Source organism: Lathyrus oleraceus, chromosome 5, assembly GCF_024323335.1.
Source record: "Lathyrus oleraceus cultivar Zhongwan6 chromosome 5, CAAS_Psat_ZW6_1.0, whole genome shotgun sequence".
Taxonomy (NCBI): Eukaryota; Viridiplantae; Streptophyta; class Magnoliopsida; order Fabales; family Fabaceae; genus Lathyrus; species Lathyrus oleraceus.
Window position 1 is genome coordinate 8,459,024 of NC_066583.1, and position 72,089 is coordinate 8,531,112.

At 35.0% G+C, this 72,089-nt stretch overlaps 5 protein-coding genes and 1 non-coding gene across 9 annotated transcripts; 2 read left to right on the forward strand and 4 right to left on the reverse strand.

The window, feature by feature from the left end:
- Positions 1 to 23,234: 23,234 nt before the first annotated feature.
- LOC127078424 (uncharacterized) lies at positions 23,235 to 23,903 on the reverse strand. The gene has a single exon (XM_051018883.1). It carries the CDS (start codon positions 23,901 to 23,903, stop codon positions 23,235 to 23,237), a length of 669 nt encoding a protein of 222 aa, XP_050874840.1.
- Positions 23,904 to 24,557: 654 nt separating this feature from the next.
- TRNAE-CUC (transfer RNA glutamic acid (anticodon CUC)) lies at positions 24,558 to 24,630 on the forward strand. Its single transcript has one exon. It is a non-coding gene; the product is annotated as a tRNA-Glu (tRNA).
- Positions 24,631 to 37,319: 12,689 nt separating this feature from the next.
- On the forward strand, positions 37,320 to 40,817 carry LOC127083374 (26S proteasome regulatory subunit 10B homolog A). The gene is made up of 10 exons (XM_051023687.1): positions 37,320 to 37,550; positions 37,680 to 37,799; positions 38,912 to 39,048; positions 39,146 to 39,307; positions 39,388 to 39,474; positions 39,551 to 39,637; positions 39,726 to 39,863; positions 39,983 to 40,174; positions 40,271 to 40,369; positions 40,454 to 40,817. The coding sequence occupies exons 1-10, from the start codon at positions 37,442 to 37,444 to the stop codon at positions 40,526 to 40,528; spliced, it is 1,206 nt and encodes a 401-aa protein (XP_050879644.1). The 5' UTR covers positions 37,320 to 37,441; the 3' UTR covers positions 40,529 to 40,817.
- A 7,093-nt stretch (positions 40,818 to 47,910) lies between these two features.
- Positions 47,911 to 51,318, reverse strand: LOC127083375 (bifunctional phosphatase IMPL2, chloroplastic). Its single transcript, XM_051023688.1, has 9 exons — positions 50,930 to 51,318; positions 50,774 to 50,852; positions 49,989 to 50,083; positions 49,852 to 49,901; positions 49,423 to 49,547; positions 49,172 to 49,238; positions 48,604 to 48,693; positions 48,342 to 48,453; positions 47,911 to 48,164 (listed from the first exon to the last, which is right to left on the reverse strand). Exons 1-9 carry the CDS (start codon positions 51,177 to 51,179, stop codon positions 48,097 to 48,099), a joined length of 936 nt encoding a protein of 311 aa, XP_050879645.1. The 5' UTR covers positions 51,180 to 51,318; the 3' UTR covers positions 47,911 to 48,096.
- A 5,232-nt stretch (positions 51,319 to 56,550) lies between these two features.
- LOC127083376 (late embryogenesis abundant protein) lies at positions 56,551 to 57,519 on the reverse strand. The gene is made up of 2 exons (XM_051023689.1): positions 57,052 to 57,519; positions 56,551 to 56,948 (listed from the first exon to the last, which is right to left on the reverse strand). The coding sequence occupies exons 1-2, from the start codon at positions 57,487 to 57,489 to the stop codon at positions 56,703 to 56,705; spliced, it is 684 nt and encodes a 227-aa protein (XP_050879646.1). The 5' UTR covers positions 57,490 to 57,519; the 3' UTR covers positions 56,551 to 56,702.
- Positions 57,520 to 61,821: 4,302 nt separating this feature from the next.
- LOC127083378 (uncharacterized) lies at positions 61,822 to 66,466 on the reverse strand. Of its 4 annotated transcripts, none has more exons than XM_051023692.1 (5): positions 66,285 to 66,466; positions 65,440 to 65,852; positions 63,561 to 63,607; positions 62,471 to 63,452; positions 61,822 to 62,352 (listed from the first exon to the last, which is right to left on the reverse strand). In XM_051023692.1, the coding sequence occupies exons 2-4, from the start codon at positions 65,756 to 65,758 to the stop codon at positions 62,493 to 62,495; spliced, it is 1,326 nt and encodes a 441-aa protein (XP_050879649.1). In that variant the 5' UTR covers positions 65,759 to 65,852; positions 66,285 to 66,466; the 3' UTR covers positions 61,822 to 62,352; positions 62,471 to 62,492. The 4 variants fall into 4 exon arrangements, with proteins under 4 accessions (XP_050879649.1, XP_050879647.1, XP_050879648.1 ...); XM_051023690.1 differs by having other exon boundaries at positions 65,440 to 65,864; XM_051023691.1 differs by having other exon boundaries at positions 61,822 to 62,349; positions 65,440 to 65,864; positions 66,285 to 66,465.
- Positions 66,467 to 72,089: the final 5,623 nt, after the last annotated feature.

The following is a 72,089-nucleotide window of genomic DNA, read 5'->3' on the forward strand; positions in this document are numbered from 1 at the left end:
CATTGACTTGGGAGAACAATTGCGCTAGGGGCCATAACTGTTTCATTGTGTATTTATGTTGATGCATGTGAATGTATGTGAATGTATGTTGATGCATGTGAGAGACGATTTATATGATAAACAAGCCAGTGAGATCAGTATAATTGCAATTCCCTCAAAATTAAATATTAAGTTTATGCTTTCCAAGTTTTAACACTCATCAAGACTAGTAATGGATAATGTAGGTTTCGCCTACGCGAGGTGCATGATCTATATATTAGTAAGGTGCGATGGGATAATTGTAATATCCAACTGTTAAAACAATGGGTCAAACTTAACTAAACAAATTATAATAATATTTTATGTGTTTGCTTTCCAAGTTTTAGCACTCATCAAGACTGGTATCGGATATGTAGGTTTCGCCTACGCGAGGTGCATGTTTTGTATTAGTTAAGGTGCGATGGGATAATTGTAATATCCAACTGCTAAAACGATGAGTCAGACTTGATTATAATTTTCTTATATATGTTTAGAAGCAAGAGTTGGGAATAATCCATATGATGGATTGGAATAAGGAGTTATTCACCCAATTGAAATTTTCGAGAGTTGTATGAGATACAATTGGAAGGAGTTCCTACCTAAATAACCTAGTTTTGTGTAATCCGCCTACGCGGACTTAGAACGAAGTGAAATATGGATCTCGACCCACTAGAAAATCTTCCAACGGGATTTTCCGAATCAAATGATGAGGGTCATTTGTTTTGAGTAAAATAGTGGGAGCATATTTAATTAAAGGCCTGATTAAATATGTCAATGATACTTATATTTTCATTAATCCTTATGTAGATTACCATGACAGCAAACACCTCTAACAACATCTTGAGATCAATCCTTGATAAGGAAAAATTGTCTGGGACAAATTTTCTGGATTGACACCGAAACCTGAGGATTTTCCTCAAACATAATAGAAAGCTGTATGTCTTGGAGACACCTGTTCCTGAAGAGGAACCTCCTAGTTCTGCACCTAAGGCAGAAAGAGATGCTTATAAGAAGCATGTCGATGATGCCAATGAAACTGCTTGTCTCATGCTGGATGTCATGAACTCAGAGTTGCAAAAGCAACATGAGAACATGACAGCGTTCGATATGATCGAACACATGAAGATGCTCTATCAAGAGCAAGCAAGGCATGAGAGGTTTGAAGTTTCAGAAACCCTTTCTCAAGGCAAGTTAGCTGAGGGAGCCCCTATAAGTCCCCATGTGCTCAAGATGATTGGGTATATGGAAAAGCTTGAAAGGTTGGGTTTTCCCCTCGGAAAGGAACTTGCGACTGATTTGGTCTTGCAATCGTTGCCAGATAGTTTCAGTCAATTTGTCCTAAATTTCAATATGATTGATATGGACAAATCTCTTCCTGAACTGCTCACCATGTTAAGAACTGCCGAGCAGAATCTGAAGACAAAAGGGAAGTCCATTCTGATGATCGGAAATGGAAAGAGACAGAACAAAAGGCCCACCAGGCAGGGTGATAAAGGGAAGGGCAAGGAAGTTGCCAAACCCAGACCCACTGTTACTGTTTTGAGGCCTAGTGGAGGCATAACAAAGGCAGGCACCTGCTTCCATTGCGGTAAGTGTAACACCCTTCTACCCGAACGACATATTTAATTATATTATCAGAGTACAACATGTAGAAGAGTTTACATTCCTTACAACATAACACTTATTAAATCTCAACACAACCTATATTATTCAATATTTAAAACTTCGCAGCGGACAACAACACAATATTATAATTCATCATATAACAATTCATAATAATGTTTCAACATTATCTCAACAAAACATCTCAACATTAGTCATCATAAACAACGTAAATAATAATATATTATCTATCGAATCCCATAATCCCGGTGTCACATGACCAGAGCATTTGACTCGACTCTGTAGAATAACTCTACACTTATTCCTGGAACCTCAATAATATCTACTCCGCTTTATCTGCACATTGCTCATCATAGATGAACATAAACACATGCAGAAGGGGTGAGAATTACATTATTAAATAATAGTATAACGACAGAAATATAACCATAAATATATTTCACATATGCCAACATAGCTCATCATAATCATTATAATCATCATACTCATGAACATCAACAAAACAACATATCAGATGCAATGCACACACCCATGCATGACTCAACACGACTCGGTATACCCATTTTGTGACCAACTACAGGATCACCACTCCCAGATTCATCACCATAGAATCCGAGTTCCCCGCAAGGAACCAAGCCTCTCAACAAGCCCAGAGTCAACAACATCATTGGAACTCAGTCCGTTCATCACTAGGCATCGGCCTTTCATGAATGCATGCACATCAAACACGCATCATAATCAACATAGCAACAACAGCATCATCTAGTCATGTTATCATCATCATTAATAACATGACACACAACTCAACAAAACAACAACAATATTACAACGATATCACATCGTTACATAACACATTTATAACTAAACACGTAAATTCAACATCTCATCATCATAAACACCTCATACACAATCATATAATCACTATTAATTGTTTATAATACAATTACAGCGACTTACTAAGAGTCTCGCAACTCGACGTACCCAAAACTCGCCAACATCAACTTCTGCACAGCACAGTTCGCGCCGCGCAGCAGGGTTCGCGCCGCGAACGGTGCGTTCCAGAACTCCTCTGGATTCTGCCCAGTTCGCGCCGGGAACTGGGCTTCGCGCCGCGAATCGCGCGCGAACAGAAGCCCTCTGCTACAGAACCTAGCGCAGCTTTGCTTCTCTACTTGCCATAACTCATACTCCACAGCTAACAACCCAATATCAATATTTAACAGTCATACCTACACAACATACTTCGATTATAAAGCATATAACTCAACGAAACTCACGAATCGGAGGATTTTCCATCAAAACCCCAACTTTCCCAATCTCCCTAAAATCCCCAAAATCCATCGATAATCCAACAGATATCATGAAATTGCTCGCATATTATCGTTTAATAAGGTTCAGACCCCTTACCTCTTTGGATTGAAGGAAGCTCTGAGCAATCTTTGGCCTTTTCCTCTTCCTTCTCTTTCTCTTCAGCGTTTCTCCCCTCTTCTGACTCTGAGGCAACAATACGTGAGAACACCCTAAGTTCTCATTTTGGCCTCTTTTTATCCAAATTCCACTTTTACCCTTCCACTCTTCATATTCCATTTATTTTATTTATTTAATTATTATTAAAATCAATAACATCTATAATAATAATAATAATAATCCAATAATTCAACTTTATTTAATTAAATTAATACAATAATATTAACTCAATTAAATAATTCTCTTATTTTAATCGGGGTGTTACAACTCTCCCCCACTAAAAGAGTTTTCGTCCTCGAAAACATACCTCAAGCAAATAGAGCAGGATACGACTCCTTCATCTGATCTTCACGCTCCCAAGTCAAGCTCTCACCAGCTGGACCTACCCAAACAACTTTCACTAGAGCAATCTTCTTACCTCTCAGGGTCTTCTCTTCTCGGTCATCTATCCGAATTGGCAACACCTCAACGGTCAAATTATCCCTCACCTGGATATCATCCAACTGAACAACATGCGAAGGATCCGCAATATATTTTCTCAACTGAGATACATGAAACACATCATGTAGATTAGAAAGCGACGGCGGTAAAGCTATCTGATACGCCACTTCCCCAACCCTCTTCAAAATCTGATACGGACCCACAAACCTCGGAGTAAGCTTTTTAGACTTTAAAGCTCTACCCACACCTGTCGTCGGAGTAACTCTTAAGAACACGTGATCTCCCTCTTGGAACTCAAGTGCCTTTCTCCTCTTATCATGATAACTCTTCTGACGACTCTGAGAGATCTTCATTTTCTCCTGAATCATCTTAACCCTTTCAGTCGTCTGCTGCACAATCTCAGGTCCGAGTACAACACTCTCACCTGATTCATACCAACACAATGGAGTTCTACACCTCCTACCATACAATGCTTCATATGGAGCCATACCGATACTAGCATGAAAACTATTGTTATAAGTAAACTCCACCAACGGCAAATAACTATCCCAAGAACCACTCTGCTCCAACACACAAGCTCTCAACAAATCCTCCAAGGATTGGATAGTTCTTTCAGTCTGACCATCAGTCTGAGGATGATAAGCTGAACTCAACCTCAACTTAGTCCCCAACGTTTTCTGCAAACTTTCCCAAAATCTAGAAGTAAATCTGGGATCTCTATCAGACACAATACTTGATGGAATACCATGCAGCCTCACTATCTCCTCAATATACAACTCTGCCAACTTCTCTAGAGAGTGATTAATCTTCATCGGCAAGAAATGCGCCGACTTAGTCAATCGATCCACAATCACCCAAATAGAATCATTACCTTTCACTGTCCTCGGCAATCCCGTCACAAAATCCATGGAAATGCTATCCCACTTCCATTCAGGAATCTTCAAAGGTTGCATCACACCTGCCGGTTTCTGATGTTCAATCTTTGACTTCTGACAAGTCAAACAGGCATACACAAACTTAGCAACATCTCTTTTCATACCAGCCCACCAAAACAATTTCTTCAAGTCTTGATACATTTTAGTTGCACCTGGATGGATGCTCAATCCGCTCCTATGGCCCTCTTCAAGAATACTCTTTTTCAATTCAGACACCTCAGGAACACAAACTCTACCTTTAAATCGCAGGATGCCATTCCCATCAATCTCAAAATTACCACCATTACCCTGATTAACCATAGTAATATGATCAACTAGAGCGACATCAACTTGCTGGCCATTCCGAATATCTTCCATAATTCCACTAGTCAACTTCAGCATACCCAACTTTACACTGTCAGCGGAAACTTCACAACCCAAACTCATATCACGGAACTGTTCAATTAACTCAAGCTCCCGAACCATCATCATAGACATATGTAGAGACTTCCTACTTAGCGCATCTGCAACTACATTAGCCTTACCGGGGTGATAACTCAATTCAAAGTCAAAATCTTTCAGTAATTCTAACCACCTTCTCTGCCTCATATTTAACTCTTTCTGATCAAACAGATACTTCAGACTCTTGTGATCACTGAACACTTCGAATCTGGAACCATACAGATAATGCCTCCACATTTTCAACACAAATACAACAGCTGCAAGTTCTAGATCATGCGTAGGATAATTCCTCTCATGAACTTTCAACTGTCTAGAAGCATAAGCTACGACTTTACCGTTCTGCATCAAAACACCACCAAGACCCATCAAAGAAGCATCACAATAAACAACGAAGGACTCACCAGGATTAGGCAAGATCAACACTGGAGCACTGGTCAACCGCTTCTTCAACTCAACAAAACTCGCTTCACAAGCTGCATCCCACACATACACTTGACCCTTCTTAGTCAACTGCGTCAACGGCAATGCCAACTTAGAGAAGCCCTCAATAAATCTGCGATAATAACCAGCTAACCCCAGAAAACTGCGTATCTCAGTAGCAGACTTCGGAGTCTCCCACTGTAATACAGCATCAACTTTAGCAGGATCAACAGAAATCCCACCACTCGAAATCACATGGCCAAGGAAACTCACTTCTTTCAACCAGAACTCACATTTAGATAACTTTGCGTATAATTTCTTTTCTCTTAACACCTGCAAAACAATTCTCAGATGTCCTGCATGCTCTTCTTCCGTCTTAGAATATATCAATATATCATCTATGAACACCACAACAAAATTATCAAGGTACGGATGAAATATACGATTCATATATTCCATAAACACACCTGGAGCATTAGACACACCGAACGGCATCACAGTGTATTCATAATGACCATACCTCGTACGGAAAGCAGTCTTCGCAATATCATCTGACTTTACTCGGATCTGATGATAACCCGACCGCAAATCAATCTTACTGAAGACATGAGCTCCAACCAACTGGTCCATCAGATCATCAATCCTCGGCAATGGATACCGATTCTTGATAGTCACCTTATTCAACTGCCGATAATCGACACACAACCTCATCGTACCTTCTTTCTTCTTCACTAACAATACTGGTGCACCCCAAGGAGAAACACTTGGACGCACAAACTTCTTCTCAAGCAATTCTTCAAGTTGCTTCTTCAATTCAACTAATTCAGTTGCCGACATTCTATAAGGAGGCATCGACACTGGACTCGTACCTGGTACTAAGTCAATGGCAAATTCGACTTCACGTTCTGGAGGTAATTCACTTACATCCTCCGGAAACACATCCTGAAATTCACAGACAACAGGCAAATCTACACTCACCACTTTCCTATCCGCTTGCAGAGACGCAAATAAAGCGAATATCTGAGCTTCATCTTTCACAAATTCCCCCACCTGCCTAGCAGATAGAAATCTTGCCTCATCATCCTCACCAACTTCAGAAAACCGCACCGTCTTCCTATAGCAGTTGATAAACACGCCATAGAATTCTAGCCAATTCATTCCCAGAATAATATCAATTTGGTGCAAGGGCAAGCACACCAAATCAACCACGAACTCTCTCTCAAAGATCGTCAAATGACAACCTCGACAGACAACAGAAGTTCTCACCGAACCATTAGCAGGAGTATCTATCACCATGCTTCCGCCTAGGGACGACATAATCACACCAATCCTGGTCGCACACTCATACGAAATAAACGAATGGGTAGCACCAGTGTCAACAATGGCAAGCAATTCAACATTATTAATCAAGCAAGTACCTTTAATCAGATTGTCTTCTTTAGGAGCTTCAGTCCCACTCAGAGCAAACACCCTACCAGTAGTATGAGCTGCAGTAGCCGCCTTCTTCGGTTTCGAGCACTGCGAACTGATATGACCTTTCTCGCCATAATTAAAACATGTCGGACCAGCATCCTTACATTCAGTAACTCTATGACCAGCCTGACCGCATCGGAAACATCTCAGCACTTTCTTGGTACAGCTATCAGCACGGTGGCCTGGCTCGCCACACTTGAAACATTTACCAGCTATGGGAGATCCTCCCCCACTTGGCTTCTTCGCATCTACCACTTTCTGCTTACCTTTACCATTCGGAGATGCATAAGGACTACCACGATCCTTATTCTTCTTCTCACTAAGACTCTTGTAGTGAGCAGTCCTAGCCTTGCTATCTTCGTCAAATATCCTGCACTTATTAACCAGTGTAGGAAATCTACGAATCTCCTGATACCCAATGCCTTGTTTGATCTCGGGACGCAACCCGTTCTCAAACTTGACACACTTGGATTCCTCAGCATCAGCATTATTATAATGAGGACAATACTGCACCAGCTCCTCAAACTTCGAAGCGTAATCAGCAACAGACATGTTACCCTGCTTCAGTTCTAGAAATTCCATCTCCTTCTTACATCGCACATCAGCAGGAAAATATTTCTCCAGAAAGGCCGTCTTGAACCTTTCCCAAGTCATCTCAGCACCTGGTACTGCAATTCTCTGGCGAGTGTTATCCCACCAGTTTTCAGCCTCTTCAGATAACATATGCGTACCAAACTGCACCTTCTGTGCTTCAGTACACGTCATCACCCGGAAAATCTTCTCAATTTCCTTCAGCCAACTCTGAGCACCATCTGGATCATAACGCCCTTTGAATGTAGGAGGGTTATTCTTCAGAAACCTTCCCAAATTCTTAAACTCGTCGACCGGCGGATTCTGCTGCGCCTGCATAACCTGCGCCATAGCAGCCAAAGCCTCAGCAATCGCACGGTCATTTTCTCCAGCCATACTCTGCACAACACCACTACAACCGTTAAATATCGACAGTGTCATTTACACTAATCGACCAACAGGGAAAACATCACCTTATGACTCGACTGGACTGACAATGCTCTGATACCACTAATGTAACACCCTTCTACCCGAACGACATATTTAATTATATTATCAGAGTACAACATGTAGAAGAGTTTACATTCCTTACAACATAACACTTATTAAATCTCAACACAACCTATATTATTCAATATTTAAAACTTCGCAGCGGACAACAACACAATATTATAATTCATCATATAACAATTCATAATAATGTTTCAACATTATCTCAACAAAACATCTCAACATTAGTCATCATAAACAACGTAAATAATAATATATTATCTATCGAATCCCATAATCCCGGTGTCACATGACCAGAGCATTTGACTCGACTCTGTAGAATAACTCTACACTTATTCCTGGAACCTCAATAATATCTACTCCGCTTTATCTGCACATTGCTCATCATAGATGAACATAAACACATGCAGAAGGGGTGAGAATTACATTATTAAATAATAGTATAACGACAGAAATATAACCATAAATATATTTCACATATGCCAACACAGCTCATCATAATCATTATAATCATCATACTCATGAACATCAACAAAACAACATATCAGATGCAATGCACACACCCATGCATGACTCAACACGACTCGGTATACCCATTTTGTGACCAACTACAGGATCACCACTCCCAGATTCATCACCATAGAATCCGAGTTCCCCGCAAGGAACCAAGCCTCTCAACAAGCCCGGAGTCAACAACATCATTGGAACTCAGTCCGTTCATCACTAGGCATCGGCCTTTCATGAATGCATGCACATCAAACACGCATCATAATCAACATAGCAACAACAACATCATCTAGTCATGTTATCATCATCATTAATAACATGACACACAACTCAACAAAACAACAACAATATTACAACGATATCACATCGTTACATAACACATTTATAACTAAACACGTAAATTCAACATCTCATCATCATAAACACCTCATACACAATCATATAATCACTATTAATTGTTTATAATACAATTACAGCGACTTACTAAGAGTCTCGCAACTCGACGTACCCAAAACTCGCCAACATCAACTTCTGCACAGCACAGTTCGCGCCGCGCAGCAGGGTTCGCGCCGCGAACGGTGCGTTCCAGAACTCCTCTGGATTCTGCCCAGTTCGCGCCGCGAACTGGGCTTCGCGCCGCGAATCGCGCGCGAACAGAAGCCCTCTGCTACAGAACCTAGCGCAGCTTTGCTTCTCTACTTGCCATAACTCATACTCCACAGCTAACAACCCAATATCAATATTTAACAGTCATACCTACACAACATACTTCGATTATAAAGCATATAACTCAACGAAACTCACGAATCGGAGGATTTTCCATCAAAACCCCAACTTTCCCAATCTCCCTAAAATCCCCAAAATCCATCGATAATCCAACAGATATCATGAAATTGCTCGCATATTATCGTTTAATAAGGTTCAGACCCCTTACCTCTTTGGATTGAAGGAAGCTCTGAGCAATCTTTGGCCTTTTCCTCTTCCTTCTCTTTCTCTTCAGCGTTTCTCCCCTCTTCTGACTCTGAGGCAACAATACGTGAGAACACCCTAAGTTCTCATTTTGGCCTCTTTTTATCCAAATTCCACTTTTACCCTTCCACTCTTCATATTCCATTTATTTTATTTATTTAATTATTATTAAAATCAATAACATCTATAATAATAATAATAATAATCCAATAATTCAACTTTATTTAATTAAATTAATACAATAATATTAACTCAATTAAATAATTCTCTTATTTTAATCGGGGTGTTACAGTAAGACCGGACACTGGAAGAGAAACTGCCTGAAGTACTTGGAAGATGACAAAATCTCCATTCACAGGAAAAGGTGAAAGAGCTAATGATCTTTTGGCCCTCATACATACTGATGTATGTGGACCACTGAACATTCCAGCCAGAGGAGGTTTTCAGTACTTCATTTATCGATGATTTCAGTAGATACGGTTGTGTGTATTTAATGAAACACAAATCAAAGTCCTTTGAAAAGTTCAAGGAATTCAAGAATGAAGTACAAAACCAACTAGGTAAGAATATTAAAACTCTTCGATCAGATCGAGGCGGTGAGTATTTAAGCCTAAAGTTTGATGACCATCTGAAAGAGTGTGGGATCCTATCCCAACTTACTCCTCCTGGAACACCACAATGGAATGGTGTATCTGAGAGAAGAAATCGAACTCTGTTAGACATGGTCCGATCCATGATGAGTCACGCCGATCTTCCAAACTCCATTTGGGGACATGCACTATTGACAGCAGCTTACACACTTAACCGTGTTCCATCCAAAAAGGTTAAGAAGACACCATATGAGATATGGAGTGGTAAGAAACCACATATGTCTTACATAAAGGTTTGGGGTTGCGAGGTTTATGTGAAATGACAAGTTTCAACTAAGCTTGAGCCCAAATCTGACAAATGCTTATTTGTGGGGTATCCTAAAGAAACAAGAGGATATTATTTCTACAATCATTCTGAGGGCAAAATGTTTGTCGCTCGAACCTGAGTTTTCCTAGAGAGGGATTTTATTTCCAAAGGAATCAGTGGGAGGAAAGTAGAACTTGAAGAAATTCAAGAATCACAAATTATCGATACACCTATGGAGGAATTAGAGCAGGAAACACAAGTGGTTGTGTAAGAGCAACCTGCTCAAGTAGAACAAGACCAGCGTAGGTCAGGCAGGATACGTCACCTACCTGAGATATATGGATATCTGATCAAGGTGATGTATTACTCATGGATCAAGATGAGCCTGTGACCTACTCATGGAATCTTCGCCTTGATGAAACAGTAAAACTGTATGGATTCATCAAGAACGAAGATGAGCCTTGTGTCTACAAGAAGGTTAGTGGGAGCATGATCGTATTCCTGGTATTATATGTAGATGACATATTACTCATTGGAATTGATATCCCTACCCTGCAACAAGTAAAGTCTTGGTTGGGGAAATGCTTTTCTATGAAGGACCTGGGTGAAGCAGCCTATCAGAATCTATAGAGATAGATCATGAAATGCTTGGCCTAAGTCAGAGTACATAGACAAAGTGCTGAGACGCTTTAATATGAATGATTCCAATCTGGTTATGTGTTTTGCTTAAATGGTGGCACTGTGAGCTTGAAAAGTTCAACGCAAGATGCAGTTGTTGATTCTACAACTGAGGCCGAGTATGTTGCTGCCTTAAGTGCAGCAAAGGAAGCTGTTTGGATCAATAAACTTGGCATAGTCCCTAGCATTGTGGATCCCATTGGTCTCTGTTATGATAACAATGGTGTTATCGCACAAGCTAAGGAGCCTAGATCTCACCAACGATCCAAACACATACTTAGACGTTGTATGAAAATATGTAAAGTACCTACACTTGACAATATAGTTGACCCACTGACAAAGCCTCTTGCGCAGCAGAAACATGATGGCCATACTAGATCAATGGGCATACGGGGTATGCCTAATTGGCTCTAGTGCTAGTGGGAGATTGTTGGTGTAAGCCCTAGAGGCCAATACATTTTGGTACTTGTATCGAATAATAAAAGGCATTCTCTTTATTATGGTTGATTAATAAAGTCCCTGGAATAGATAGTCTGTTTAATGTATTAAGTGTGACTTAATCATGAGAACACATTAAACATACGGACATTATTCCTAAAGTATCCGTAGTCGAGCTTTAGCGTGAAGTGGGATAACATTAAAGCATTAAGACTATTATGTTTGTAGACTGATGATCACATCTCATGGATCATGGATAAAGAGTTATCAAGTCTTAAACATAGGTATGAATATTAGGAGTAATATTTATATTGGATTGACCCGCTATGAGAATACTATATAGAAAGTTATGCAAGGTGTCATAAGTTATTCTCATGGTGATAATAGTGTATTCCACTCTTCGACCTGAAACCACTATGGATCCTAGATGTAGAGTCGAGTGCTTTATTGCTGATCCAACGTTGTCCGTAACTGGATAACCATAAAGACAGTTGATGGGTACTCCACAAAGCATGCTGAGGGACATGAGTGACCTAGATGGAATTTGCCCATCCTGTATAACAGGATAAATGTCTATGGGCTCAATATTGAACTGGACAAGGATGACACGGTCTATGCCTTGTGTTCAATATAGACATAAGGGCAAAAGGGTAATTATACACATAAGTATTATCACAGAAGGAATTGTCAGATCACATGACATTTTCGTGTCTTGGGTAGCAGTGATGTGTTGCTAGATACCGCTCACTGTTTATTATGTTAAATGCGTGATTTAATATAATTGCCAACGTCACGAAAACCTACAGGGTCACACACAAAGGACGGATTGATGAGAGATAGAGTAACTAAGGAATACCGTAAGGTACGGTGCCCTTAAGTGAGTTATAGAGCATCGTAAGGTACGATGTACTTGAGTAGAATACGAAATATGGTAAGGTACCATGAGCTTAAGTGATTTTGGGCATATTATAAGATATGGGCCAAAATACACTTAAGTGGGCTTTTAGCTTGAAGCCCACACAAGTGGTTCTATACATAGAACCCTTGTGCAGAAGCAAAAATTTGCGGTTGCATTCTTTTCGTTTTCACTCTCTCTCTCTCTCTCTCACTCAAAGCCTTCATTCGTACCAGCTAGCACTGTGATTGAAGGAACCCGTTCGTGTGGACTGAGTAGAGACGTTGTCATCGTTCAACGTTCGTGATCGCTCCGTGGATCTGCATCAAAGGTTTTGATTGTCACAAGAGATCTGCACCAAAGGTTTCAGTCGTCACAAGAGGTAAATATTCTATCACTGATCATGACCATTCGTAAGGATCTCTAAAGGAGAAAATTTTAATTTCCGCTGCGTTTTGGACCGCAATTCTCCTTCACATAGGCCACTGGATCTATCGGATGACTGTTTTTTGTTTATTTTAAATTCAATTGAAGCACATGTCTTCATGTGATTAGTTGGTTATGGATATTTGAAAAGGGGTCTTGTATAGGATCCCCCACGCATGACCATGTTATACCTTCTAATTGTGGCATTTTGATTTATGTTGACCGGCCAAATATGCGCATCTGATGACCATGTGTTTGATCAAAGGATAGATCTGAGCCACTGAATCCATCTAAAGGCCACACACTATTTTTTTTGTTTTCCTGTTTTCTTCTTTATTTTTATTCAGATTGGGAACTTTCAACTTGGGCCTGATTGTATTTTTGCTATGTCGCCCCTGCTCATTTTATTTGCGCTCCCCCTTCACTCTTTTTATTTTATTTGCTTTTGTACAACACTCATTGTAACGGAAAAATAGAAAATTGTTGGAGCTGAGATTCGAACTATGTCACTCCATGAATATATAATCATGGTTAATTAGTTTGACTGTAGCACAATGTTTTTTCGTAAATATAAAAAAATAAAGTGCGTTCAAAAATGAGGTATTACTACGGTTAAAAGTCAGACGTTGTAACTTAGTGTTATGAAAGATCTATTTTGTAGTAGTGTAAATTTCTAATATCTGACTAGGACAAATAATGATAGGATTCAAACAAAAAAGATGCTTAGGTCATGAAAAAAAAGAACTCAAAAGGAACAAAAAAGGGGGAAAAGACACCTGAAAACACTATCCAAAACCAAATCACTAATGTTAAAAGTAGTCCTAACTTAAAAAATCACACAAATTCAAAAAAAATCATTGATTTGAGGACCAACCAAACAAATAAGAATTTTATGAAAATAATTAACTTTAAAATGAATTACTTGAAAAGCAAGTTGAATTTGAAGTGGTGAGGATTCATGTCCAGAAATATTCTTACAACCCGACGATCAATTTGAATGAGAAAAAAATAAGATTAGGAATCATAATTAGATCAATTTTTCGAAGTAAAACAACTTTCCTCATCTTAATCAATAAAATAACATTCAACAAAGAGATTTACCTCAAAGAGATATAGACCGCAAACAAGAAGGAAAAACAAAATCCTTACGCATAATGAAGCATTTATATTAAAATTACATAAAATGAAATTGTTACATTTCTTTTAAGAGTGCAATTTTTTAATAGATTTTTCTCTGATTTTCCAAGATTTTTATTTATTTTGGTCTACTAGCCTACTGAACAAGACTTCACCACTTAAAAGATTAACTCTATATCCCTATAATAAGACATTCTTAAACAACTATCAATTAAATTGACTTCCCGGGATTTTTGTGAGATCTTTCTAGCACATCATATTTTGTCAAACAAAAAGTAATATTTTTTATTGATTGCTATCAACATTCAATTTTATTGGAAAAAACACAAGTCCAACATTGGTTAAATTAAAGATATAACCTAATATGAATTTATGTATAGTGATATTTGTCACCTTATAAACTAGTTTTGTAGAAATGAGTTAAATCAAAGTTTAATTTTAACTTGGTATTAAATGTCTATCCATCCAGGCAACCTACCATATATATATATATATATATATATATATATATATATATATATATATATATATATATATATATATATATATATATATATATATATATATATATATATATATATATATATATATATATATATATATATATATATATATATATATATATATATATCAAGTCCAATAGTACTACAAATAAAGGAGTGTATTGGGAAAATTCAAATCCCTAGGTCACCCGTCATTTATATCAAAAGATCAAATTCTTTATTGTGGAATATAAGAGGGTGTATTTGAAAAAACTCAAATTCATCGTTACTTAAAGATAGAGCATACTATAAATTTATATAGAGTGACACTTCTTATTTTATAAATTAATTTTTTGTGGAGGAATTATGTCAAACTCTAATTTTAACAAGTTTTTATTATTAAAACTAATACAAATATATTTATTGGAAAAAAAATAGCCTTTAAAATATATTTAAAATAATATATTTTCAACATGCTAAAGTGGCAAGTGAATCAATTAGAAATAAAATATTAATCAATTAAAAGTAAAAGTAAAATGAAAACACATATTAATAGTCTTTTATTGTGTTTTGAATAACAATAATATGGAGAATTCGTGTTAACAATACACACCATGGAGCTGTTACAAGTATTTTAATAATGCAATTTCTTAAATAGTTTTTTTCTCTTATTTTCCCAATTCTTTTTTCGAATAAAGAATAATATTATTATTGATTACCACCTCATTCATTACTTTTTAGGAAAAATATTTCAAAACAAAATATAAATATTTGTTGAAAAATGTGTCTTAAATATATATTTTAAATAATATGTATATATTATACACGCTAAGTGAATCAATTTTAAATAAAATATTACTTAACATATATTAATCGTCTTTTATTGTATTTTAAATAACAAGAATAATGGAGCAACATGATTTTTCAATTTTTTTCCCTTTTTTCAAATGAATAGTTTTTGAAAAATAAGAAAAGTTAACAAAAAATCAACAAGATTATTTAATTTATTTATTAATATACTGAGTGTGTTTATTTGAGTTTTTGGAAAATAATAAAAGTTAAAACTATTTTGTATATAAATTTTAATATTGAATGCTCTATATATCAATTAAATTATTTTTACTTAACGTATCATCTTTATTTTATTAGTGTTTAAACGGACACTCTCGTGTCCGTTTATCCGTTTTTTTAATGAACACGCGCGTCAAAAATATAAATGATTTTTTTTATTAATTTTAATTTTAATTTAAATAATTTGTGTAATAAATTTGGTGAATAAACTCATTTAAAAAAGAAAAAATGTTATATAAATTGTAAGAAGTTATTCTTATTTCAATTATTTTTTATTTGAAATATTGTGAAGTTAATCATGAGATAATTTTGATAGAAAAAATTAAGAAGTTATTAAGAAATAATTTTAAAAGAAAAATAGGTTATTCAAAACTCTTATATCTCTTTTATATATAATTATAGATTACATTATGAATATTACTCATCATGATGTTTCTTGAGTGTTGTAAGTAATTTACCAAGCATGCATAACATGTGGTGATTATAAACAAGGGTTGATTTGTTCGAAATAGTTTGATTATAAACCTATTACTTTGGGCTTCAATTAATGAAAAATATGAAATATAAAACAATAGAGAAATGATGGTAAGGTAAGGATAAAATGATGGAGAAGAAATCATGTTTTCTTATACTCTATATATGTGATAAAATATAAAGAGGTTTTTAATATGAATAAAGTTAGACTAAGCAATGCGGTTTTTATATATCATCAATACTTGTACTATTAAGTGAGCATTGATCTTTAGATTTTATAATATTATATTATTAACTTAAAATAAAAAAATTTATGGCTTAATTAATTTTATTTTAATATTATTTGTTTTTGAATATGTTATATTTTACTAAATATTCTAATATCATGTTTTGAATAATAACTATATCAATTAATTTTAAAAACCTATTAAATTATATTGAATATAGAATAATAATTAGTATAGAAACAATAGAGAAAATTTATATGAGTTAGTTGAGTTAAACATAGGGATAGATTAGTTGCTTGATATTTTTTGTATTTTTTTATTATAAGTAATTTAATCCATGCCTTTTTATTTATAAGAATATTCATTATATACAAGTATGACATGGTCTATATTTGGAAGTTAATAATATACAATTATGATGTATATCAATTATAAAGATATCCTAATAATTATACTAATTGTAGAGATATTCTAATACTTCCCCGCAGTTGAAGCGGGAGGTGGACGGACGTTGAGGTTGTCTCTGAAGTCTTGAAAAAGTATGAGAGGAAGTCCTTTGGTAAAAATATCTGCGATTTAATGTTTCGAGGGGATATGGAGAACCCTGACTTAACCCCGAACGACCTTTTCACGAACGAAATGAATGTCCATCTCAATGTGTTTCGTTGGTTGATGTTGAACTGGGTTACCTAACAGGTAGATGACACTAACATTGTCATAGTACACCATGGTGGCTTCATGAATAGGGCATTGTAACTCAAGCAGAAGGTTTCGTAACCAACAGGATTTAGATACCATATTGGCAACCCCACAGTATTCTGCTTCAGCACTAGAGCGTGAGAGTGTGGGTTGTCGTTTAGACGATCAAGAAAGTAGATTGTCTCCAAGATACACGCAGTAGCCGGAAGTAGAACGTCTAGTGTCAGGACATCCACCACAATCTGCATCTGTATAAGATAGTAATGAAGTAGTAGATGAGGGATAGAGATGTAAATCATAGTGTTTTGTGCCCTGAATGTAGCGTAATATCCTGCGGAGAGCATGCGTGTGGGTGTCCATCGGATTATGCATAAAGAGACAAATTTGTTGAACCGCATATGAGATATCAGGTCGTGTGAAGGTAAGATACTGGAGGGCACCTGCAAGACTACGATAGAGAGACAGATCCTCATACGGGACACTATATGTGGCACTCATCTCGGGTTTTGTATCAACTGGAGTTGAACAAGTTTTGCATGAAGACATGCCGACTCGTGAGAGGATGTCTTCGACATATTTCTTTTGCGTGAGGAATATACCATGCTTATGGCGAGTGATGACAATACCCAGGAAGTAGTTGAGATGTCCTAAGTCTTTCATAGCAAACTCGGAGTTGATGAGAGAGATTATGGATTGCCGCAAAGCATCAGATGAGGTGGTGAGGATGATATCATCTACATACAATAAAAGGTAGGCTAGATGAGAGTATTTCTTGTAGATGAATAGAGAGTGATCACACTTGCTTTGGTAAAACCCAATCGATGAAGTATAGTCGGCAAACCTCTTATACCAAGCTATAGGGGCTTGTTTGAGCCCATATAGTGATTTGCGGAGACGACACACATGATTAGGATGTTTAGAATCTCTGGATCCTAATGGTTGATACATGTAAACGGTTTCATTGAGTTCACCATGGAGGAATGCATTCTTGACATCTAATGGATGAATGTGCCAAGATTTAGAAAGAGCAAGACTGAGAACAGTGCGAATGGTAGCCGATTTGACAATTGGGCTAAAAGTTTCTCCACAATCAATGCCAACCTATTGACCTGCACCATTACCTAAAAGTCGGGTTTTATGCCTCTCAAAGGAACCGTCTGAATTTTCTTTATGTCTAAAAATCCACATAGATCTAATAACATTAACATCAGGTGGTCGTGGTACTAAATCCCACGTCTCATTTTTAATTAAAGCATTATATTCATCATACATGACCATTTTCCAATTAGGATCCTTAAGTGCAGACACTGGATTCCTAAGGAGGGGGGATTTTGTGACATGAGTGAGTAAACTGTAGTATTTTTTGTTAGGTTTAAAAATGCCATGTTGATTCCTAGTGATGGGTTTTGTGTTGGCTTGGGCGGTAGGTTGATAGATAAAGGGAAGATTATTTTGCAAGGTATGATTTGATTGAGGGGAGGGGAGTGGTGAGTTTAGAGTAGGGTTTGAATTTGATTGGGGCCGGTTTGAGGGAGTAGTGGGCCGTATTGTTTGAGGGAGTGTATTTGGCAAAGGTGTGGTGTCGGCCATGTTGGGGGAGGTGTTTGGTTTTGAAGAAGGGACCGATGAATTGTTTTGGTCTTGGGTCATGATATGGTTGATGAGATAAGGAGATAAGTCATTGTCGAGAAACGTGTAGGTAGTAGATTGAGGGGTGTGCAGCTTTGCATAGGGAAAGGTGGACTCATCAAACAAAACATGACGACAAATGATTATTTTTTGTTGTTGTCATATCGAGACACTTATAACCACGATGGTTGGAGGGATACCCAAGAAAGACACATGGTGTGGAGCGAGGTTGAAGTTTGTGGATGGTATTTGAGGGGAATAGAGGAAAGGATAGACAACCAAAAACACGTAGATGAGAGTATGATGCGTTTTTGTTATATAACATGTAGAGAGGTGACTGAAAATTAATTAATTTACTTGGCAAAATGTTAAAAATATAGGTGGTCATTTCTAGATCATAATGCCAAAATGAAGGAGGTAGAGATGCATGAATTAATAAAGTTCGAATGAATAATGTTATTAATGGACCTTATTTTTCGCTCAGCTTTACCATTTTGAGAGGAGGTGTAAGGACAAGAGTAACGAAAAGATATGTCATTAAGTTCACACATTTTTCGAAAATTGTTAGACATGTATTCGCCACCACTATCACATTAAATTGTTTTGATTTCCCATTGAAGTTGTGTTTTAATGTAAGCTCTTAGCTTTTGGAAAATAGGATAAATTTGAGATTTTTGTGAAATAGGGAATGTCCACAAAAAAATTGAATAGTTATCCAGGAATAAAACATAATATTTGTGACCTGTTAAGCTTAAAACGGGAGATGTCCATACATCACTATGTAGAATATCAAATGGCAACAAGCTATTATTAAGGGAATTAGTGAAAAGCAATTTGATGTGTTTAGCAAGAGGACATGAATTACAAAAATGTGAATGTAATTTACTGGAGTTATTACATTCGACCAATTTATTTTTGCGAAGAAAAGATAAAACATGTTCACCCAGATGTCCTAGACGATTATGACAAATGGATGGTGACAAAGCTGCAAAGGTGGATGGATGTTTGACTTTATTTTTGGTCATGTGGTTGGTAATGGGGTAAAGGTCACCTTGGCTTTCACATGTCATGATAGGCATCCCCGTCTGAAAGTCCTTCGCAGAAAAACCAAACGGGTCAAATTCAATTGAAACATTGTTATTTGTAGTAAATTTACGAACCGACACTAAATTTTTAATTGGATTTGGAGCGTGAAGTGTAACACCCTGAATTTAATTAATTAATTAATTTGAATTATTTAGATTTTTATATGATTAATTGGTGTTTTAAATTAATTGTGTATGATTGTTGGGTAGGTATCCTTGAAATAGAAGTATGGAGGGAATAAGAGTTTGGTATAGTTGTTGATAATTAATTAGAATTTTAATTAGTGATTGAAATAAATAGTATTTTATTCGAATTAATTAAATAAATAATAAAATAACTAGAATATGAGCATCTTAATTAAATAATGAAATTTAGTTATTTTACTTATTTAATGGGGATAATGAGAATTTTTAATAATTAGCCTATAACTATTTTATTTAATTGGTTGGAATAAAATAGAAGAGTAGAAATAGTAGGGAGAAAAAGAATAATATTATTAGTATTATTTTATTAAAAGAAAATTAGAGCCAACAGGGGTATGGTGGTAAATGAGATGATAAGTGAGGGCAATGATGGAAATTCCTAATTGAGGGGGGATTATGTTAATGATAAAAAGGTTAGTAAGAGAGTTTGGAGGGTTTTACGTAAAATAGAATTTTACGGTGAGAAGAGGCAAGGGTTATGGCTAAAGGAAAACTCCATTGTTAGAGCTTGAAGTGTGCATCTTGTTGGAAAATCTAAGGTAAGGGTGAGAACTTGTTCCAATAGTAATGGGTATGGTAGAAGGGTAGAATGGAGGAACCTTTAACCTCATTAGGGTTGAGTGTTTTGACTCATAATTTTGAATTTTGATGCTATGATGGTTGTTATATGATGATTTTGAATTTGGATGCTATGATGGTTGTTATATGATGATTATATGATGAATTTCGTATCCCGTATGTGCGTGTATTTTTCTATTTTTATGATTGAACATATATCCACCATTGTTGTAATTCTGAAGGTTTTAGGCATAATTTTAAAATTGTGATTAAATGATTTAATTGTGTTAAAACTGTAAATTAACTTTAGATAATTAGAGTATTGTATGAGTTGTAATTTTCTGAGCATTTGACTTTTTACGGAATCAAAATCGGAGGTTCGGAAGACCTCCAATGATGAAAAACATAGAAAATTTTGCATTCTATCCGTCACGGCCGCGCTCAGCGCGAGAGCATTTCTTTGTGTTTTTACGTCGAAATCGTTTTGGCCATAACTTTTGATCCGTACGTCTAAATCGAGTGCCGTTTAAAGCATTGAATATCTGCAATAGAGAGCTATAACTTTGTTTCAGGGATAAAATAATTTTGGTGATTATTTCATGGACGTTTTTGGGGTTGAAGAAGATGAAAATTATGTTGGAAATTTTAGAAAATAACAACTTTTTAGTAACGCCTTCGTGCACGGTTTTGATCATAACTTTCAACTCGTGAATCATTTTGGGTTGGGGTTTAAAGCATTAGAAATCTGACTCTAAGAGATATAATATGATGGTGATAAGTGAATTGATTTAGTATTATTACCATGCCTACTATGTTGGTGAAGTTTTTGTTTATACGTTAGGTTAAGGAATTGTTGACACATCCCAACGATTTTGGTCATAACTTTCATTTGTAAGTCCGATTTTGATGGCGTTTGAAGCGTTAGAAAGCTAACGCTCATACCTATAACATGGTAGTGATTGTTGAGATGTTTTAATAATATTCACATGCTTACTATGTTAATAAATGTATTGGTTTATACGTTTGGTTAATGAATTGTTGCATTGTTGTAATATCATTGTGTGATAATTATGTTGTTATGTCGATGACGTGAAGATGTTGACGAGTTATTGTTGCTTGTTGATATTATTCATGTGGAAACATGAATTGGTTATTGCATGATGAATAATGTGATGCATAAATGATGAGATGTGTGTGGGGATCCTTTAGGTGAACCTTGTTGTGTTAATGCATGTTATTTGAGAGTCATGAATTTTGGTATACGAGCTTCGGTCCAATTTTGGTGAGCCTCGATTCTATGGTGATGGATCGGGTGCGAGTAGCTAATTCTTATTATGATGGATCAGTGAAGCGTTACATATGTTGATGGTAACGAGTTTTAGTGAGCCTCAATCCCATTGTGATGGATCAGGTGCGAGTAGTTAATTCCTATTATGGGGGATTAGTGAAGCGTTACATATGGTGATGGTAGAGATTTTGGTGTTCTACGGTTCCAAGAGGGAATCGATCCTATGGTGGGGATCATGGAGTGAGATGAATCTGAATGTTCATATTTGATACCACATGCATGTCGAGTCGGTGTTGAGTATATTGCATAAGTGTTGCATTTGTATTGGTTGTTGTTGATGTGTTGTTGGATGAGATGTTGTTGCATTTGATGTTAATGATAATTGAGACGTCGTTGTGTATGATGTTGATTATGACTTGGATGTAAGAATGTGATATATTGTTGTGCATGATTGTGTAAATGTTGTACTCTATTCTTCATTCTATATCGTTATTATTGAAATGAATTATCACCCATTCTGTTTGAATGTTGCCTTTACACGGGCATCGTGCAGATACTCAAGAGTAGTATTGCTGAAGTAAGTGGAAGGTAGCTCTTGGATTACTTCTTTATTTTGTCTCTTTTACTAGTGGTACCTTACTCTGATCATGTAACATCGGGTTGGGTTAAACGCTTATTTTATTCTTTATGTCTGATTATGTTGAAGTCATAAGACTAATTTTGTTGTTGAGAATTCTTAAGATATTGAGTTGATTGATTACAACTCTCTTATTTTGTTATTACAATTGAAGTTGAGACTATATGTTATTACTTGTTTTATCTGATATAATTGTGATGATAATTCCGCTGCAATGATACTTTAAAATGGAAGTGAGCATGCAATGACAAGTTATGAATGTCTTATTTTGTGAATATACAATACCGATCATATGAGAAAGATGTCGTGTAAACATCCAAGGTATGATTCAGATAAGTGGGATGTCGTGTAAACATCCTTATTACAAATGTGTGTATTGAAATTTACTGTTGAAAACCCATGTCACGGAGAAGGTCATGTGTGTTATGAATGTGTGACACCCTACATGGTTTTATTTTATATTTTAATTTCCGACAATGATTTTATTATTTTTGCTCAATTTAAAATAAGACGAGAGATTACCTTGCGAGGATGTCATGTGAGAGGTGGTTCTGGTGTCCATGTACCAAGAGGGGACTGGCTGAGCAAGATTGAGGGTGCTGAAAGCACTTTCAATGTTAGTAGGGCTGGTAGTATTAACATTGAAAGCAACCTATTGAGGTTTGGGCCCAAGAATTCCACTTTGTTGAGGCTTAGGACCATTATTTGGTCTATTCCAATTTGAGATTGGGTAAAGGCAAGGTGGGTAATTCCAAGGACCCCATTGTTGCCAAGGTGGGTAATTCCATGGCTGCCACTGTTGTTGTTATTGCTGCCCGCATTTCCTCTTCCGGAATTTCGACCGCCGTGATTCGGTTTCTTTCCTCTATGACCGCGATATGTCGATGGAGATAGTTGGGAGTTTGAAGCATAGGATGACGGTTTGGGTGCAGGTTCGGTGGCCGGAGCTTTGGCCATGAGAGCGACCGAAACAGAGGAGGCGTGTGATTCACGAGCGGCACGCTGCAACATGGTTGATTCCTCGAGTTCCAGCCGTCATCGTATTGTGGCGAAGGTGGGGAGAGGGTTGTGTTGCTGTATATAGGTGACAAACCCAACGTATGCATCAGTGAGACCGAATATCATTTTAAGCACCAATCGTGTGTTAGTGATCGGAGAGTCGACATTGGCGAGTTGATCAGATAGAGTTTTGAGGCGGTTGCAGTACACTTTTGTCGATGGAAAATCTTCTAGGTTTGTGTTGCTGAATTGATTTTCTAATTGTACAACACGTGAATGCTTGTTATCATGAAACATAGCGGTGATGCGCTTCCAACATTCTTCGGCAGTGTCATCGACGACGAGGATTGATTGAAGAGTGTCCTGCGAGACGGTTGCGTACATCCATTGTAGTACCACCGCATCAAGCCGATTCCAAAGTTCAAAATCGTTAGCCTTAAGGTCTGCTGATGTTTGTATGGCCTGTGCATCCGATGACGGGATGATGTGATCAAGTACGTTGTGAACACGTGCTTGCACCTTGAAGAGGGAAGACCATGAGAGGTAGAGATTATAATCATTTTCCAACGTCACTAGGATTATGGTTTTGACGTTGTTGATGGCGAAGGCGGAGTGGAAGTTGGGTTTCGCCGCCTGAGGAGGGTTGGTTTGAGAGGCTGATGAAGTGTCATTAGAAGTTTGGGAATGGGAGTTTGTTTCTGTCATGGTAAAACAGAGGATTAGCGGCGGTGAAAAGGGTTTAGGTTAGAATCGTGACAAAACTGATACCATATAAGTAATTTAATCTCTATCTTTTCATTGATAAGAATACTCATTATATACAAGTATGACAGTGTCTATATTTAGAAGCTAATAATATACTGATGTATACCAATTATAGAGATATCCTAATAATTATACTAATTATAGAGATATTCTAATACTTATAATATATATCTTTGTAAATAAATTATTGATATTTATAAATAATAAATTTTAAAAAGAAAAATAGCAAAAACCTTTTAAACTGTCTAAATTATATTCAATATAGATTTCAAACAACATATATTAACAAATAAATTGTTTTTTAAACATGTATTATAGATGGGGCATAAAAGTTGTGAAGACGGTATCTTGATTCAAGCATTCTACCATTTTGAAAGGATATTTTTCATAGTTGACATCATGACAAGTATGTAATGATCTATGACAGTTATGTTATTTAAATTTGAAACATTTAAGGGGCTTCCTATATAAAATTTAAGTCATAGTGTGAGTGAGTGTGACACTGGCATGTCTAGCTGAATCTGAACTATCAATCCTCGCCCATGCTGCCATGGTACTAGATATATGTTTAACAATTAGTACTAATATCAATCTTCCGTTGTAGTCTAGTTGGTCAGGATACTCGGCTCTCACCCGAGAGACCCGGGTTCAAGTCCCGGCAACGGAATAATATTTTTATTTTCTGTCTTAGCATAACATTTAAGCATGAATAGAAATGGTTGTTATTAGTACTAACATGGTGGTAGTTTAAAACAAAATAATTTACATTACACGGAATTTAGTGGGATTGGTGAGGAAATATCCTCTTAAATTGTTACTCCTATATTAATTTATTTTTAAAAAATTGTAAGTAGTCTTTTTTAATGATTTAATTGATATATACTGATAGGGTAAAATGATTTTACACCATCAGTTAATCTTATCCGTTGGATATTGAAATAAGTTTGACTTTTATTTTAAAAATTTATAAAGTAATGCAAACGGGTGATGGTGATGAATCGACAGTACATAATAATTAATCTCTTTTTTTAAATGTAAATTTTTGTCTTTAAATAAGTAAGAGTTTTATCTTTTAAAATAATCGAATTAGATAGGACTATAAAATTACTAGATTATAGAAGCTCTCGTATACTTTTTAAAATTGTGAAAACGTGAGTAGCTTTATATTAATATTATTCTCTAGCATTTGAAAAAACAAAATTAAGACGATTACTTATAAGTTGATAGAGGTATTACACTTACAATATCATCAAGTTTAATAAATCTTTTTGAAATGTTTTATCTTGTAAATTGATAGAGGTATTACACTTGTAATATTTTATCTATCGTTGTATAAGGGATGGTGACACTTCCATGATCTCTGCACTTTATAGACATTTTACACTATAAGACGAGGGATGGTGACACTTCCATGATCTCTGCACTTTATAGACATCTTATACTATAAGATGACTTTACAATTCTCAGATCTTTTTATTGTTTTAACATCCATTGATCTCTTTTTAGAGATGATGTCCTTCATAAATTTAGCATACATGCATATGCTGCGGTGCTTAAATATATCAAATGTTGATTTGTAAGTTTTTGAACATATCCAAAACAATTCCCAAACTCTTGTCATCTTTTTGTTTCCAAAATTTATGAGGATAAGGGGGGTTTATCTCAGACCTTGGCAAATTTGGTTTGGTTGATTTTTCTTCAGCATTATTCTCCTTTTCAACAAGTTTTTGAATTTGCATCTCCACTCCTTTGAGGTCGATATATGTTTCACTATCATTTGTTATTTCTTTGAGAGGTTATTCTTTGATGCTTGTAGTAATAGCATTTATAATGTTATGCTTTATTAGATTGACTACTGTGGTGTTTGGAAAACTTACTATAAATGGTTGTGACATCTGGTAAATCATGTTATCAACTTGAATCTACGTACGTTTGATTGATGTGTTCGTAGTTTTTATTGTGTTCTTGGTATCTTCCTAAAATTGAACAATTTTGGTGAAAAAAGAGTAGTTTGGACAACCAATCTTTCAAATGTGACCTCACATCCTAGTTTCTTTTGTGGAGCTACAAGTTAATTTGGATGATCTCATAAATAACCTTGTCTTTCAAGGGGCACCTTAATGATCTTGTAATGAAAAATTCAGTTGGTTCTTCCATCATGAATTGTAAGTACATGCATTTAGATTATCTTGTTGACGATTGGTTCTTCCTGCGTTTTTCTACGATTTTTTTTACGGAAATTTCACTCCTAAACCCAATTTCTTCGACTCAAACCTATCTCCACCCCATTCTAAACATGGATTATCATGAAATTATATTATTTTCAAAACCTTCAAAACTTTAACAATGGCATAATCACGAAAATAACTCATAACATAATATTTAGCACATACTAGTACATGAATTGGATCATCAAATTCATTACATAACAACACATCATAACCAATTTTAGAATTCAAAACAATAAAAGAAACTCATTATTGAATCAATTTTTGCCTGGTTATCCTAACAGCGATTGAAAAGTTCTTGCTTAATGTTCTTCTCTCATAATCTTTTTGCCTTCTCTTTCTCAATCCCTTGTTCTAGCATTTTTCTCTATGTTTTCACGTACTTATAGAAACTCTCCATAGCCTCTCAACTTCGTTTTTATAATAACAAAAACCCTTAAATTGGATTTTTCTCTTCTACCCTCACTTATTCACAAAATTCGCACATTGTCCTTTCCTTTCAAATTCTATTTACTTTATTACTTTAATCCTAATAATAAAATAATAAGATATAATAATAATAATATACTTAAGATAATCATATTAATAATTATAATTATTATCAACCTTAATCCTCTCTTATTCCTTCCTCCCATCTACTTCTCACAATCCTACTTTTATCCCAATTTCTCTATTTCTCATAATAAATTAAATAAATCACTAAATAATACTATTTTATTTATTAAATAATTCTAAAATAACTCCAATCAAGTTATAATAACCTCTACTCACTCATTACACCATTATCTCATGAACATACACCTTTACCACCCCAAATTAATTTAATCAACATCACATATAATTAAATAAAATACAAGTAATTCACAAATAATTTGGATAAATAGAATAATCTAAGTTGAGGTGTTACACTGCACACTTCATTAAGCCCAAGGTATAAATTCCTTAGCAATGAGTTTTTAGATACACAATCTCTAATATCCACATCCACTACATCTATATTGAACTCTAACTAACTTGGGCGTTGGAGTGCTAACCATGCATGTACCCCCCTTTATATCCACTATATCGAAGATAAACAACAACGATTCAAGATTAACCTCACCAATTCCAAAAGCATAGAGATCTCAACCTCAGACTTATGGTGTCGCATCACCAAATCGCTTAGGAAGCTTCGCTAAGCCATAATTTTCATAATCTCATCCATTTATGGTTTTACAATGGAACAAGGATCAAAGGAGGTCCAATGGCTGAACCATAAGGACAAATATTTTAATTCATTCCTCCAAACAAAACCATTTTGAGAACATTATTGATATTGATTATGGAACTTCGTGTGGGAGAGTCTACAATGACAATGTGTAAGAGAATTCAGACACTAGAAACATACTTATTTGCTTAGAGGTCTCATACTAGTTTTCTCAAAAGATAATTGTTTGCATCTCTGAGCGTTCTAATTCCAAGGTCACCCATGATTTGTTCTTTTTTTTTGGGTAAGGAAACAATATTGTGCCAACTAACTAAATTAATGGCAGTATTGTTGTGCCTTTTCCAAAAGAAATTATGCTTTGCTCGGTCAATTGTGTCACAAATAATTCGAGGGATCCACGTGTTTTGCATTTAGTAAGAATGGATGGATGTAAGAACATAAGAGGCACTCACCAATATTTGGGGTTTGTGAAGAAGCTTATTTTTCCAAGAGACTGGGCATATTTGCATATTTTCAATGATGTAATTGAAGTAATTGTTCTCGACTATACCTTTGAGTATATGAAATCCAATATATTTGTCTAAGGGTATGGTGTTGTGAATGCTTGATAGAGCATTAAGTTTCTAGATTTTGGCTCGAGGGATTATAGAGGAAAAGAAAGCACGAGACTCGACATGATTAATCTTTAAAGTTGATGCATGACTAAAATGATTAAGAAAAATTAGCAATAAAATAAGTGCGGGGTTTCTTTGCATTAGCAAACAAAATTATTGCATCTGCAAATATAATATGAGATATGAGTGGTTCATTGTTGGAGATGTAAATATGTTTCCAAGAACCACTTCAACACGATCTCATGGAAATATAGAGCTTTTTCATGCGGATAATAATGATATAAAGGGAGAGAGGACCAACTTGACGGAGGATGTGAGAATGCTTAAAAGAAGGTATTTTATTTCGATTCTACATAATCGATACAAAGGATGAGGTGAAGTAATGCACGATGAGATGGATCGTAATCGGTGGGAATTCAAAGTTTGTGACAGAGGATCAAAGGAAATTCCAGTTGACATTAGCAAAGGTCTTTTTCAAATCACGTTTTTTGGCGACATCTCTCTTCTTCTTCTTCGATTTTTGCATGATATATACAATTTCCTACAAAAATAATAACATTGTCAGACATGCCCCTACAAAAAATTTCTTTCACAAAAGATCAATAAAAATGTTAAGTAAGAGTTTGAGACGTTTGAGACGTTTGAGAAGAACTTTAATAATAATTTTGTAGACAATATTGCACGTGCTTATAAGCTTCAATTCTTTAAAAGTGAATGAAAATTCTACTTTCACAAATAAAGGCTATTAAAATTTCACAAATATTATGAACAAAATGTCCCATGAAAAATGTGTAGCAGATCAAAGATATCAACAAAAATATAAAATCTTAATATACACTTACAACTTCAATTTCAAATATATAGAAAAATTAGCGTAATATTTTAAACGAATACAAAATAATAAAGATTAAAAACAAAAGAGATTAGTTGATATAGAAAGTAAAAAAAATTATATTATCGATGTATCATAATCATTTATAAATTATATTTTAAATATGATTAAGAAAAAATCAGGATTTTTTACTTAATTAACCCACATTTTCGAAGAAATTCCCAAAATAACCCAGTTTTCAAAAAAATTCCCAATATACCCCACTTTTAGAGGGAGGCGCCAATTGGATTGGCGCCCCCTCTTAAGAATTGCAAGGAGGCGCCAATTGGATTGGCTAGGGCACCTGCCCTAGCCAATCCAATTGGCGCCTATGTGTAATTTTTAAGAGGGGGCGCCAATCCAATTGGCTCCTCCCTTAAAAAAGCCTCAAATGAAAAAACCTCCAACATAAAAGTTGTAGATCTTTTCAAGACAATGAATTTGGATATAAATTTTGCAACATTTGGATTTTTTTTGAGAAAGTTATGGGCAGTTGAAGTTGGACTTCTGAGTTTTTCAACTGCTATCTGACCTATAATGTTTTGTATTATTGCATGTGTTTATTTTAGGAATATGTAATTTTGTCCAACATAACATTTGAAGTAGACATCTTAAATTTTCCAATGCACTTGGTCCCACCTCAAAATAATTAAAAATGAGTGAGTTAGGTCCCTGCGAACTTGACCCAAAATTAGGGTTTCTGTCAAAATGAGCTATAATGTTTTGAAATTAATGATGAGCTTCCAAGTTTCAAATGGATTTTTGATGAACATGAAAGTTGTTCATATGGCGAATGTTGTTAAAACTTGAATGGAGGCGCCAATTGGATTGGCTAGGGCAGGTGCCCTAGCCTAGGGTAGGTGCCCTAGCCAATCCAATTGGCGCCTATGTGTATGTTTTAAAAGGAGGCGCCAACTCAATTGCCGAGTTCCTCATAAAATGCCTTTTTTGTCTTATAAATAGATGCGTAGTGTGACCTATTGTTCCACAATTCATATAATCATTTGGCTATCATGTTTGGTGTTCGTCGCCGATACGGTAAGGTGATTTATGCGAGAGACAAACCTCAATTGCTGATGCTGTTTTGGAACATCACCACGTTAGATCAACTGAAGAGGGAGTTGGTTCGATGGTTAGACGGGAAAATACCAGAAGGGAAAAAATCAGAAGTATTGAGAGACTTGACAGTATCTTTGGTTGGGTGCGAATGAAGACTGATAAGGATGCTAGGGAAATGATGTTCGGTCGAGACGATATTAATTTGATTGTTGTAATCAGTTAGAATTATTTATGTTTTCAGATGTTTTGTACTGATGTTGGTTATGAAACTCGTTGTAACAAGAACTTAATGATATATAATGATTGATTGTTACAGAAATACAATGTTACAAAAAGCATAAGATCTAGATACAATGTTACAAATAGCTTAAGATCTAGATATCATGTTACAATAAGCTTAAGATCTAGATGATGCTCCTTGATTGGGACAGTTGTTTTTGTTGTGTCCTGGTTGACGAAAGATACTACATAATCTTATCATTTTATCTGTGGAATCCATCTCTGTTCTTATACGTGTGCTGTTTGGCCTTCCTTTCTTCTTTCTACGCATCTCTTCATTGTGCCAAACAATATCTCCTTCATATGGAGGCCAATAATCCTCCATTGGTAGTACTGAAAAGCTTTGACTATATACATTCATGATGGTGTTGGCCTTGTACACATCAGATAAATGGGTGTAAGCGTCTTGACGAGTATAAGCGCATGCTGCAATGACATGGGAGCAAGGTATGCGGAAGGCCTGAAATTTTCCACAATCGCACCAACTTCTGTGTAGTTTAACCGCGTAGGCTAAATTTGGTCTCCCCTCGCTGTTGCCCATTGTTTCCTGGACGCTGAAATTTTGTCTATGACGGTCAAACACTGTTACAGCGTGTGTCGTAGCTTTGATGCTCTCCTCTTTCATGACCTTCATGCAACATTCACTGAATACTTGTCCAGACATTAACACTGCACTCCATCTTTCACCTCTGCTTGCGAACATAGAAGCCAACCTATAATAGGTTGATCTTACCAAGGCGGTTATCGGCAGGTTTCGAATTCCTTTGAAAACCCCGTTCATGCATTCCACAATGTTTGTTGTCATGTGGCCCCATCGACAACCACCGTCAAATGCTCTTGTCCACTGCTCTACTGGGATGTTATTTATCCATCTCCCCGCGTCTTCATTAGACAGTCGAATCTCATCACGATAATATTGAAAAGACGGTTGAGTTAAAGCATACCCAACATTCACCACCTTCTTGCGAAGATTCTTATCTTTTATAGCACGCATGAAGTTTTGTGCAATGTGTCTAATACAGTAGACATGTGTAGAAGGAGGATCATGTCATCCGTTGTCATGGTTGTTGTAGGCACTTTCGATGGCAGCATGTCTATCAGAAATCAGACATAGATTGGCTTGTGGAGCGACATGCGTTCTGAGATGTCGAAGAAAGAAACCCCATCCAGCAGCCGTTTCACCTTCAACAAGAGCAAAGGCAATGGGAAATACATTGTTGTTACCGTCTTGTGCAACTGCCATGAGCAACGTACCCTTGTATTTTCCGTATAACCAAGTGCCATCAATTTGCAGGAGAGGTTTGCAGAAAGCGAAACCTTTGATGCACGGGTCAAATGCCCAAAAGAGACGGTGAAATATTCTATTACCTGTAGCACAGGTTCCGTTTGGCATCATTGCTGGCACTGTCTCCAGAATTGCCACAGTTCCTGGGACATAAGTTTTTAGTGCCCATAAAAACCGTGGTAATTCCTTGAATGAGTCCTCCCAGTTGCCGAAAACCTGCTCAACAGCCTTTGTCCTCGCAATCCATGCTTTCTTGTAAGATGGAGTATAATTATATGTTGTTCGGATATGGGATATAATTATACTCACCTTCACTGATGGGTCTTTATTTACCAATGGCAGAATGTCTCGACATATCAAAGCTGTGCTCAGTTTACGGTGATCTTGTTGAACGGTTGTTGCGACGCAACTGTGTGGTGGGTCTATTGAAGCGATCTCCCAAGAGTCATTTTTCTTCTTGTAAGATGCAGCCAAACGAAACTTACAAAGCATGTTACGACATTCGATAACATACCTTCTAGAATCAGTGCGTTTCACCGTAAAGTCAGCAAAGTTGTTCATGTGGTATTTTTTGATTGCCAAGACACATTCCTCTTTGGTACGAAACATGTCTCCCACCTTTAATTCGCCTACTGGTCTCGGATACGGATTATAGAAGACACTGTCGGACATTTCATCGTCGTGAAGATCCATATTTGTCATATGTTGAGGAGGAATATAGGCATGAGTAGGAGGTATTGGTGGTGGTTGAGCCTCATCTTCATCGTCGTTATTCAGGATGTGATCAACCTGTATCTCAGTCTCCTCTTCTTCTTCATCAACAACGTCGACCTCTACTTCTGCTTCTGGGTTGAGTTCATCTGACCATTGTGCATCATTTGCAGCATCTCCACCAGCTGGATCCTGATCTGTTAGTTGAGACTGTTGAGACGGTATACATGGTTGTAGAGTAATGTACAACTCGATACAATCCATGCCTGAATGTTCATGACTAAGAAACATGCTTTCAACATCTTCATCGTCTCGTATCTTTAGGGGGAAAAACTTGCATTGACCATTCTCAAAAAATATAGGATTCTGATATGTCATCTTTGACACAATACCTGATGCTATAAAGGATTGTATTCTTTTTTTGAAATGCAAAAAGGTTGCATTTCTCTTCATCGTGACTCTAATGGTATCAGTGTTTCTAAAACAAAAACCATGAAGCTCAGACTCAAAAGTTTCACCGTTGCAGTGAACGTTGATACTGTATAATGATGAAGATGACATTTTGGAGATGAAAGCTATTTTGCAAGTGCAGATGAATGTGAGTGAAGATGAAAAGTAATTTGCAGATGATAAGTATTAATGTGAGTGAAGATGAATGTGAGTGAAGATGAAAAGTATTTTGCAAGTGCAGATGAATGTGATAGTAAGACACTTAAATAGATGGTATCAGTGTCTCACATTGAAGCTAGTCTGAGATACCGTGTCAAACATGCAAGTAATTTCAGAGATGAGGTGTCTGTCATGCAATACAGTGTGAGTTGATGTGTCAAGCATGCTAGCTAGTCAAGAGTTGATGTGTCTGTCATGCAAGACAATGTGAGTTGATGTGTCAAGCATGCTAGCTAGTCAAGAGTTGATGTGTCTGTCATGCAAGACAGAAGTGAGTATTCAGCATGCAGGATACTAGAGAGCCACGTGTCTGAGATGATGTGTCAATCCTGCAAGACAGTGTGAGTTGATGTGTCAACCAGGCAAGCTATCAAGAAGGTAGTCATCAGCATGCAGGAGACAAGACAGACACGTGTCGGACACCTAAGATGGTCAGAGATGATGTGTCAATCATGCAAGCCATCCATAAGTGATTTGTTCAGCATGCAGGAGACAACAATGCCACGTGTCAGACATGCAGAAGGTGGCGCCAATTGGTTTGGCGCCTACCTTTAAGGCTTGTACATGGTCGCCAATTTGAATGGCGCCCCCATGTAGTCAGTCCTCGAAACCAAGCATTCAGAACTAGCCTTGCATGCATGTACCCTATGGTGTCGCCAATTTGAATGGCGCCCCCACTTTAATATTGCACATGGTCGCCAAATGAGGTGGAGACACCATGCAAACACAATTTTTCATGCACTCCTCCATTTGCCTATAAATTGATCCACTCCTTCAACAATTCTTCCACACCAACATTCTCACTACTTCATCTACATTTCTCACTACTTCATCTACATTACTTCTTTTACAATTTCATCTTCAACAAAATCTTCCATTTTCATCTACACCAACTCCCCAACAATATGTCTTTACTCACAATGGGCGAAGCACACAGAGGAACAGTTGCAAACATCGCGACATACGTAAGTTTTTTCTTATACTTCTTTTTTATGTTTCATCTCCACCAACCCCATTTTATTTTGAAATACCGACTTAGTCAAGTGTTACATTATTTCTATTATAGGAGGTCTCAAGGTTTCGAACTCGAGTCCACGAATTTGTCCCAATGGACCCGATGATTCAACCTTATGTTGAACTCGCCGGTTTTGGTCACCTTAGCAAAATTATGTCTTGGTCTATAGATAACAAGTTCATTCTAGCCTTATGCGAAAGATGGAGGCCAGAGACACACACATTTTGGTTTCCAACCGGTGAGTGTACCATGATGTTAGAAGACGTCTACATGCTTTTAGGACTACGAATTGAAGGCAAAGCTGTTAATGGTAAGACCAACTATGCAAATTCAATTTGCATGGAGCTTTTAAACACTGATTTGTTAGATGATAATGCTAGGGGACAAGGTATACTACTTTCACGCCTAAAGTCATATTATAATAGTTTTTATTTAGATGAGCTTTCTACCGAAGATGCTCGAATCATCAAAACTAGGTGTTACATTATGTTGTTACTAGGATCCTTTTTATTTCCCGAAGGTAGTGGTTCTAGCATGCATATTATGTACTTACCTTTACTTAGACATATAGATAGAATAGGTAGTTATAGTTGGGGATCCGCATGTCTAGCCTATCTCTATAGTTCTTTGTGCAAAAACTCCCACAAAGATACTTCTACATTTTCTGGATGTGCTGTTTTGCTACAAGCATGGGGATGGTCTAGACTACCGTCTCTAGCACCGGTCAATAACAACCCCTTCACTTTTCCATATGCAAAAAAGTAAGTTGTTTAAATTGCTATATCTTTACTTCCTTCCTTACAATTTATTACCCATAACTAATTTATTTTAACTTTTTGGTGTAGATGGTCGGCACGCGGTATGAATTACAGCAGATGTCCGAGACACTGTTTTACTCAATATCGCAACCTGTTGGATCACCTTCGACCGACAGACGTAAGCAAAATAATTTCATTATTTCTTCATATTATGTTGACTTTTTCTACATTCATTTAAATCCTATCGTCTTTAACATTTCAGTTCATTTGGCGTCCATACCTTAATATGGATCATGAGCATCAAATCAACCCTGAAGACGCAGCCGTATGGACAACATGCACACCGATAATACGGTTCACAACAGTGGAGCTGCACAACACCGATCGTGTGAAGCTGCAGTTTGGTATGGTCCAGAATATCCCAGATCCCCCAGCTAGCCTAGGAGAATGGCATATGCGTAAAGTGAACGACCAATGGAACTACAACCCTTGGCAAACCTTCGCAAGATCAGAGTGTCGCAAGTGGAAGCACCGTCATGACCATGTCTTAACTGACGCAGTCATGCCAAATGAGGTAAAACCAAGTCGTACTTATATGGCTTGGTATAGATCAGTTGGATTTCAATTCATCGCCGATGATATGTACCTCTACGACCCACGCCAGACAAGTTACACACAAGAAGGATCAACATCTAACCCCCAACAACATTCTCAGCCCGGTTACTCACAACCACCTATCCGACAAACTTTCCGTTCCACAAACACACAAACATACAACCAAAACATGCCATTCACCCAACCCCAAAACCAAGAACATCCCCCATACCACCACCAACAAATGGACCATCAACCTTCGACCGAACATCGCTTCGCACCCACACCATCACCCTACCAAAGTCACCTTACCCAAAACACTAACCGCCCCATCACCTACCGTAGCCAAGAACCCCAAACATCACAATACCAAAACATCCCACAACCATATCTCTTCCAAACACCCCAACAACCTTTCCAACCTTTCCTAGACCCATCATTGTCACCCATGTCCCCCTTCAACCGTCCCGGTCGCCCATCCATGAGTCAACCACACCCCAACTTCTCTGGCATGGGTCATGAGCTCAGCTACGCCGGTACACCATCATTGAATACTGAAGACTATGCTGAGTTGGCTGAATACCTCAACGGATCTTCTCCTGTAAGAGGTAATGACGCTCCTGGACCATCAGATGAACAAACACCGGTGCAGAATCGTCAACGTGGGTTAGGGCCAAGGGTTAGGGTAGCTAGGGGATGTGGGACCGGAGGTCGGTTGGGTGATCCCGGTCATCACCATTAGGATTCTTTGTGTAAAATCCAAATTTTATTAATATCAATTCGTATTATGTCAAATTTATCTTTGTGTAAACTCCAAACATTAGGTTTCTTTCATAATTCTAAAATAAACACATATCATAATACAAAAATTATAGGTCAGAAACCCTAATTCAAGGACTTGTTATTGTTATGTTGAAGGGCTTGAATTTGGTCCCTTTTGGCAAAATTCACATACACATATTTTGACAGAAACCCTAATTTTGGGTCAAGTTCGCAAGGACCTACCTCACTCATTTTTAATTATTTTGAGGTGGGACCAAGTGCATTGGAAAATTTAAGGTGTCTACTTCACTTGTTATGTTGGACAAAAATTCATAACTCTAACACAAACACATGCAATAATACAAAACATTATAGGTCAGATAACAGATAAAATGTCAAAGAGTCCAAGTTCAGGTGCCCATACCTTTCTCATAAAAATTGCAAATGATGCAAAACTTTAGTCCAAATTCATTATCTTGAAAAGATCTACAACTTTTATGTTGAAGGTTTTGTCATTTGAGGCTTTTATCATTCAAACTAAAGGGCTTGAAGTTGGTCCCTTTTGGCAAAATTCACATACACTTGTTTTGACATAAACCCTAATTTTGGGTCAAGTTCGCAAAGACCTAACTCACTCATTTTTAATTATTTTGAGGTGGGACCAATTGCATTGGAAAATTTGAATTGTCTACTTCAAATGTTATGTTGGACAAAAATTCATATTCCTAAAAGAAACACATGCAATAATACAAAACATTATCGGTCAGATAACAGTTAAAAAACTCAGAAGTCCAACTTCAACTGCCCATAACTTTCTCATAAAAAATCCAAATGATGCAAAATTTATATCCAAATTCATTGTCTTGAAAAGATATACAACTTTCATGTTGGAAGTTTTTTCATTTGAGGCTTTTTTAAGGGAGGCGCCAATTGGATTGGCGCCCCCTCTTAAAAATTACACATAGGCGCCAATTGGATTGGCTAGGGCAGGTGCCCTAGCCAATCCAATTGGCGCCTCCTTGCAATTTTTAAGAGGGGGCGCCAATCCAATTGGCGCCTCCCTCTAAAAGTGGGGTATATTGGGAAATTTTTTGAAAACTGGATTATTTTGGGAATTTCTTCGAAAATGTGGGTTATCTCGGTAAATTTGCCAAAAAAATTCAAACACATATTAAAATTTAACATATAATTCATAGCAAAAATTTTCTATTTCTTTAAAGTTATATCTAATTTAATTTTTTAGCTTTACTTTTTCTTTAATAAATATTTTCAACTTTACTTGCTTAGGCGGCAACCAAAGTTCTGTATATATTCCGTATATATTTATTGGGCAAACACGAAAGTGCAGCAGCGATATCATTTCATTCATTTTAACAACACAAACATCTGAGTTCGGTTTCAGACTTTAACCTAACGTTGGAACAACATGTCGTTAACCGACTCCGATGATGCCGTACGACGTCGTAACAATGCCGTCAAAGATTATCGCAGAAAGCTTCTCAATCACAAGGAACTTGATTCCAGAATTCGATCAGGTGAACACCAAAACCCTAATTATTGTTATTCACATTCTCTTGTTTCGTCGATTTTCAATTATTTTTTACCCTGCAAATTGCCCTTTCTTTGTTGTTTTTCATTGAATTTATGTTATATTGTGTACTCAGTTAGAGACAAATTGCGGAATGCGAAGAAGGATTTCAATAAAACAGAGGATGATTTGAAGTCTTTTCAGAGTGTTGGACAAATTGTTGGCGAGGTTCTCAGACCTCTTGATGATCAACGCAGTAAGATTAATTTATCACACATTGAAGTTTTTTTTTGTGTCTCTTGTTATTATTGAGTAAGTTTAGCGTGTTTGATGATTCGGTTTAATTTAGGAGTTATGTTTGTTAGAATTAGTGGAAATGGGATTGGGGTGGATAGTGTTCCGTCCTAGAACTAGAGTTTGGTGAACGGTGAAGTGGTGAAGTAGAATCTTGGTACGGTGAAGAGGGGGCTGACCTGTGAGATTAACGCTCCAACGCTCAAGTTAGTGAGAGAATGAATAGTTATGTGAGAATGAGAATGAATTTGAATACTTTAGAATGACGCACTTTCTCTCTTATAGCGTGGGTGCGGTTAAAACTCTGATTGATCTGGACGGTGGATGGTGCCTTAGGGGATGTAGATGTAGTTGTTTGCTTTAGGCGAGAGTGGGGGAATACCTGATTGTGTTCGCTTCCTTTGCTTTGCCTCTAGGCTTTTCGCCTTGGGCCTTGTGAGCGGCCCATAACAGATAGGCTTTGATTTTTCTTTTACTACTTGTTGCTTATTAAAAGATGGGAAATCACTTTCAAAACTCACCTTCATGCCATGTGTTGCAAATTACTACTTGAATTCCATTTTCAAACTTCACATGTTTATGATTGTAGCAAACGAGTGCAAAGTGATTTACATTCTAAGCTGTGCTGTCAAGTATCGACTATAGCAATTAGTAGAATCTACCAATTTGCTATTGTTTCGCAGTGGCTATAGTGGGTCTATAGGATTGTAGCGTAGCGGAATGTGAACAAACAACTATTTTCTCAAACCTGCTATTGACAACACTTATTCTAAGGGCTAGCTTGGTTTGAGAATGTTTTCCTGTTTTCATACAAATTTTGGAAAATTTTAGTTTTTCACCTTCACAATATTCACCTGCTCAAACAAGCATAACTTTTATTTATGTGTTTTTGTTTTCCTTTTGTAAACTCTATTATGATTGTCCTTCTCTTAGTCACAAGTTGGTAGATTGGTTAAAGATGTTCATCTAAGCCCTTTTATAAACTCTCTTATGATTGTCCTTCTCTTAGTCACAAATTGGTAGATTGGTTAAAGATGTTCATCTAAGCCGTGCATATTATTTGAATATTTTTAGTGATTGTTAAAGCGAGCAGTGGACCAAGGTATGTTGTGGGCTGTCGTAGTAAGGTGGACAAGGAGAAGCTGGCTTCAGGAACTCGAGTTGTGCTGGATATGACTACACTAACCATTATGCGAATTCTTCCCCGTGAAGTAAATACCCTATCATCTAACCTTGGACGTTTTTTTGTGCTCATGATAACTGCTTTTACAGTCATGTCGTGTTTGTCTTTTAATCACAATTTGACAGGTTGACCCAGTTGTATATAATATGCTACATGAAGACCCTGGAAATGTTAGCTACTCTGCAGTTGGAGGGCTTTCAGATCAGATTCGAGAACTAAGGGAATCAATTGAACTTCCTCTAATGAATCCTGAGCTTTTTCTTAGGGTTGGAATCAAACCACCGAAGGTAAGGATATATTGACAACATTTGTATGACTTACGAAGCTATTTTATTGAAGGAAAAGTAACTGAATTTACTTCTCACAGGGTGTTCTTCTCTATGGACCTCCTGGTACTGGGAAGACATTATTAGCAAGAGCAATTGCCAGCAATATTGAAGCTAACTTCTTGAAGGTTGTATTTTGTTCTTTGTGCTCTGTGCACCAAATACTTGATGTGTCATTTTAATCAAAATTATACTTCATTTCAGGTTGTATCCAGTGCTATAATTGACAAGTATATTGGTGAAAGTTCAAGACTGATTAGGGAAATGTTTGGATATGCTCGTGAGCATCAGGTAGGAAGAACTTTTATTCTTTCAATCTGGTTTTCATTCTAAATATCTACTCAGAATTGATTTTTACTGTTTCTATCATTTTGTTTAGCCTTGCATCATATTCATGGATGAGATTGATGCCATTGGTGGACGGCGTTTCAGTGAAGGAACAAGTGCTGATCGTGAAATTCAAAGAACCCTCATGGAGCTTCTTAACCAGCTAGATGGATTTGATCAGCTTGGAAAGGTGATTTCTCATCCTGTTTATTGTTCTTTAACGTTTGGGAGATCTACATTTACTGGCTTCTTCTTTGCTGCTTCCATAATCTCTATATAAAATAGTGGCTTAACTTGGACTGTATCTAGGTTAAAATTATTATGGCTACAAATAGGCCTGATGTTCTTGACCCTGCCCTTCTTCGCCCGGGTCGACTTGATCGGAAAATTGAGATTCCATTACCAAATGAGCAGTCCAGGATGGAAGTCCTCAAAATCCATGCTGCTGGAATTGCAAAGCATGGTGAAATTGACTATGAAGCAGTTGTTAAGCTTGCTGAGGTACAGTTTGCTGCAGAAGATAAAGGATTACTTATGCTTGTCGAAATATATTTCACCTTCTGTTCCTTATGGTTCTATGTATTTTATTGACTTCAGGGGTTCAATGGTGCTGATCTTCGTAATGTTTGCACTGAAGCTGGGATGGCTGCCATTCGTGCAGAACGTGATTATGTAATTCATGAAGATTTCATGAAGGTACAGTGCTTCCATTTCATAACACTTATTAGGATGCATATCTGAAATTCTTCTTATCATTCTTACATCTTTCTGATCTTCCAGGCCGTCCGCAAATTGACTGAAGCAAAGAAACTGGAAGCAAGCGCTCATTACAATGCGGATTTCGGGAAAGATTAAAGAATATTTTTTGTGGTACACCTCTTTATCTAGCACCATCCAAAGAACTTTTGGAGCAAGTAGTACTCCATTTTCATTGTTTGGTCTCTTCCAGCCATCAAATGACATTCTTCTGCTTTGTAAGCTTGAATAGTTTTTGTTGGATTTGCAGTTCAACTATAGGTTAAGGTTAGATACTTACAGTATCCAAGGTTGGCCTACCACATTTGTAGGTCTTAAGCAAAATATTAAGGGAAGACATTTTTAAATGTGAAGTCCCAAAATGAAATTTATTTATTTTTTGTTGCAAGTTTGAGTGCAATTTATTTGTCTTACAAAATTGATTATGTTAGTTGTTTTGATGAGAAAGGTTTATCCTTCAACATAAAGAACTTGTATTCAAATTTGTTGGAGGTTAGTTATTTGAGTTCTAAAGCAAGGGTTTAGGCCGCAACACCCCTCACAGAATCACGACTTTCAAAATACTTGCATGACATTGTATCTTTCTTTTAGTAAATATTTCAAAGCAAGAGAAGAAATCTATTGTTTATGTATTAACTATCTTTTTTTTGTTGGCACTGTTACTGTCTTAAATGGACGAGCAATTGGGAGGTCATATCAAGGGGGTTTAACAAACATGACTTAGAATTGCTACTTTGAATTGTAAAGAAGCAAGCGGACGTGATTTTGATTAAATTGAATTTTATAAAATTGACTTTGTTAAATTTGAGTTTAAAGAGAAATGATTATACAAAAAGAAGAGAATATATTTAGAGGAATGTTCATCTTGCGCCTTATCTGTATGCATCTAAAATCACTTAATTATGATTCAAACATATTTCGAATATGCATCATAAATTATCTTGAAAAGCATTAACACTGTCTTAACTTTGACTTGTTTGAGACCAACTTATATTTTAGGTTGTGTTTAGGTCATAAATTAGAAAATGCATATATTAATTGATTCAAACACACTACACATAAAAAAAAAGGTTATATAAAACATTTATATTAGATTTAATTATTAGATTTAATTCATATTTAAGTTTGTTAGATATTAGATTTAAATATTAGATTTGATTCATATTTAAGTTTGTTAGATATTAGATTTAAATATTAGATTTGATTCATATTTAAGTTTGTTAGAGGCTTATAAATAGGGTGTCAATCATTGTAACTTTTAATCCTTTTTGTAGCCGTCATTCTCTAATAGAATATTTCCATTCTTTCTTTATTCTACCTTTGCACCAACAATTGGTATCTAGAGCTCCGGTTCAGATTCATTGGGAAACACGGGAAACACGAGTGAACGTGAGGTCTTGTGTGTTTGATTTTGATTCTTAGATTCGTGTTGAATCTTGAACAAAATCTGATCAGAATTTTAATTCTGTGGGTTGGGAAACACTGTGTGAGAAATCTGAGTGTATTGTGCAAGGTAGAAAGATGAACGGAAACGGCAACATGAACACCAAACTTCCAGTATTTGACGGTAAAAACTGGAATCGTTGGATGATCCAAATGCGTGTACTGTTCGGTGCTCAAGATGTTCTAGATCTTGTCACTGATGGTTATGTTCAGGTAGCAGCAGATGCGACAGATGAACAGAAAAACGCGCAGAAGGAAGTAAGGAAGAAGGATCAGAAAGCACTGTTCTTCATTCATCAATGTGTTGATGTAAACGTGTTTGAGAAGATTGCAGATTCAACGACAGCAAAGGCTGCGTGGGACACACTGGTTAGATGTTACGGTGGTGACGCATCAGTGAAGAAGGTGAAGCTTCAGTCCCTAAGAAAGCAATATGAGAATCTCAACATGAAGAATAATGAGAAAGTTTCTGAATACATCTCCAGAGTGATTCTGATCACTAATGAGATGAAAGCGTGTGGAGAAACTCTTTCTGAAGAAACAATCATGGAGAAGGTATTGAGATCCCTTACCTCTCAATTTGATTACATTGTGGTAGCAATAGAACATTCCAAAGATCTGAGCACCATGAGAATTGAAGAGCTGCAGAGCAGTCTAGAAGCGCAAGAGTTGCGTTTGACTGAGAGAACTTCTGAAAGGGAAGTAGAGCAGCAGGCTCTGAAAGCAACTTCTGATAGGAGGTATCAGAAGCAGTCAGAAGCCAGGAGAAGATCTGATGGTGGTCAGAAGTCAGAAAGCTCAACCCCTGATAGACAAAAAAATGCTCAGAAGGGAAAAGAGAAGTATGACAAGAAGAAAATCCAATGTTATTGCTGTAAGAAGTTTGGTCACTTTGCTAGAGACTGTTGGTCAAACAAGGAGAGAAAATCAGAAGAAGCAAATATAGCCAGAAGTTCTGATGACGAATCTGTGCTATTGATGGCCTCTGAATCTGATGATATGGATCTGATAGACTGGTGGTATATGGACACTGGTTGCTCAAATCATCTTACTGGAAACAAGAAATGGCTGGTTGACTTTGACTCTAAAAAGAGGACAAAGATCAGATGTGCTGATGACAAATATCTTAATGCAGAAGATATGGGAAATGTCAGAGTGACTCTGAACAATGGGAAAACAGCATTGATTCAGAACGTGTGGTATGTACCTGGCATCAGAAGCAATCTGATGAGTGTGGGACAATTAATTGAGAAAGGTTTTTCAGTTACCATGAAGGACAATCTTCTGAAGCTGTATGACTGCAATCAGAAGTTGATTATGGAGTCAGAACAGGGAAGGAATAGAACATTCAAGGTGAATGTCAGAACTGCAGACTCAGAATGTCTTAGTGCAACAAGTGCTGAGAAGGAGAGTGAGCTGTGGCACAGAAGATTTGGTCATTTGAATTTCAGAAGCTTAAAACATTTGAATTCAAAGAAGTTGGTACATGGAATTCCTGCAATTAAGAAGCCTGAAAAGTCATGCAAAGTTTGCATGGAAGGAAAACAACCACGATTGCCATTTGCGTCAGAAACTGCTCCAAGAGCAAAACATGCCTTGGGAGTTGTACATTCTGATGTGTGTGGTCCATTTCCAGTAGCATCGATTGGAGGGAATAAATATTTTGTGTTATTTGTTGATGAATTCACAAGAATGACATGGGTATCCCTTATTAAGTTCAAACACGAGGTGTTTGATGAATTCAAGAAGTTCAGAATGAAGGCTGAGAATCAGAGTGGTCAAAAGCTGAAGATTCTTAGAACTGACGGTGAAGGTGAGTATAACTCCAAAGAGTTCCAGAAGTTCTGTGAGGAGAATGGAATTGAGCATGAGGTTACTGCTCCTTATACCCCTCAACACAATGGTCTTGCTGAAAGAAGAAACCGCACTTTGCTTGATATGGTGAGAAGCATGCTAAAGGAGAAGAAGCTTCCTCAGAAGCTCTGGGGAGAAGCTGTTGCCACCGCAACGTATGTACTCAACCGTTGTCCTACGAAGAAGTTGAAGGAAATAGTTCCAATACAGAAGTGGACTGGAGATAAGCAAAGTGTTAGTCATCTGAAGGTGTTTGGTTCTGTTTGCTATAAACATGTTCCAGAAGCCAGAAGACAGAAGCTGGATGATAGAAGCAAAGTGATGATTCTGATAGGGTACCACAGTACAGGTGCATACAAGCTCTATTGTCCAGAAACCAATAAAATTGAATTCAGCAGAGATGTGATTGTGAAGGAATCAGAAGTTTGGAATTGGGATAAGTCTCAATCTGATTATGATGTTAGAACTTCTGAAGAAAGGTCAGAGTTCAGAATTTCTGAAGTTGGAGTAAACTCTGACGTTGATTCTAACTCTGATAGTGATCCAGACTCTGATGTTCCAGACTCTGATGTTTCAGACTCTGATGATCCAGACTCTGATGGTAATCCAAATTCTGGTGGCAATTCAGACTCTGGAAATATGCCAGACCCTGAAGATGGTCAAAGCTCTGGAAGAAGTCAACCATCTGAAGTTAGAAACTCTGAAGTTGAAGACTCTGAACAAGTTCAGAGACCACAAAGAGTCAGAAACATCCCCAGAAGATATGCAGAATTTGACATGCTGCAAGACACTGAAGTAGACTCTGAAGGAGAAGTTATTCAGTGTGCCATGTTAGTAGACTCTGAACCCATAAGTACAGAAGAGGCTCTTAAGCAGAAGCTCTGGCTGAAGGCCATGAAAGAAGAACTTGATGCTATAGAGAGAAACAAGACTGGAAGTTCTGAACAAGAGATAGCCAAGTTCAAGAAAGTTCTGATGAATGAATTCGAAATGACTGATCTAGGCAAAATGACATACTTTCTAGGGATGGAATTCAGATACTCTGAGAAAGGTATTATTTTGCATCAGCTCAAGTATGAATTAGAACTTCTGAAGAGATTTGATCTGAAGAATTGTAAGATTGCTGTTACTGCATGTCAAGCTGTGTGGATTCTGAATCTATTGCAGGATCTGAAGATTAAAGTAAACAAACCTCTGAAGCTGATGATTGACAACAAGTCTGCAAACAATCTTGCCAGAAACCCAGTGTTGCATGGGAGAAGCAAGCACATTGAGACCAAGTATCATTTTCTGAGACATCAAGTTCAGAGGGGAGTGTTAGAAGTTGTACACTGCAGCACTCAGAAGCAGTTGGCAGATGTTCTGACGAAAGCTATCAAGACTGATCAATTTCTCAGATTAAGGGATGGAATTGGTGTTACAAGTTTTGATGGAATATGAATTAAGGGATGGTATTAGATTTAATTATTAGATTTAATTCATATTTAAGTTTGTTAGATATTAGATTTAAATATTAGATTTGATTCATATTTAAGTTTGTTAGATATTAGATTTAAATATTAGATTTGATTCATATTTAAGTTTGTTAGAGGCTTATAAATAGGGTGTCAATCATTGTAACTTTTAATCCTTTTTGTAGCCGTCATTCTCTAATAGAATATTTCCATTCTTTCTTTATTCTACCTTTGCACCAACAATTTATTCGAAAACATGTTAAACCAGTTATCATCAGGCTGTTTTCAAATCCAAAATCTTTCTTATGTGGTTTATGGATTTTAAACATGGATGCTCCTGTAAAAAAATATCACCATCCGTCGCAATTAAATTAATTAAAAATAAATGTAATGCAAAAGTAAATAAATATACCTCTCCTTCTCAGACATGTCTAGTAACATGATCTCCATAGAGATAAAATAAGGAGGTGTCTAATGACCTTCTAGATAAGTATCTATAGGGGCATCCGTATCACCAGTGGGTTCTTCCTGATTGGCCTCAGAGGCTTAAAGGGTGTCTTTATGGAGATGCCTTAGAAATAAATGTATGAAATAGGCGACTACAAAGAGTGGAACCAGACGGCTGTGAACCTCGACCTTGTGAACCATTAGACGAGATAACTTCGACTTGTGGCCACGTCCCTAACCCTCTCACGTTATACAAATGCGTGTTGGGACACTCAGTCAAGCTTAAGTTTGTCCTGGTTGTTTTCAGTCATTGCATCTATAATAAAACCATAAAATCACAACAAAATGCAAGAAAAATATAGTCAGACAAATACCGGAGTACATCTTCGAAAACAGTACAAAGAAAATTCACAGATGTATCTCCGGATGAACTCGCGATTCTCAGCAATGGAAGAAACCCCATTGATGCCCTAAACTCCAACCAAATGAGAATACATGTCTATATCAACTACTTATTTGGAAATAAAATGATCTATGTTACCTAAAACGTTATCCTAAACTCAAAAAAAGAAATAAAATGAGAAACTTACCAAATTAAAGTCGTGGATGAGAAGCTTGAATGCAGTGAGTGACTTTGCAACACATGAAGTAGAATGGAGTGAGTGAACTTGAAGAATCTTGTAGAAACTTGATAAAATGGGGTTTGTAAGTGACTTTGCAGCAAAAGAACTCAAATGGAATTTTTTTAGTGTTTGCAGAAAATGAAGGAGGGAGAGAGAATGATATAGCACAAGTATATGAAATAAACGCGTCAGGAGATGACATCTCCGAAAAATCACTGAATTTTGAATTATGATTTTTACGGGGATGCATCTCCGTATCCATCCTAATGTTGATACGAAGTTGCATCTCCAGATTAAATTTTAACAAAATAAGGGTGACTTGGTAATTTGGGGTGATAAGTGTGTTAAAAGATTGTGTTCTGAGATTAATCTCCGAAATCTAGAAGCAACTGTGACTTTTCACGTAGGTGGGAGGACACTATAGAGAGCAATTCATTATTTTTATGATAGAATGTTTTTACTCAATATCAGTTGTGGATGAAAATACATGTCTATACCAACTATCTATTCGGAAAGTACTACTATCTAATGCATCTCAAGCGATCTATGTTACCTAAAATATCATTCAAAACTCAAAAATGAAATGAAATGATTAACTTATCAAATTAGAATTATGGATGAGAAGCTTGAATGCCGTGAGTGACTTTGCAACCAATGAAGTAGAATGGAGTGAATGAACTTGAAGAATCTTGTAGAAGCTTAATCAAATGGAGTTTGTAAATGACTTTGCAGCAAAAGAACTTAAATGAGATTTTCTAGTGTTTGTAGAAAATAAAGGAGGAAGAGAAAAGGGTCTAGCACAAGAATATGAAATAAATGTGTTCGGAGATGCATCTTCAAAAAATCACTGAATTTTGAATTATGATTTTTACGAAAATGCATTTTTAGATTCACCCTAATACTAATACGAAGATGCATCTCCGAATTAAATTTTAACAAATTAATGGTAATTCAGCAATTTGGGATGACGAGTGTGTAAATAAATTTATTTCCAGATATGCATCTCCGAAATCTAGAGACAACTGAGCCTTTTTCCCTTGGATGGTGGGAGAGCACCCATGGAGTCTAGAGAACAATTCCTTATTTTTATGATAAGAATGTTTTTACTCAATATTTGGGGTAAAATTTTAGAGGGTTGCTCATTGCACTTAGTATTACTCTAAAACATTGTGAAAATTCTGAAAATAGCTCACTTACATTGTTCAAATGCATCACATATTAGTAGAAATGCACAAATAACACTATTTGAGTTTTAAAATCCAAGCACACCACATCTTTTCAGAGAATTCAAATTCACCTAACTAAAGGTTTGAGAGTAATATTAAACACATTAATCACCTTTTATCACTTCTAGTCGATATAATGGTGATAATCTTTTTTCAAAGAAACTTTGAAGTGTTGGAATGATAATTAAAGTTTTGAAATTCTTAAGAACAACTAAAATATGTCTGGCCTACCATATCTAACAAATGTTTAAGTTCTTAAAATGTCCCAATTATTTATTTGCTTCACATTTCAAAATTTTCTATTCAATATAATTTGTTTCTAGGAACATATTTTTATTCTTTCATAACAAACATGGTTACATTTATTCTGACTACTCACCCTTCCTTAGATGGTACATCTCAGACTTAATAATTTTTAGTGATATGAACAGCAGTTCAATAAAAATTTCTGATATGTCTGAGTTAAAATAATGTTCACAGTGCCTGGCAACACCATTTGAACTTTGATAAATAGATACCTAGCAACGGTATCATAATATGCGTCTTTACAAACATCTAAACTAGGAATTGGCTTCTAAAGAAGATTACAGACTTGAACTGTACTCTGGTTAGCATCCATACTACCATTTTAATGAATCTAGAGCTTGTTGGTGAATCTGTTTGTCACCGGCCGCTACAACATTAAAACCTGTAACAGGAAATTCGTTAAGACAACAATGGAACCAAAGAAAGCAAAATCCATGTTTTTTTTAATGACCAAAATCCATATGTTCTATTCTGTATTATTATCTCTGTCAAATACTACCTAAGAATGGATTAGAAATCAGGCAAGACTTTAAAGGAGAGATGTTGAATGAGAATTTACTTGTTGCGATTGAAAGTGGAGAAGCTTCCCAACGGAGTTGGTGTCCTTTCCAATCAGTTATGACACCTCCAGAGCCTTCAATAACAGGTATCAATGCAAGAAAATCGTATGGCTGTAAAACACAAAAGTTCGCCCAAGGAAGATGTTCAGATAATGAGAAAATAACAACTCATATGGTTTTAATCATCTGAGTTTTTCTCTGAATGGATCACAAAATTCTTAAATGAAAGCAAGCAACAAAAGATTGGACAATAGTGAATACCTTCAGACCGGACTCAACAACAAGATCCACAAAGCCAGAAGACAAAAGAGCATATGCATAGCAGTCACAACCGTATAATGGAATTTTAACCTGAAGAGTGCAAAAGATAGAATAACTGAATGACGATAATAAATCTAGATGTATCTTTTGGAAAAGAAAATTGTATATTGTCATTACTGTCAGAAGCAGTCATCATTCATAGAATTGTTCACAGCGTAGACATAAATAAGAACAAGGCTAACGGTAGTGCAATACTGTAAGCTGATAGGGTTAGAAATTTACATAGTGCTTAGGATTAAGAAATCACTTGACTAGGAAAGGTGGAGTCAGCAATACACTACAATGATAGATAGACTGAATTGATAACATTAGTTGATTCAAATGTGAATTCTGCTTGTTTTAGAAACAAGACATGTGTCATAAATGCGTACAAATTTAACTAGTATTCTATTTATGAAAAACATACCGTCTCAACTCAAAGCAAATATATGATAGACATATTTTATCCATTTATGATGTTATGTGCACTATCCTTATGTTTACAATTTGGTAAAGAAATGCAACAGACCTTGTCTCTAACTCGGATAAATGCCTCTTCTGCATCTCCACTAAAAAGATGCGGGCTTGTAGTGTACCTGGGTTGCGAATAAATTAAATTAAATTAGCTACTGGAAAAAATTGTGAAATCCATGGCAACCATGTCAAAAGCAGCCGTTGATGAAACAAATGTCAAGTTTTCTAGAAAATTCTTGTTATCCATCTTCCACTTAAGAACTGTTGATAATAAAAGTTTGCACAGGAAAAAGAAGAAAAGCATACAAGTATGCTTGAGAAAGGTCTGCACAAGTGCGTGTGGACACTTCTTGTCCGTTGAGAGTAGTTTTCTTTCCAGTTATCCCAATCCATCTTTCTTTTAACACAGGTTGATCAATTATGCCAAGGATCTGATGAAAAAAGGAAACAAAACTTAAAACATAAAGTTTACTACTCAATTAACTGAAAAGATAACAAGACTGTTTACAATTTGTAGTTCATTTTAATAACGTCCCCAGTTTGTCTACTTAGTTAACAGATTAGATTGAAAAGCCTGTGATTTGTTCAAAATATTAAAGAAATCAAGATGATTGACTATCCTGTTTTTCTTCACTCTTCAATAAGACAAATTCAATAACTTCAAAATAAAATAAATATGACAGTGTCAAATTCTACATAGGCATTGAAGTGGTAAGAGATGTGATAATGACTTACTGGTGTGCCATTTTGCAAAAGAGCAATGAGAGTACCAAATAAGGGTTTCCCTGAAATGGATACAAAATAAGAAGAGTCAGAAAAATGTAAATTTGAGTACAGAGTGATCCAGTATTAATGAGGTTACAGAAATATACCAGTGATAAAACTCTTAGTTCCATCAATGGGATCTAATACCCAAACATAATCAGCACTGTTTTGTTTACACCTCCACCCCTTTTCCTCTCCATAACTGCAATTTATTCAGTGTAAAATCCAGGCTCAGCGCTTGAGTAATTTTAAGTACATAATCTACAATCCGGTTTTAAGTTATGGTTTCCAAGTTATTACTTCCAAATTCCAAGTCAATGTCAACAAAATGAAGAACACGAGAGTTTCCAATCTAAAATTCTGTCTAACAACTTAATATTTGCAGCTATTAGCATAAACACTTGTCATTTATAAACACCGAAGATAAGCTATTTTCATAACCAAAAATAAAATAAATTTAAACTGTTTTCATATAAGCTATAAGCCATTTTCATAAGTTACTATGGAAATTTTATGAAAACAAGCTGAAAACAACTAATGAAATTGTCATAAGTTCTCCCATAAGATCAATTAAATCAAGCTAAAAACAACCCTAAATGTCTTTTTAGATCGACTTATTTGAGTTTATCTACTAACAAATGTTTTGTGAGTCTGTTTGAGAGAATTTATGAAAATGACTTATGACATTGTTAGTAAGTTGTTTTCAGCTTATTTTCATAAGTTCTCCGAGATAGTTTTTGAAAACAGTTGATAGCTTACACCAACAAAATTGAACTTTATTTATCCAAATTTCAATGTAAATGCAAAGGCTCAACATAAATTGATCCCAATTTCTTGTTCTTCAGTTCAGAACTGAAGGAGAACTATAAAAGAAGTAGGGGAAAAGAGTTACACAGCATGAGAAGGGAAATTGTCAAGTATGACTGAAACCATAGCTTCCTCCGCGGATTGATCAGCAATGGTGACAGGACCTGCGCGAGTGAATCAAAAAATTATTATAACAATCATGAAAGTGAAACATTGAAGAAATCGTGAGTAAATTACTTACTGAGATCCTGTTTGTGAATAATGTCGATTTTTTTTCTGAAATATTTACGGATAACATCTCCGGCGGCGTCGGCGGCTTTGTTGGCGACATTGGCGAAGTGAGTGAGTTGGTGAGGAGACGAAGAGGAAGCCATGGCTCTGAGTCTGAGTCTGGAAGATGACGGAGAGGCCAATTTGTTTGGTTGGAGTTGGAGACGGGAGGTAGTATTAGGAATTTGAGAGTGAAGAAGATGGCACTGCGATAGCAACATTTCAGTTCAGTTGCGGCGGAAGCTACGGCGGCCGCTAAATCAATTTCCCTATTTTTTATGGATTCTGATACCGGAGTAGAGAACCACTGAGTAGAGTACACACCACCGGTAAATAATTATTGATTGAGAAAAAAAAATTACCTTAACTAAATTTTTTGGATTAAATTAGAGTAACTTTAAATAAAATTATACTCGATGGCTTTTCTTAAATGTTATTTTTAAATTTTTTATGCATATCAAAAAATTTAATCTTTATTATTATTTTTTAAATAATAATTTTTTTTTATTTATAATATATTTAATTATTTATTTTATTTATTTTATTTTTTCTTTTTGTAATAATTATATAAATGATAGTTAAAAATGAATGGAGGAAGTAATTTCTTTTTGACGAATGATTGAAATATAACTTTAATAAAAGAATATTAATAATGATTAAAAACAATAATAACAATAAAACTTTACCGGTGATTCCAAGTGATACTCCAACTCTTTTAATATTTTCAATTTTAATTATATCTTATCTAATTTTATCATACACCCAAACTCTATCATATCTCCAAGATGAAAAGCCTCTGATCAATAAAATATTACAAACAAAGAAAGTCTATAAAATGGATCCATAACCTAAAAAAGTCATTATTAGTAAAAACAATGGATAAAAATCATGTTTCTCCTTTCATCGGGATGTATTTACAAATGATGAATACTTTTCTTTAAAGATAAATTAGAAAATACTTAAAAAATAAATTTTGCATTTTTGTGATATGTTCACTTCATCACAAAATAACAAACCTGTTTGTGAAATAAATATTTTAAAATAAATGACTTATTTTTTAATTAAAATCTTTTAATTTTATACTATTTACTTCACTCATAATATAATATTTTTTATATTATTTATATATATATGATAAAGTTGAATATGCTCATACTTCATAAGGTATTTTAACAAAAGTATTTTTTTTTCGCTTTTCTTTATATACATTTTTGTTTAAAAAAGGATATTCATTTCACTTTATATTGTACTTCTACATCACGATGAAAACTCATAATTGTTCTTAAAATTCAGAAATGCATTTTCGAACGTACTATTTTCACATACATGTCATATCAAATTGTTGAGACACTTTTATTTTGTTAAAATTTAGTTTGAAGATGCATTTCCGTATATGTATTAGAGTGAGTCTGGAGATGCATCTCCGTAACAGCTGAAAGTGCAGTCACGGTATCGCTTATGTGTTTTGATGTTTTTGTCAATTGGATATAGTTTCTTTAGTCTATTTGCGTATTTGTAATTTGTCTCTCATTTATTATTTGTTTGGTTGTACGTTATTCGTATTTCATTTGTATTGTAATCTCTTCAGCTATTGCGTTATGTACCACTAAGAACCATTCTTGCTCAATTCAATCAAAGTGTTTTTTATCCATGATATTGTTTCTTTTATAGCCTAACAAATTGCTAATTTTTTGTTTCATCAGGTGTGGCTTGAATCACAAGTTAGAACTCTTAAAATTTTAATTTTCAATTATTTTATTAGAATCAAATGTTAAACATTATTCGAATCAAAAGTTGTGAGAAAATTGGAAATTGCCTCTAGACCATTTGACTTGACTCACAAAATAAACATGATTCGAGTACATGTGTTACAACTAATGCAAACACAAGTAACACCACAAACATCATAGACAACCCCATAAAATAAGACATAAACTTAATCTCCATCTTCAACAAATCTTCATTTTTCTTGATGATCTTAATCACACTCATAAACTCTTCATTCTTGTCTTTCAAAAATCTAATCACATCTTTTGCACGATTGTTAATGTCTTCATCAAACCATTAAAAATAATTACATATTTTTTTCCTCATAACCTTAAAATTACCACATCCATGAAATCTTCTTCTGAGTCGTATGTCCATGATGTCATCAATGGTGACTCAAGCTCACACCAATATCTATTCCCTCTTTTTCTTATACCTGACTAGTTTACTGAGGCAAATGAAAAACTTGTTTCAGACATGGTTGGATGAAGGGCGCCAAAGCTATTAGATACTAAACTGGGTTTGTTAGATACTGGACTGGATTTGTGAAGAAGAGGATGAATAAAATGGAAGATGGGATTGGGTTGAAAAAGAAGGCGTCGTTGAAGAAATGGAAAAGGAGGCAGTGATGCAAAAGGAGATGTTAGGGTTTGATAACATTGCAATTTTTATATAATGATAATAAAATTTAATTTTTGAAAATTTATCAAAATAAATGACGTATATAACAAATTAAAAATGAATAGGATTAAATTTAAAATGACATGACATTGCCACGTCATCTTGGATAGTGTTGCATCATAAAAAAAAGTCTCAAATTATATTGTTGCATTTTGAACATCGTCCGACAACTTTTGTGTCATTCTTATTTTTTCTTTGGAGCAACTTTACTCTTCACCATCATTGGATCATCTACGGCTGACTTTGTTGTCCCAATAGGATCGTCAGTACTGCAATACTTTTTCTGTAAATTCATAATGACATCCATTATTTCCCCATGAACACCATTCTTTTTTGAAGTTTGTTTGCAAAAAATTGTAAAAGCATAACAATATGCACGAAACCAAGCTTGCTCAATCAAATTCGAATCAACTGAATCGTTATAATTCATGTTCAAATATTCAATTTTTGCATCCTTGATCCATCACGACAAAACCAAACTGGTAGGAATGTGATCAACATGTTCTTCCTTCATGACATAAAACATATGAGAATATGGAAGCCCACGAGAATCAAATAACTTACATAAACACTGGAGTGTTGTACCATCATAAACAACTTTTCTTTCATATTTTTCCCGATAATATTTTGTCAATGTATAAATCTCCGTATCGCCACGAGCAAATATGTTTTTAACAATCATTGCACCAGCCTTATAATTTCATCTTTAACTACTTTGAAAATTTCCGCTGTATAGATTTTAACGGCATCACTCTCAATCAAACGCATGTGAGTTGTCAACACAGGTTTTGAAAACTTTGTTTAAAATAGGCAACCAGTTCATTGTTTTTATACTCTCTCAAAGTCTGCTCAAAATTGTGCATAAATTCAAAAATGCAACCTCTCTTCCTCATATAACTCTTGATTATTGCATTAACAACTTCACATGAGACGTAGTTCTTATACGTTCAAAAAACTTATCACGTAGATATGCAGTTGTCCATAGTGACTTGCTCTCATACGTTTTTTCAACCCAAGGATTTCCTTGAAGTTCGTTTTCTCTAATTAACTCTGACCAAAACTCTTCGAATTGATCCTTTGTAAAATTTGAGTACATGAAATTTTTAAAACCTTCCAAAAATTATGACTTCTTTATATTTTCACCTGCATTCTTATTCAAATGTCAAGCACATAACCGATGGATCGCATCCGAAAACACCTGTTTTATAGCTTCTCTCATAGCCTCATCTCTGTCTGTTACAACTGCTTCAGAGTATTTATCTTCCACACACTTTAAAAAACACCTCAATAACCGCGTATACGTCTCTGTCGTTTCATTTGATACCAATGCATCACCAAAAATAACTGTCTGAGAGTGGTGGTTACACCCTGAGAATGTAATCAATGGGTAGTTGTATTTGTTCTTGTAAATTGTGTCGAAAACCACATCGTCAAAAGAAAAATAGTCAGATATACTGCCCCCATCAGCCCAAAAAAGATACTTCATTATTCCATCACTATTGACAACATATTTAGCATATAGAATGGGATCAGTAAATGACTTTATATTTAAATAATTTAAAGAAGCGGCAACATCACCATCTTTAATAGTAGCGCACATTTTTTTATCAAAATAATTGTACATATTCTTCTTTTGTAAATCCAACACCAACATATCCACCCTTATAAACAATCATGTATCCCATGTGACTGAAAATCTTCGATCTGAGCTCTATCTGCTTCAAAAATTTCACGATAAATAAAATGTAAGTGCACAAACCTAGATGGGATTAATTCATGATTATTATCCTTGTTTGATTTGTAGTACACACGAAGCATACCCGAACATTTGGTACAAGTCAAACGCCTCATCTATTTTTCTATCAACCCTACATTAGTGTTTCTTCTCTCTTAAACCATATTTATTGCATACAAACGGCCTCATTACTGATATTTTACTACCCTCAATTCTTCTTGTCCTAACATCACATTTCCTGATGGCAAAACCATTACATTTTTCATATCGATAATAAAATTCATAAGCTTCATCAATGGTAGTGAATTTCATAGCACGGATTTCATCATCCGTAATAAAATTAATATTCATCAATCTATCATTTACAACTGCATCTAGTTCAACCATATCATCATTGTAAATATTATTAGTACTATCACCATCATCTGAACTTTAATACCCAATAGATACTCAATAATTGTCATCTTTAATGACATTCGAGTCAACATCAGACCTATCACTATCACAATAACAAACGTCGTTGAAATCATAATCGTCGTATTTTCCATAATAAACCAGAATTAACACAATTTTTAACACAATAAAATTCAACATCAATCACAATATCTAATTTAATAATTAAATAGGTACCAACAAATTTGAAAATTCAAAATCATCAAATATAAAACAAAGATTTTTGATCGTGTTTGATGAACGATTGATCGTGTTATGTTTGATGAACTGATTGAATGGAAGAACTTCAAATGTTATCTTTGAATCTTTGATGAAAGATATCTTTGATGAAAGATATCTTTGATGAACGATATCCTATTGTGATAAACGAATGATATGTTTGATGAACTGATTGAATGGAAGAACTTCAAATGTTATCTTTGAATCTTTGATGAACGATATCTTTGATGAACGATATCCTATTGTGATAAACGAATGATATGTTTGATGAACTGATTGAATGGAAGAACTTCAAATGTTATCTTTGAATCTTTGATGAACGATATCTTTGATGAACGATATCCTATTGTGATAAACGAATGATATGTTTGATGAACTGATTGAATGGAAGAACTTCAAATGTTATCTTTGACGAATGATATCTTTGATGAAAGATATCCTATTGTGATAAACGAATGATATGTTTGATGAACTAATCGAATGGAAGAACAATGTTATCTTTGAAGAAAGATGTCCTATTGGACAAAAATAACTTCAATTTGTTCAAAAATAAAAGAGAACACAAGATTAGAGTTCAAATGAAAGAGATAACTTATGTTCTGAAGTTTTCTTAATTGATTTTCATAATAACAATTAAAAAAAATATATATAGATTGAAATAATTGTCACTTAGTATAATATTTTACCTTAGAATTACTATAAAAATAAAAATAAAAATAAAAATGAAGAGAACTACATAAACAAATTGCTAATGAGCAACCTCTCAAAAGATTAAACTAGTAGTTATTAATCATTTAGTACAATATACTAAACACATAAACTACCTAAACTAAGATCACCCATATTAATGTACATATAGAACGCTGACAGAAAATATATGGATACAAGTTCAGTGGTTGTGGTGGCCAGGCAACTTCTCTTTGATCTTCTCAAGTATACCCTTCTTCTCATTATGAGTTGCCTCAGGTGGATGGTGGGTTGCCGCCGCCGTTGGATGGGGGTTGGTACCACCTGCAGCTGGAACAGGAGTGGTTGTCTCTGAATCACGCTCGTCCTTGCTTCCTGGAAGCTTCTCCTTTATCTTATCCTTCACTCCTTTCTTCTTCCTCCTCCCACCTTCTCCATCATCCTCTGACTTTTAAAAACAAAAGTTCAGCCAAAAACAAACCAATCAGAATCAGTATAACATATACATTCTATATATAGAGAGAGAGAGATAGTATTATATTTATACATACGGAGCTAGAGCTTGAACTTGAACTGGAGGAACGACGGAGCCCTCCTCCTGCAGCTTGATGCCTGGCTGGTTCGGTGGAAATTAGATCTGCCACGGTTGTTTTAGGATGTGTGGTTGCACCACCACCGTAAGCACCAGTACCGTAAGTTCCAAAACCAGAACCTGCAGTGGTGGTGGCCGTACCGGAAGTTCCAAAACCAGAACCTGCAGTGGTGGCCGTACCGGAAGTACCAAAACCAGAATCTGTAGTGGGATTATTAAGAGCAGTGGTGGGCGTACCGGAGGTACCAAAACCAGAAGGTGTAGTGGCGGCGGTGGTTACTACACCGGTAAGGTGGATAGGATTGCCATGTTCGTCAGTTAACTTAACCGGGTTACCGAGTTCATCAGTTAGTGGGATTGGGTTTCCAAATTCGTCTCTTATTTGTATTCCAGCCATTTTCTGCAGAGTATCTTATAGAATTTGTTGTTATTGTTAGCTTCTTATATAAAAACAAAAGAAAGTATTGGCGGTGGAGAATACATTATGGCATGTACGTAGGTGGTGAGCACACCCGTTGCCACGTAAGACGCATGAGGACACGTGTTCACTTGCAAGTTGCCACGTAAGATACATGAGGACATATGTTCCCTTGCAAGGCTCTGCTCTACATTTTGTTTGCTTGCTTGCTTTTTGAATTTTTGAATGATGAATCATCTTATCCTCTATGGATGCACTCATTATTTACTTGTGTCAGTTTGCCTCTTCAGATGTATTTTGACCAGGCACATTTGTTTTTTTTTGGCAAAAGCTAATTGCATTAGAATTAAAAAATAGTCTAAACAAAGTACATATTTTTATCTAAATAATAAACTTTTTTAAATAAATTCTTAAAATAATTAATTTTTTCACGTAATTTCTAAAATAATCTATTTTTAAATTTAAAAAATCTAAAATAAAGTGGTGTTACCCGATCAATTGGCGACTTCATTTAAAAAAAAATTGTATGTGGTGTTGTTAATTCAATTAAGGTCTGTATGCATTGTGTAAGAGGTTGTGTCAATTAGTCTGACGTCTGTGTACAAGATCTATGTGGCGACGTCAATTCAATTGGCTACTATGTGTTTGATGTTTTTTTAGTATAAATTGAAGTGGATTCTACCATTTACTCCACACCTCTTGTCATATTCTTCTTATTTTTTCTTCAGTAGATCTATCATGGGGCAACTTTTTTGGGGCAATTGTTCTTCCTTCGCATATTTTCGTTGTGTCAAATTATGTCCCCTTGATATGTAGGTCAATAATCCTTCTTTGCTACCATCGGGAAGCTAGTGTTGTATTGAATGCGTTTAGGACTTTGTAAACGACGGATATATGCTTGAAAGTGTCCTGACTAGGGGTGTTCAAAACCAAACCAACCCAATAGAAAACCGCAAACCAAACCAAACCAAACCAAAACCACAAAAAACCGCATTTGGTTCAGATCCGTTTGGGTCATTCTCTAACAAAACTGCACGGTTTGGTTTGGTTTGGTTTGCGGTTTGTATTTTTCAAACCGAACTAAACCAAACCAAACCATATTATGTTACAACTCAAACTTCAATTATCCCACATCCAATCCAAAACTCAAACTTAGTATGCCTTAACCTTACAATTAAAAACTATTTTCTCTTACTCACACTTAGGATTTCAATTTCAACCTTCTTAAATCTCTCCCAGTAGTATCGCACATTCTTCTCATCTTCTTTATCATGTACGTTTCGCTTTTTCTACTCTAATATTTCATCTCTTATGTTCTTTCCTTTTTATCTTTTATGTTACTATTTTCTCTTCCAATTACGTTTTTGTCGCACATTTTTTCTCAATCTCGCATCTCATATGTTCTTTTTTTCATCTTCTCTAATATCTCATTTCATATGTTTTTTATGTTTTATTATAATGTCTTTGATATTATTTTATTCTACTATTATATATATGTTTTTTATTCCATTTTTGTCTAATCTAATTTTGTGTATATTGAATGCGAAGTTTTTGTCTAAATATGATAAGTTTGTATGTTATTTAGTAATGTATGAATGACTAAATACAAAGTTATGTTGTTCTCTATAGGTGTATGTATGACTCAATAAAAATATTGTAAAAAACCGAACCAACCGAACCAATCCAAACCGCATTGGTTTGGTTTGGTTTGGTTTTATTTCTAAAAGTCAACCGAACCAAACCGAACCAAACCGAACCGCATGTTTTTTTCTCTTGCGGTTCGGATGATTTTTATCGCCAAAACCGCCCAAACCGCACCGCGAACACCCCCAGTCCTGACGAGTGTATGAGCAATGTCATAATGACATGAGAGCAAGGTATACAAAAGGCTTGAAACTTAGCACAGTCGCACCAACCTCAATTTAGCTCGACCTGATAGTATCGATATGGCCTCCCTTCACAGTGGTTCATTATTTCCTTTACACTAAAATTGTGTCTATGTTGGTTAAAGATTGTAACTGCATGTGTGCCAGCGCCTATCAACGATAACAACTTCACATTCCCATACACACATATTATTTGTATTTACTTACTTTACCCATTATTATTTTTAAATAGTTTATTTTAATAAATTTCGTTTAGATGGTCGGCTCTTGGTATGACTTACAACAAATGTCCTAGACACTGCATCACTCAATATTACAATCTCTTGGATCACCTTACACCAGGCGATGTATTACCACTAAACTAATCAATGCATAATAATTTATTTTTAACATTTACCCATTTTATAATCTAATTTATTTTTAACATTTACCCATTTTATAATTTAATTTATTTTTTCTCTACAATTTATTTCGTGATCATATATAGCCCTGGAACATCATCATGAAATCAGAGAAGAAGATGCAATCGTTTATACTACATGCACACTGATCATCAGACTCACCACTATAGAGATGCACCATAGTGACCGTGTGAAACTGCAATTCGACATGCGTCAACAAATCTCAGATCCCCATATGTGCCTCAGACAATGGCATCAATGCAAAATTAATGAACAATTGACTCGTGACAATTGGAAAACTTCGCTAAATCTGAGTGTCGTAAATGAAGACATCAATTCATATGTTGGAGTAAGCTTTGCACACATGCAAATCCTATGTGTATGGGAATGTTAAGTTGTTGTCAATTGGATTGACAACACCATATGCAGTCATCAATTCAATTGATAACATCTCTTATTTTTTAAATAGAGATATCAATTCATCAAACAACATTGTCTCAATGTTGGAGTAAGCCTTGCACACATGCAAATCCTATGTGTATCGGAATGTTAAGTTGTTGCCAATTGGATTGACAACATCACATGCAGTCATCAATTCAATTGATAACATCTCTTATTTTTTAAATAGAGATATCAATTCATCGGACAACATATCTTTGTTCCAAAAAATATGTTTAAAAATTAATTACTTTGAAAGTTATGTGGAAAAAGTGATTATTATAAAAATTTATTTGAAAAAAGTGGTTATTTAGATGAAAAATTTAAAAAAAAAAAAAAAAAAAAAAAACTTTGCCAACACCCTAATACAAAATTGGAGGGAAAATAAAAGAGACATCAGCTAAATCTGAGCTATACAACCACCGCACTCTAAAGTTCTACAAAAACAGAACCAAGAAAAGAATCACCAAACTCCAATGCCACAAAAACAAAAACAAAAAGTAGTCACTTAATCGGAGGAATACAGTTGTTCACATCATAAGGAAGGAACAAGAGAGTCCATAACTACATTAATCAAAACTCAACAAAGGTTTGTTCACAGAAATGACAGTTAAAAACGATTATTAAGGCAAAGAATAAATAATTAGTCTTATGTTTTAAAGGATATTTTTAAACTCAAAAAACAAAATAAAAATCAAAATGTTGTTAAAATAAGACTTAAATAGTTTTTTAGTGTTTTTTTTTTGATAAAATCCTTAAATATTGATTTTTATTTGATTTTAGTTCCTAATTTTAAAATAGACACGAAAATCTGTATGTTTTCTACAAATTTTTGTTTCTATAGAATTTAAAAGAATTTCAAGATTCAAAAATTATTTCCAAAAAAAATAAAGGAACGAAAATAAAAAATACGTCAATTTATAAGAATCAAAAGACTATTTAAACCTTAAGATAAAATATAAAATAGGAAGAATGCATTTGACTAAAATAAAATTTAAATTAAATGACAAAAATAATTTTTGAAACGTACATTACTAATAAATATAAAACCGCGCAGAAGGAAAAGAAAAACTAAAGATGTCTCATCATGTGGCAAAAGTCTCCTTCTAAATGAACAAAAGAAAAAGTTCATTCAAAAAGTTGAGATACAAGGCATAATATTGAAAAGAAAGTGCAAAAATAGATGATAAAATTAAAGTCTCATGTATTGAAAGTCATATCCAAAAACTAAAATCAAGAGTTATAGATCACATATATATGGCAAAAGATGAAAAGAAAAGACTCAACATTATTCTTTTCTCTCGACTCCAGTATTACTTTCATGCTATCTTCTGTCTTAACAGAAATATTAATATCAATTTATTAGAGCTTTGACAACAAAGTTTGACTTGAAGAAAGAATATTTGATCTTGTGATATCTCTCTTCCATTTTACTATTTTATGGAGATGGCAATTCATTCATCTTTGGTTTGTGTCATCTAACAGAGTCCTCTTGCTAAGTCAGCTATTGAACACAAAAATTGTAGTTGATGAAGTCAAATTTCATCAAATTGAATCGAGCAATATTGAAACAGTGGAGATGGTGATGAAGCAAGAAGAAAAGAAATTTGATGAGATATGTCTGAATACTGAAAGTACAATAAATAAAACATGAAGGAACTCTCTAGTCATTGGCTGAGGTAACAACTTTGATGTCAAGACTCAAGAATTCATACAACACAGATTTGATCCTCTCATGAGAAGACTTCATCACCTCACCAATAAATTTACTGGACCACAAATTTGATGATAGCAGATCAGAAACTTTCTTTTTATTAAAAGCAACCAACCAAAGTCAATCAAAATAATTTGTATTGCGATTGCCTATTAATCTGTATAGAGACTACTATTCCTCGACACCACATTCAAGAAGAATCACCGACGGCATAACATCATTTGGATATATGAATCATATCCATAAAATAAACAAATCAACCTGTACAGCACAAAAAGATACTTGTATGTGTTCTTTACAGAGTAACTTCCGCCTCTATTTTTCTTTAAATCACATATTAGTGTATAGATGCTCCATAATCCTTTTAAGGGTGCAGAAATTATCAACAATGGAGTAGAGCCTGCTATAAAGGTGGTGAAAAGAATCATGTTAAGCTAAAGAATTACTAGGCCTTTCCAGATAGCAATTACTGAGGATGCTTATGATAAATTGGTGCATGCAAAGAAAAAAATGAAACTAACCTCCAAACAACCAAGAAGATGCTTATTCTTTGCTTGATTTTGTCCAAAAGAAGCCCTTCTTTTTTGTAGGGTGACTATCTATCGTGGATCTGGAACCTTTTGATCCAAATGTAAAGTGTCGTCTCAAAAAAGGTTTCCCGAATGAGCTTCTCCCACGAGAACTGGAGTCCATCCGAGGACCTTTACCTTTACCTATAGGTTCTTTCACTTTAATGCTATCAAACGCAACAGAATCATCGTTTTCAATATCACTGTACTCAACCTGATTCTCCAATGTCTGGTTTCTAGCCTTCAAATCTATTTCAGCTTTCAGAACTTTTTTGGACAACTCCATAGTTTGTTTCTCACCAAAGCTGCAGACTGGGCAAGCTGGATCGTACTTACTAATATCAGCTGTCATATTCTCCAAACATTCAGCATGATAGACGTGTCCACAGATAAGAATGGCAACTACAGAAAGGTCATTACTTGTGTATATCTTTTGGGTACTCCAAGGAGACTTCTCCTTTAAAACCTTTGAGCAAAACCCACATGTTCTTAAATCAACAGGCGAGGCTGAAAACCAACTGCCAGATCTAGCTATCCTTTCATAATTAGAACCAAAGGACTCGCTATCCAATGACCACCTTTGTCTGTGGTGAGTTCCCATCAGCTCTGAAAAGCCAGGTATAGACCAACCATCTGAAGATCCCCCACGGGAGCGCATTCCCGATCCGTTGCTCCATGAAGGAAACACGGGTCTTTCCTCAGACAGAGAGAAGCTGCCGGGCGACTTACATGCTTGCATTCGAATATCAGAAGTTGGCCATAACAGCTGGTGTCCCGGGGAATGGCCAGGCCACCTTGATGGGGTAAAGCTAGGTGGAAGCATGTGGTATTGGGATGATAAAGGAGATGCTGACAATGAAGTTGAATGCAATGATGGTTTTGCAGGTGATGGTGATGGCCAAGACGCTAATGATGATTCTCCCAACCCATTTGCCTAGAAAGTGATTTATTAGTTAGGAGAGTGTAAAAGAAACCATATCAACAACAAGTAAGCAAAAATGTAACGTAACTTTTTCTTTAAAAAATCACTGTATAATCTCACCTGTTCCATGCTCGCATCAATAGACACAGACCTTGAAATAGATACATCTGCAATACACATGAATAACCATGTCAGATACTATAAAGGAACCAGTTGACAGAATCATCGCCAATTACTGGATCAGTTACATCATAATAGTGTCATACCATACTTACACTAAATAACAAAAAAAAACTTGGCAGAATTGACTGCCTAGTATGGTATGCCAGGTTAACATAAAGCAGAGCTTTTGATTACATAGTTCAAATCTTAGTAGAAAGGTTCAGATGGTCAGATTTAACTGAGTTTAACATAAATAATGGACTATCATTAGCACCATCATGATTACAAGGTTACAGTCAATGTCATTATTTTGTCCAGTTTATTTGATGCAAATCTCTTATTAAGCTTTAATTGGATAAAAACAGACCCCCAGACCATCTTAGAATTTGAGTTTGTACTTAACCCACAAAAGCTAGCTAAATATCGCTTTAGGTTTTTATTTTTTAACACAGCTTAAGAAAAATTGCAAATAAATGAAAGGGCGTACTCCCTCCATCTCATATTAAATGTCTCATTTAGAATATCTCTGTCTCATTTAGAATATCTCTGTTTCTCATACTATTTGTCTTTTTAGACTACCTATGAAAACAATTATTATTACCCTTATTCATTGTAGCTCAAATCACTCAACCACTCCACCAACTAACTACTATTAATAAAGGGACTTTAGTAAATGGAACTCATTTTAGCATAGAAGTATGATTTTCTTAAATAGTGTGCATAACCTTAAAAGACACATAATATTTATATGAGACTGAGGAAGTAACAACTTACAAAAACACTCTTATTCACTATTGAGAGTTAAACATTGTCATAAATTCACAGTGTAGTATAATTGACCTGGGAGGCTATGTTTGGATTAATGTATGTAATGGAAAGAGATGGAATGCAATGGTATAAACTTACGTTCCATTGTTTGGATTAACTAAAAAAGAATGGAATGGAGCGGAACCGGATGGAATGCATTTCATCCCATTCCTTCATTTCCATCACTTTTTGTACCCTCTGATTTGGGCAGAATGACAAAATTGCTCTATTCCGTCATGAAATATCCAAACAGTGGAATGACATCTTTATTCCATTCTGCTCCGCCCATTTCCGCTTTGTTCGTTTTGCAATATCCATTGCAATATCCAAACATAGTCAGAGTAAATCATATGGTATTAATTTGAGGGTAGGATTGGAATAAAATGATTAATGTTGATATAAGTATATTTGAGAAGGTATAACCATGTCTCAAAATTTAATGTATGTCACCAAGTACTAATTCGTATCCTTCACATATATTTGTGACATTAGGTCTAACTCAACACCAAAAGATAGTAATTAAGGCCAAGCATAGCCCAAGCATTATTAAGATTAAGAATGACAAAACGGCCCGGTCCACCGGCCATACCCGTTTGCCACCCCTAATTAAGATCACATTGGTTGTATCTCTAATCGGTGTGGGACCTCAACACACCCTCTCACCTTCAAGACCAAACATCTAAAGCATGGTCAGATGTGGGTGGCCCAATAACAACACCCCTCTCATTTACAACTAGACATCAAGAATGTGGCCTGCCCCACTTAGATTTTTTGTGTGAACTTTTGCATGTTCAGCATGCTCGTTTGCCACCACTAATTAAGATCACATTGGTTGTATCTCTAATCTATGTGGGACCTCAACACACCCTCTCACTTTCAAAACTGAACATCTAAAGCATGGACAAATGTGGGTGGCCCAATAACAACACCCCCTCGCATTTACCACTAGACATTTAGAATGTGGACAGGTATCTCAAACTTTGGTTTATATCCAAAGTTAAATCCATAAAGCTAATTGTTTGAAGGTTACCTGAAGTTAAATCTCTAACATTTGCACCAGTCCCTTCAGAAATCGGCGATTTTCGGCATGCATTCTGTTGACAGTTCTGCAACGGACTTCCCTCCTCTAATACACGCCCCGATTCATTTTTACTCTCCGATCCATCATTCCTGCTATTCCCATCAGAAAACCAGTTTATAGAAGTATCTTCACCAGCTACACGCCCTCCTCGATGATCCCAACGAAAGCTCCACGTCGGCGAACACCGAATATTCCGATGTGAATTCTCATTAGTCGATCCACTCTGTACAGTCTTATCTTTAGCAGCAACAAAACAAGCAGCACCCATTATGAAATAACAACACCTTGCAGCTTCTCACACTAAAACAGCCACAAATCACCAATTGCATCCGAAAATACAGATCTATACCACAACTCTCAACCTGCAACAGTAACTAAAAGCATATAATCAATTAGAATTTCAATTGAAAACACTCCACAAAACAGAATTAGAGTCTATTACAATGAGTGGAAGACACGAGAATTGGGGGAAAAGAGTGTATTAACCTAAAATGAAGAGCAAATTGGGAAGAAAAAGAGAAACGAAATTGCCGTGAAAAAAAAGGATGAAACGATTGAGCTAGAGAGTGAAAGAGTGATGAATGAATATAAATAAAGGAAATGGAAAATGGTGAAAGAGATTAAGCAGAGTGGTAAAGTCAGAAGGATCCGAAATAAATGCTGAAAAAACGGAATTCAAAGTCAAGACCCACAAAGTATGAATAATAATAATCATTAATATTGTTTATCGTAATTAATTAGAGAGATGGAATTTGAAATTAGGCGCATAAAGACATGGTGGAATCGATGATTACCTATTGTTGAAATCGGCAAATTCAGAGAGAGAGAGAGAGAGAGAGTGATGAAGAAGAAGAAGAAGAAGATGAGAGAGTTTGGGACGGTTTGTTTGTTGTGCGCCGTTCGGAACTCTCTGTTGCTGCCTGCCACTTTACTAGTGGAAATTCTTTTGTCCAAACTAGAGCTAGCTTTGGAAAATAGTAATGTCTTACTCAAAAATAAAATATTGTTATAAAGTAATTGTAAATATTAAGGTTTTTTTTTATATAAGAATGTAATAATTTCCATAAAAAATGTAATAATTAAAAGAAAAAGAATAATCATTTTAATATATTGTAGCTTGTTTCGAATTGGGATTAGAAGGAATGGTCAAGGATGAGGTTGAACTTTTGAAACGATGGTGTTTATCTTTCATAACGTGGTATGAGATGGACTTGTAAGGTTATCACTCCAACGTCCAAATTAGTTACGTGGTCTAAGATGAATGAAGTAAAAAATTGATATCATAAAAGTGTATTTTGAATTTCATGTGTATTAATTATATATGTTGGATAATTTCAGTTGGACTATGGTTGAGCTTTCGCCGGCGTAGAACAACTGTCCCCAAGACTTGTCGTGTATTTTTTAGTCGATAAGTCTTTCAAAGTCGTGGCCGATATCTTACGATCATGTCCGATCATAAGGAGAAATGGAAAAGTCGTAGAACAGTTATAAAAATAATGGAGAACAAGTGCATTAAATGTCTTTTTCATCATTGAGATTTTTAGTCATTCACCCAAGTGTGTGGTTCTAGACCCGTAGGTTAGGGCATTGATTTTCTCTTTAAGATATTTGAGTGCCTCTGAATCACTTGTATTCTCAAGGAATGATTGAATTTTGTCTTTTGATCGCCTTTTTACTTTCTAATATGGGTTATTCATTTCTTATTTACCTCATTATAAATAAATGGATCATTTTTCAAATGTCTCTTTTGCTTCATCTGTCGTTTAAAATTTGCTTCTCTTCCTTGTCTTCTTCTATTGTTCGTGAGTTCCAGCAACTACGACTATTCCTCATATTTTCATCGCGGGTCATCCTTTTTCTTATGTCTACTCTTCTTAATGTACCTATAAACATGGTCCTTTGATCTTATAGTGACAAGTTTTTATCATATATCGGAGTTGAGAATCCATAACTTATAGACATTTTCTATGGGGGTAGATTCTCTCATTCATGCTCAGAATGTGCCCAATGCTAGCTTTGGGTCAAGACCCTGCTCTTTAGGTAATGAGGATGATCCGATAATGGGGAAAATTGATGTTCGCATTGCATCTCTTGCTTATGCCAAATTTAATTTGAGTAGTGTTTTATCTAGGATGGTGGAACATAAGATTGGTTGCCTTCTCCGGTCTCTTGAGAAAGATTCCCCCGCGGGTGTTCTTGGATATGTTTTTCCTTCAGAGTTTCTCTATTGTTACTGGTCAAAATGGTATGTTTTAAGTTGCAGAAACAAGTATGGTTTGACTTGAGGATTTGTTGGAGCCAACTTATGTGGGTCAAACTTCTTTTAATATCTCACGTCTATGATTAACTGACTGTGTAAAATCCTTTTACACTGTCAGGGTATTTCAATTAAACTCTTTTTTTAATATATTTATCTATGACATAATTGTATATTTATTAATTGCAAATTTGATCTATTTTTTAAATTATTAAATTTATAACAAATATTTTATATATATTATGTTATATATTAAAGATAAATATGCATCTCATATATTATATATATATATATATATATATATATATATATATATATATATATATATATATATATTTATAGTCAACAAATATTTTTTATATATTGTGTTATATATTAAAGATAAATATGTGTCTCATATATTTTATATACATTTATAGTCAATAAATATTTTTTTTACTAAAACTCTTTTTCCCACATTTCATATTAATTTGTGACAAATATTTTGCTCATTTTTTATGTATTTATATTTCTCATATCTATTTAATTACTCTATTTACATATTTATAACGCACATTTTTTTGCTATGTGTCAAACATTTATAGTATATAATTTTATATAAGTTTCGGAGACATGTCATGTGTTTTTAAATATAAATCAATGATAAATATTTCTTTTATATTTATTTTAAAGAATCTAATATAATTGAGTGATACAATAACTTGTGTAAACTAATGTTGATGTTTAAATTTAAAATAATATAAAAAACTTGATTCTTGCATCAATGGCATCTATTTTTGTTAAATTTATAATAAAATAAATTTAATATATTATAATTATTTTCATTTTATTAAAATGTTAAAAATAAGTTAAATTACATTAATTAATAATATATATGTATTCGTTTAATGTATAAATGGTATGTTTCACCGACTTAAAATATTTGTGAGTCATTTCCAAAAATATAATAAAATTTGAATAAATAATTAAATTATAAAGTTCAAAACAATATATTACTATAAAAAATTAAAAAAATTATTAAAATACAATAATTTTTTTTTAATAAATAAATATATTATATTGAATTTTGAGAAAATATTGTACTCATGTACTTCATAACACAAATTGAAAATTGTAACATGTGTTTGAGTTTGCTGTACTTTCATTTTTTTAATGTTAATAAAAGGTTTAGAAGGTCAAAAGGTTGCTGTCTTCTGTATGACTTGGAGTGGGTTGTACGCATTCCATGCTTTCCACTTTCATACATTATTCGTTTTCTATTTGAAGTATTTTCTTTCAAATTTCCAAAATTTGATGCAGTACATGTTCGTTTTCTTAATATATTGATTTCGTCTTTTTGTTGTAAACATGTTATTATGACCGAAATTAAGTTTCAAAGAAGTCAATGAGAAAGTCAGGTAATTACATTGAAATAGAATTTATGTTTGGATTCGTTGAATGGTCCCAATGATGTTTTAAAAAATGGCATTCATTATTCGATCATTAATAATATTGATTGATTGCCTAATGAATTTAAGAAAATTTTATCATATAGTCTATCATTTATTCCCCTATTTTTACGTTTAATTTTTTTTATATTAAAATATCCTTAGAGTTTATTTGTTAAAAAAAACACTTTTTTCACTCTCGTTTTCAAGTATTATGATCCTGCAAAATTATTCTTTATTCTGAAACGCTTTTGATAACTCTTATGATACATTTTTTTCAAACCGGAACGGAATCAGTAACCTGTATGGTATTGTTAGGTCACTGAAAGATATCTGAAAACTCTTCTATACACTTATACAAACTAGAACTCATTTGAAAAGTCTTTCGATTTTATTGTAACTTTCAATGAAACGCTTTTGCACAGTGTTCTGGTAGGTTGTAAATTTAATATACCGAAACTATTGCTGAGAAAAAGAAGTGTGAATTATAAGTGTTGAGAAACAAGTGTGGGGGAAGTCACACATTGATTAGAAAAGTGGATATTGAACACTTTATAAGGGAGAGAACCCATGCATCTATAAACTTAAGGTGGTGAGTGAGTGAGTATGTGGAGTGTCTGTGTTGCTCATAAAGAAAGGACCAAATATAAATGATCCCTCGTATTGACCCCAAAGAATTAATGACTCAACAATGGTATCATAAATTCTTGATCCGAGTGAAGGACCAACTTCCTTGTATCGAAAGTTCTCCACTCATGATCGTGGGTAGGAGACATGTCCCACTGAAAAAGTGTCAACGGAGATACAAATGTGTATGTGGATGAAAGATCTTCCGCTTGAGGGAGAACATTGTGGATAAATTCACATTTGAGGGGGAGTGTTGAGATAAACAAGTGCGAGTTAGGAGTGTTTAGAAACAAGTTTGGGGATTGGACATTTTATAAATGAGAGAACTCACACACCTATAACCATAAGATTTTTGATAAATATGTGATAAGTCTCTCACAAGATATTTTGCTCATACTAAAAAACTCAAATGTAAATGCTCGACCCCTAAAGAATTGATGATTCAACATAAAAAACTCTATTTTTAGATTCACTCTTATATAAGACAAAGTTTGGACAACTCAAATATTCCTTTGTGCTCGTTTACAAATGCACACGGTATCTCTCACATATGCAAGGAACAACAAACCTAATTTTCCTCTCATATTAACAATTTTGAAACAAGTATAGACTCACTTACACTTAGAGCCGTCAAAATAGGACTGATCCCATCCCCGAAAAAATACAGAGTTTGAACCTTAAAGTCATATTTTTAGGATTTTTTTAACCAGTGCCTAAAATGCCCGTTACCCATTATATATATATATATATATATATATATATATATATATATATATATATATATATATATATATATATATATATATATATATATATATATATATACACGTTTTCTGCAAATTATAGTCTTTAAATTGAATATAATTTAATGGATAATTAAGTAAAAACATTAATTAATCATTAGATTAAATTCAATTTAAAGGTTATGATTTGGAGTAAGATAAAAAACTTATTCTTGAAATAAGTTGATATATATATATATATATATATATATATATATATATATATATATATATATATATATATATATATATATATATATATATATATATATATATATATATATATATATATATATATATTTTGTTTCATTCAAAAAATAATACATTGATGTTTCTCACCTTACTAAACTTTATCTTTATTCTATTCAATTTTTTTAAAAAAATATTATATATTAATATAATCAAATTAACGTTGAATTGTTTTGTTTTACTTCACAATTTCTTAGTATTATATTAATTTTTATTATGTTAAATATTTGAGTATTGATTTATATAATTTAAACATGTATTGTATTTAAAAATATGTTATTGTATGTATAAAAAATAATATCATACTTAAAATATATTATATTTAGAGTGATTTTTTTATTAAATTTATTATAAATATTATGAGGTTTTATTTTAATTTTTGTATAAAAAATAATTATAAAAATAATCTTTTTTGATTCGGATAGCCCAAAATCCATATATAGGACGGGACTCGGATAGTAATTTTTGAACCTACATTATAATAGTTTTTTTTTACCCCTCACAAATGACTGAGATCTGTCAAGAGCGGACCGTTTAGAATTGGGTAATCCATTTTGACAACTCTACTTACAATATTACTCAAGAATCTTATACAAAAACACAAACCTTTCAACTCTAATAGTTACAATTTTTAACTGCTTATCATCAAGGTATAATTTCATATAGTCTAACACATTTCACATAATTATACACATTTAAGTAAATGACAAAATAATCACAAGAGAAACCTTAAATATATGCATGCTTCAAACCTTTTATATATTTATTCTAGTATCTGGATTATAAAATATAGCAAATAAATAGATTCTAAAGTGTTAAAACTATGATTCATACTTAATATTTATATTTAGCGGTTGGTTGATTAGGGCATCCTATCTTTAGAGATAAAGAGGGGTGTGAACTTTTTGTACGTCGTATGTCTACTTTTTTTGAAATATTTTCGGTTGTTTTGGTAGACGGAGACAAAATTGTTAGAGCAAATATTCCTTTTCGAAGGAAAAAATCGAAGTATAATGTTGATTAAGTAGGTGTAACTGTTGAATTCTATGTAGTCGGTTATAGTGATCATGCTACTATGAAAAAATATGTTTGAAGTGCTCAATTTGGTGAATTTTTTTAATTTGATCGTGCTACTCTAAAATCAGATGGTGATTTTTGTAGCAATCCAAGGGATTGACTTACTTTTGGACATGCTTCGTTTACTCCGTTCTTCTTTTTTGGGCACATCTGATATGGTGCTAGAATTTTGTTCAAAGA

Coding starts and splice junctions, on each gene's coding strand:
- LOC127078424 (XM_051018883.1), bottom strand. CDS start 23,903: ATGACAGAAACAAACTCCCATTCCCAAACTTCTAATGACACTTCATCA.
- LOC127083374 (XM_051023687.1), top strand. CDS start 37,442: ATGTCGTTAACCGACTCCGATGATGCCGTACGACGTCGTAACAATGCC. Junction 39,049..39,145: donor TGCGAATTCTTCCCCGTGAA/GTAAATACCCTA, acceptor ACAATTTGACAG/GTTGACCCAGTTGTATATAA. Junction 39,864..39,982: donor GATTTGATCAGCTTGGAAAG/GTGATTTCTCAT, acceptor GACTGTATCTAG/GTTAAAATTATTATGGCTAC.
- LOC127083375 (XM_051023688.1), bottom strand. CDS start 51,179: ATGTTGCTATCGCAGTGCCATCTTCTTCACTCTCAAATTCCTAATACT. Junction 48,694..49,171: donor TTATCCGAGTTAGAGACAAG/GTCTGTTGCATT, acceptor TGCACTCTTCAG/GTTAAAATTCCATTATACGG. Junction 48,165..48,341: donor TCCACTTTCAATCGCAACAA/GTAAATTCTCAT, acceptor TTCCTGTTACAG/GTTTTAATGTTGTAGCGGCC.
- LOC127083376 (XM_051023689.1), bottom strand. CDS start 57,489: ATGGCTGGAATACAAATAAGAGACGAATTTGGAAACCCAATCCCACTA. Junction 56,949..57,051: donor CAAGTTCAAGCTCTAGCTCC/GTATGTATAAAT, acceptor TGTTTTTAAAAG/TCAGAGGATGATGGAGAAGG.
- LOC127083378 (XM_051023692.1), bottom strand. CDS start 65,758: ATGGGTGCTGCTTGTTTTGTTGCTGCTAAAGATAAGACTGTACAGAGT. Junction 63,608..65,439: donor TGTTAGAGATTTAACTTCAG/GTAACCTTCAAA, acceptor TGTGTATTGCAG/ATGTATCTATTTCAAGGTCT. Junction 63,453..63,560: donor TTGATGCGAGCATGGAACAG/GTGAGATTATAC, acceptor ATCACTTTCTAG/GCAAATGGGTTGGGAGAATC.